At 40.5% G+C, this 72,089-nt stretch overlaps 1 protein-coding gene across 1 annotated transcript; it reads right to left on the minus strand.

The window, feature by feature from the left end:
- Positions 1–6,182: 6,182 nt before the first annotated feature.
- Positions 6,183–23,013, minus strand: HAS2 (hyaluronan synthase 2). The gene is made up of 4 exons (XM_026039497.1): positions 22,443–23,013; positions 14,579–15,205; positions 9,751–9,852; positions 6,183–7,708 (listed from the first exon to the last, which is right to left on the minus strand). The coding sequence occupies exons 2-4, from the start codon at positions 15,203–15,205 to the stop codon at positions 6,779–6,781; spliced, it is 1,659 nt and encodes a 552-aa protein (XP_025895282.1). The 5' UTR covers positions 22,443–23,013; the 3' UTR covers positions 6,183–6,778.
- Positions 23,014–72,089: the final 49,076 nt, after the last annotated feature.

Genomic DNA, 72,089 nt, shown 5'->3' on the forward strand with positions numbered 1-72,089 from the left:
CCGTAAACTTTTGTTTCAACACAAAGTTGATCAGAAAAATGGGTACAGTGGTTGGGAAGCTGAAGTTAATGCTGGATATATTCCCAAATAACTCTGTCTTTGGTTAGGTGATTCTGAAAGGCCAAAAGAAAGATATGGAGTGATTGATTGCATGTAGGGAACACAGTTTCACAGACCAGTGCTCTCCCCAAATTTTACCAACATGCTGCAGCAATGTATTACTGAAGAGCGTGTTTCTGCTGACAGATTCTTTCCACCACAATTACAGAAAGAATAATGGCTGAGAAACAACACCCACATGTCCCCATTAACTCTGCAATCTGTCTAATCTGCGTCCTTACAAAGCCCTCATCACTTTGCAGATATAATAGTGATAACAGGATAGATCAGATGGACTTCAAAGCTGTGAGAGAAATCTGAACATTGGTTCCSAGCCATGGTGAACTTGGCTAACACCTCGCACTCCTTTTATTTAATTAATAACATAAGGCACAATCAGATCAGCTACAAAAGTAAGAAAAGACTTAGCTGGCAGCTGTGGCCAATATGCTGTAGCCAAAAGGTCTACATGTGTAAGATCCTTGTGTTACCTGGTGAGCACAGTTYGCCTCGGGGCATGCGGGTGATTCATTCTCCTTGGAAGTATTTTAATAGCACTTTCAAGGAACATTATCCAAGTAATGACGTGTGTGTTGTGTTTTCAGCCTGGAACTGAGCTGAGCCAAATGGCCATCAAATAATTAATTAATGGAATTAGAAACTAATTATTATAAAAATTGTAATTAATGAATCTGGCGGCTGCCTATGAGTATGCTTTCATACTGCAATGTATGGGAAGCAGCTGATCCATCAACCAAAGTCCCATAAGCTGCTTCCAGGGAGCCAAGAGGAAAAAGCATTCACTGTGGCAGTTACATACAGCATGATGCTTATTGGTTCATTCATACTCTTTTTATCCTGGAGCACCTGGCTAATGTGTCACTGTCCCCTAGGCAAGCCAGTGTTCACCTGACCACAAAGGCATGTGCCAGCTCCTTTGAATAAGTCATCATCCTCAGCTGGAAGTTACACTCTGCTATGCRCTGTCTTGGCACACAGACTCCGCTAGACCTTTGTACTGTGAAATGCATCAGGATAGCGTATCTACAGCTTCCTCAGGCTACTTTTAGCAATATAATCTCCACTTCTTTCTCCACTGGTGCCACAACTAAATTTCCTGCTTGCACGCCATGAATCCTTTGCTTCCTGGCAAATTTGGGTTAGTTGCAAAGACAGCATTTTCTGTTTTAATGTGTATATGTTTGGGGTATGCAAAGAACAATTTATGTATCTGTGAAGCTGTGGGGTTGCTGGCCATGAGCAGACATTCAGCCAACAGCCTGCTCCTTCTTCAGCTGGGGAGCAACCAGAGAACATGGTAGCTGGCAACGTGCAGCAACTACTTTGGCTCTGACATSTGCAAAGCCTTTCATGAGGCTGAGAGGTGACATGTCTAGGGGCACATCTGCAGTTACCACATTACAGTTCGCTTTGCAGTAATCTATATGTGCTCAGCCTCTATCACAGCAAATCTGCCTTCTATTTTGCATTCTTACAGGAGACTTCCTGCTGTTTGATTAACCTGCTCAAAACCTCTTGTATTCACTTGAGCGCTCTGAGGGTCTTTGGTACACAAGCTTACCTGGAATGCACTCCTGATCAATTTAAGTATTGATACAAGTTATAGCCTAGGGCATGAGCCTACACTGCCTTAGTTATCCTATGCTATCTGTCTGTGTTTCTTCTCTTACCCCACGGCAAATGTGGTGCAACTAATGCCTCCATTAGCAAAGGCCAAGCAACCTCACACCTACTGCAGAGCAAGGATGTGTCCACGGGCTGTCCTTATGGACTATCTAATGTGCTGTGAATTCCCATCCTGGCTTATCTTAAGGTAAATCATGTCAGACTGAGCTAAAATGTATATCTGGCAGAGATCGATGTAGAAGTGTCATGTTTCTGTGCCGGTTTAATTAAACCAATTTATTATCGCAGTTTAAGTGCAGCTTTCTCCTTTGTTCAGGCTAATAAACAGCAGTTCCAGTTTAACTATAGGCCTAATTCCCAAAGAAATAAGAATCAAACCAAACAGAATAACCTTTATACTGCAATAAATAAAATCCCTAAGATTTGGGTTATATCAGATATGCTTGTGTAGACAAAGCTTTCACAGTGCATATGCTCTTATATTAATGTAAACCTGGCATATATCTGTTTAACTTTTACCTTTGAGAGAGATTTTAATGGATAACAGTGTTCAAAGAGACCTCCATGGTCATACTTTTTTTTTTTTTTTTTTTTTTTTAATGTGATTCGGCTGAATTCACATACCTTGTTTGCATTAAACTCTGGAACATATTCATGGTAAGAGCTACGTGGATACCCCTTTTAGGTTTTATTTGAACTTCCCTTGGCTGGAATCAAGCACCACAAGCTTTACACCCAAACGCTGAATCTCCTTGCAAGACCTGCACACCCAGAGGGCAGGTCAGAGCATTAGCAAACCACTTCCCCTCCTCCTATCTCCAGCATAAGCTGACAACAAGTCTCCGTRGTGATGGTTTTAAAGAAGACAAGATCAAGCGTGTATTCAGTTGCCTATAACAATAACCAGGCAAAAGAATCAYTGATGACAGAACTGTTGCAGAATACAGGTCCTAGCCAGGTGAAATTGTGGAGAAAACTCTGGAGCTTTTGCAAAAAAAAAGCAGTTTTTGCAGCACAGGCTCAGTAATGTCAAATCTTATCAGCAACTCTGGCACTACATTTTATCTCCTCTTTACCATTTTATCTCTAGATAATACTAAAATTCAGAATACATAACAGAGTGATTTGCAACAGCTTGGGCATTGGGGAATGTTTGGCAGTATGTGTCTCACAGGATTTTTTCCTCCACATAGAAAAGTTCTGCTAAATATTCATGCTTTCACCACTGAAAGAATCCTGATTCTTGGCCAAACCAAAGCCTATTAGCAGCAGAACAGGAGGGCTTCCTCSTCTGTGCTGCCCTTCTGATTCTCTCGGGTTTTGCTTCACACCTGGTCTCTGAAAACAGATGCTCTTGAATTTGAATTGCTCCATTCTAGAAATGGGTTATATTTGTTGGATTTTTGGGGGATTTTTTTTTTTATTTTTATTTAGTCTTATACTTTTCTCAGGTTTTCTTACAGTGTCCAGCACCAACTGTCTATCAAAAGCAACTGAAACATAGCTGTGATTTGATTAAAGTACAGATTTTTCTGATAGACATCTCACAGAATTATATTTGGTACTAGTTAAAAACACAAAAATCTATTTTATTTTTTGCAAGAATCCAGATTTGTTGGAAATATGAGGAAATATGTTTTGACATGAAAATGAACAGATTTTTTGTAAGCTTTTTTTTTWAAAAAAAAAAAACAGAGTATGTTTTTAAAGAATTCAGTTTTTCTAAGAAAATGCTTTTGTGGTCTGCTTTTCTACTGAAATCTTTCTCATCCAGCAGCATACACAAAATGAGTGATTCCGAGCAGCCTTCCTGCTGTTGCGGAAGCGGACACAGAGGCACAGGGAGGGAAGGTGCCATCTGCTAGGCCTCCTACAACCAGGAAGGACACATGAGCAACAGACAAGGGAGTGGGCTTCACAGCTGGTGCGAGCTGTCATTAAGAGCACATTGCTCATCTCTACTTCAGAAAGGACCACAGGAGAATTTGGATGGAAAGGGAACTTGGGGCAACCATGAGGCTGAGGTTTGAAAAACCCTTCCAGGATGCTGACTGCACAGTCTCTCAGAGCAACCTGAATCCTTATGGGACTATCCTTGCGGAGAAGTTTCTCCTGATGTCAAATTTGAGCCTCTCATTTCCTTCAGTGCCTGTTGCCTCTTGTCCTCACACCAGGAACCATCATAAGGAGCCTGGTCCCATCTTCTTGATAACCTCCCTGTACTTGCTGGCACTCAGCCACTTCTGCTGAATCAGMCCAATTCACTCAGGCCCTCCTCATGGGGCAAGGGCTCCAGCCCTGACCAGCACCGGGCCATCAGGTGGACTTCCTCCAGTTTATCCTTGCCTTTGTTCTACTGACGGGTCCCCAGAAGGTCACAGCATCCAGATGTGGTTTAACACCTGCTGAGAAACTGCACCATGGACCTGTGCTGTGATGAGCTAGTGCTGGTCTGAGTTGTCAGAGATGTCGTTCTGTCCCCGTGTCATTCACTGCTGACCCATTGCACCCAACAGAAAAAGATATATGATGTCACTTCACTCTTCCCGTGCTAAGCAGGCTTGAGGCATATCACTAATGTGGAGCACTAGAAGGCCAGATACATGGTCTCCTCTGCCTCCCCATTATTCCTGCTTTATAGATTAGGAAGYGGAGAAACAGAGGATGGAAGGGATTTGATCAAACTAATTTAGCAGTCACTGTGAAAGGCTGGTGGAGATGGTGCGCTACCCAAATGCGGTGCTCTCAAGGCACCAAAAAGAAATGCAGTGGGGGAGATTTGGGGCTCTCAGTTCACGTAACATCTCTAGAGCTCAGACCGACCTATGCTTCCCATCAGGATGCAGAGCAGGTGCTCAGCTGCATGTTGCCAAGTTTCTATTTGGAAATCCGGCAGGTGAGAGTCTAACAGCACCTTCCAAACTGTGTATTTTTATGGCTCCAGTGCAGAAGTGCTGACCAGAAACAACATGATTTAGTCATAATCTTATCAAAAATATTTTATTTATGAAAGTAACAATTATACTATACAACCTATACTGAAAGTACATTGAATAATTGCTAGAATAAATACAGGCAATTAATTCAATCTTTTTATAGAATGAGAGGATTTATTTGACATTTGAATGTTAACCCAAGCTTTAACTTACACATCATAAATAGTTAAAAAGCATAGTCAAGTTTTTTTTAAAAAATTTACTGTTTCTTTTGCTTGTTTTTAATACTGTTTTACTTTGTAACCAACATGAATCAACTCTCCGATCATTAACATAATATTAGTATGACTTTCAAGCAACCATATACCTCAAGATAATCAGACAAATAAGGTAGTGTGTGTCCAGTTCACTCTACAGCAGAATCTATTCATGTCTGCATAAAAAAAAAAGAGAAGCTGAAAATGCTTCTAAGTTCTTTAAGCATCGTATGCTGATTTCTGCTTTACCACAGTGCTTTTAATACCAGAATCTAAAAAGGGCATATATCTGTATGCAGCTGGCATTCTGTTGCTCTTTGCTTGTATGTATATCAGGGCTCAGTGCCACATTCCTTTGGCTGGTGAAAGACTGCAGAATTTTGTGCTGAATACCATTTCTCAAACCCATAGTCCAAAACAAATGTCCTAGACTTATGATTAGGCATCAAGGAAGTGGTGGATTTGCTGTCACTTGCAGTTTTCTGATTAAAAATTGGCTTCTTTTCTGGTAGATATGCTTTAGTCGAACACAAATTWTTGGACTCAGTGTAGGGGTCTGCATTATTCTAGATGTCAGAGAAGCTGATGATTACTGTGACTGTAAACTCCCTGAAGGGCAGTGTAGTAGTTTTATTGTAAGACACTCACATGTCGAAGGTTTTGACATTTTTCCTTCCATGTTAATTTTTTTATCTCAAAAATCTGGACTATCTGCTTGGTACCCACAGATTATGAGGAACTGTAACCATCAGGGAAGTCAATAGCCGTTCTGGGTGACCARTATTTCTGCATACCAGAGAATTTGACTCATTGAGTCAAATATAAAATCAATGAGACCTTTGCTATGAACTGCAGTGGCATTGAGGCTTCCTGCATGGCAACGGTGCATGGCAGAGATGGCATGCACTTAGCAGAGAAGTGAAATTCCCTTTTACAATGTTATCCAAGCAAAACAAAACCCCAAATTGCACATATCTACCCCTTTGGCCTTTTTGTATGCACAGATATGATTATATTCAAAAACTGGAAATGTTGAGCCTTTCCTAATAAACATCTTCAAAGCGCACATTTAAATAAATTTTCACAGAAATAACCATTCATCAGTTGTAAAGATGCAGAGAAACATTTTATTCTATTATGAACAGTATCAAATCAGCATATTTTTTTAGGAAAAAAAWGTGATTTTTTTCAAAACCTATTTTAAAAGGATAAAGAACAAAAACRTTGGGGAGGCAGCTTTTTGGCAGATAAGTAAAATATAAAATATGTGATTTAAAAAAAAGTTGTCTTAAAAATACACACAACAAATAATACAATAATATAAAAATACAGCATAGCCAATGGCTTCTGAAAATTTACCTTTGGCATTGCATTTGGCAGCCTAACACAAAAGACCCTTCCTATAAACACAACTATAAAAAAAAACAAAAAAGAGAAGTTCATAAATTAGGTTGCAAGGGGTTTTAAGATCCTTTGCTTGATTCTCTGAACTCCTTTCCTTCCTGTCCACACACATAAGCATGACCAGTGAGGTATATAGAACGTAACACTGTCAGGCATATGCACAATTAAAAAGTGCATAAACAAAGAAGTCGTCCCATTTTCTTGCGAACAGGTCGAATCTGTGTGGTTTGCCTCATTCCCCCTTGGAAACAAAAAATCATTTTTATCGTTTGTGTTTTCTCACTTTGGCAGGATGAAAATGAACCCAGAGGAATACAAATGTCCTATTCCCAGCAGCAATGATCCATTTCCCTTGGCAACATTCATCTGATGCCACGAATACTATAAGGTCGTTGAGTTGCTTGAAAATGCTCTGGGTAACTTCCCACGGAAACATCATACGTCTAGCACCATGTCATAGTGTTGCTCTTTCTTCCGCCTGCCACATTTGGTGATAAGAACCAAGTACAAAGTCAAAAGCATTACCCAGTAACATGCATAGAGTATCGTGCCAATGATGAGAACTGTCTGCTTCGACTCAGAAAATGGCTTTTTGGATTCCTTGTAGATAGTGAAAATTACTCCACCTAGGAGGATTGTAAACCAAATGGAGACTGGGATGAGTCCTATAAAATTGACTACAATGGTTTTTCTTCCTGACGTGCCCCACCCTGCTTTGTTTATCGTGGCAATGGCAAACATCTTTGCTGGCAGTAAACTTGACATGTACAACACTGAGTAGAGYGACATGAAAACCATGACAATGTTCCCCCTAAGGAAGCTGGCAAAGGAAGACTTTAWTAGGCCCACTAACTGAACTGTCAACAAGAAAAGGAGGATGTTCCAGATTTTTCCCCTGTAGAAGAGCTGAATGACTGTAGCAATAAGGAAGAAAGGAAAGAATCCAGTGATTACAGCTTCATAAGTCATCCACAAATGATGCTTGTGGAACCACATTGCATTATAAAGCCACTCTCTAAAGTATGATTTACTCCAGCGGGTCTGCTGATTCAGCCACCTGAGATACTCTATCGGTGTTTCGGTAAGGCACTTGGATCTAGCTGTGTACTTTGTTGCATAGCCCAGGCTTAGCACTCGGTTAGTTAGATGCCTGTCATCTCCAAAGCTGCACTGGGAGCCCATAAATTCTTGATTGTACCAGTCTTCCACAAATTCATGGAGTAATGAGTTTCTGTACATCCCCAGAGGTCCACTGATGCACTGCACGCAGCCAAAATAGGACTGGCAGGCTCTTTCTATGTTAAACGCCATCCAGTATCTCACGCTGCTCAGAAAGGAGATCCAGGAATCGTATTTGTTCAAAATCTGCAAATAAAAGAAGGTTTCAATTTAAACGAGCCCTTGAGAAAGAAAATAGGCACACTGGATCTAAAAGGAATTTGAAAAGGCTAGAGTACCATTAACCAAAATGTAGGGGAAACCTTGCACAGATGCATAACACCTGACAAATCTAGGCATTATCTATACAGTGCAGGACACTGATAAGAAGGACAAGGTGAAGTCTTAGAAGAGTCTGCTCTATCAAAAGGCTGTTCTATCTTTTCTCTCAACCTTTCCTCCTCTCCACCAAAAGCTTCCTTCCTAATTCATTCTTCCTTTTTCTTCATCCCCAGTTAAGTGAGGGAGATTGCATGATCTCTTTTCTAAAATTTCAGTAAGCATAATGTTTGCCCTAGATGTCCCTGGACTGATATTAGGTCCTCTAAGAAACAGCTTGGTGTGATTTGTCTGTGAAATATCAGCCCTGTTATGTTGTCCCAAGACATGYTTTGCTATGAGGTAGTAGGTGTGCTCCAAGTATCCATAGCCAAGACTGTGTCTAGCTGTCGCACCTACAGTAGATTCATGCTTCAGCCCACATAATGGGCTCCATCTTTCCTAGATGCCCCAAAGCTTACCAAAAGCTCAGAGCTACATAGATATTGTCTAAGGGATCCAATGCTAAATGGAGGTAAGAGAGTGTGCTGCTTTCCCAGTCACTATTTTCACTGGCATATTCTCAGCATCCACCTGTGCTGGGGGATACAGCAAGGAAACGTGTAAGAAGGTGGCCACACCAGCACTGCACAAGATGCCAAGTATCTTCTCAGTGCAGAGATTTCCAGGGAAAGCCTTTTAGAACTAGGGAAAAAAAGAAAAACCCTACACCTAGGAAAAGTGTATGGTYTTTTACTCCAGAGATCCTGATTTCTGTCAGGCCAATATGCTGGAAGTCTTAGGACTCATTTTTCCCCGTTTCAGCTTAATTTCGAAAAGTTTTAGAAGTCCCGGGACTTATGGAGGGATTCAAGCCCCATTCCAGTTTATTATTTGTTGTACACTGGCAACTGAATTGGGAAAGAGAAAGAAGCAGACCTTTCATTCTGCCTACATTCCTCTCAGAACACTCATGTCCTTCCCGTCTTTCTGTGCAGGTGCTTGTGAACTATCCACCTTCGCAGATGAACCTGCACAACCTCTCTGCATTTGTTCTCCCATGTGAGGTAAATGTGATACCTGGTTTGCAGTCAGCCCAGATCTGCAAAGATATTCAGGCTTCTCTGGGAAACTTAATTTCTAGAATCAAGAGATACATGACTGAAATATTTTTGACTGCTACAGTAAGTAGCAAATGCTTGTCCATATAGATGGCCTTTTCTTCTCCATCTCACATAAAAGCCCCAATGATTACAAGGGACAAATCCAAAAGCCATTGGAAATGTTCATAGCATTTCTCCATATTTCACTACAAATTGCAGTACAAGCAAATATTTCAAAAGGAATGAACAGGAATGCTGCAGCTGTCAAAAACTATGCAATGCTAGAAATCCTAACAAAAGTGGATCTGGACTGACTTTGGGACTTTCCATTGTCATGCCTGACAGAAATGCAGAGGAAATTCAATCATACATAGAGTGTGTGATGCACTGGATTTCAAAAAGGCTTTTATTCATAAAAATCTTGGCTGCTAATAGTGACATAATTAAAGTGCTTGGAGTGCTGGACTTGGTTTTGAGAGACCTATTTTCAGTTTCCTAATGYCCTACAAATTTTTTTTTGTACCGTGGGTGAATAGTTATATCCAGAGTCTCAAAGATGCCACAAAGTCCTAACAATCCCAGTGCCTCACTTTTTTTTTCATAAACTAGCGAGAATTGTACTTGTCTGCTTTCTAACACATGCAATGCAGTGCTTGCACCTGAGAATAAAGGATTCTAACTAACAGATAAAAAGGGTCTCGAAAGAACTTCTCTGTTCCTCTATATCCAAGTATATTCAACTCCATTAATGCCTTGCAGGGACAAGTATTTCAGCATAAATATTTACTGTTGAACCCCCCCTGTTAATCTACAATTCCTTGTACTCACCTGCACATCACCTCCAACTCCTCCAACCATTGGATCTTCTTCCAAAACCTTTACCATTTCCACTGATGAGGCTGGATCAAGCATTGTATCTGAATCACAGACCTAAAGGTAAGACAGAACAAGGCAAAAATGGGTTAAGCAGGAAAAATAAAATCCTATGAGTAACAGTAGAGAGTCAATATGCCTATTAAATGCAATTAAACCTCCTTTTGGAATCTGCATCAATGCTTCAGGTGAAGATCATTTGTATCAAGCAACAGGAGCAGTGCTGAATGAAAGAGAATCTTGTCAGAGCGATGCACATAAATAATTCTCTTTCCTGTATTAACTGGATTTGTTTTATTGGCATATTTAATTGTCATCTTTAAATATGAGAGATGCTGTCAAAGATAGGGCACTAAGAATCTACAGCAGAGCAAGAGTGTGTTTGTGGGTGCACTGCAGATTCCTGATGACCCTTCATATGGGGTTTCCTGCTGCTGGCTGAATGCTTATAGCCATAAACGGGAAGGAGAATGTTTCCCACTCCCATAATCGGAAAGGAGAAAGTTAAATTCCAGACGCTTGTTTGAAAAAAGAATAAGTCAGCTAGGAGACTGGAAAGAAACCTAATAGTTCTCCAACTCACAAAAGGCTTTAGCAATTTGTATAAAATGTGTATTTTAGATTCCAGGGCAAACTCTTTTTTAATTTTAGCTGCATGGTGTGTTATTAGTAGTGCAGAGATGTGACATTTGATATATAGAAATTATTTAGTATATTCTTCTGGCATTCTTACTCAAAAGTATGAAAGCAGGGCCAGAAGGAGCAAGCCCCTGAGTGCAATGTTCCACGAGGCCGGAGCAGAAATAGATGACACACACAAGGCGTTTCAGCCGCACAAACCCTCCCAGTCAACTAAATACTGTGTACATTAGGAGCTAGTTTTCCCCCGGAGAGTAGGGGGAGGGTTCGGACAGGCTGGCCGGGCTGCGAGGCAGTTGGCATGGCTTTAATTTGCTCAAGGCTAATGGCATGGGCTGCAGGCTGCTCGAAACGCCTCCCGGCTGCAGCTGCTGCGGGAAGCGGTGCTGCAGTCGCCTGTGAACTCATTTCTCAGGCGCCCAGAGACTCTAGCAAGGGAGGCTGCCCCAGAAACGCCCCTTTAACTGGCTGGATCCTGACCATAAATTCTACTGCTGATTCCATTCTATCCACACGTTGCATTCCTGTGATTTCAGATGGGGATGGCAGTGGCAAAAGTCAGTAGCTCTGAATGAGTCGCCTATTAAGTCAGATCTGGATGAGGCTTCTGATCAGGAATCCTAATTCTGATGTCCCTTCCGCCAACCTTTTAATTTAGCCTAAATCCCCTTACTCCAGGGGATTCATTCCTGATTTGGAATGAATTTCCTGAAGGAGGAAGAGAGCTTTTAGGGGCACGAAGAAGCCCACAGACTTCGCTATGGGCCAGATTCATGTGGGGAGGTTACCCAGGATAATCAGGCTTCATAGCTTGGGATGTAGTTGAATATCTGCCAAAATGCTTCCTTTCCAAGTGTACTCGGAGGGGGGTGAGAGGAGGAAGCTGATGAAAGCTCTCATATTTCTGTCAGGAGAAAAGCCACAAGCATCCCTAGCTCCTGCTAACTTCAAGCATCCAGCTCCTCTCCTTAACAGCCTCCAGCTCAAGAAGGACCTTTGTAACCTGGCCAACATGTCATTCCAGCTATAGTAGAAAGCTGTCATCAGTGACAGCACTTAGTGATAAAAASGGAGCAAAGCAATTCTGCTGAAGAGAAGAAAGGATGCCCTGTGTATCTAGCTGTCTGGGGCTTCCTGGATGGATTTGTCTCAGTTTGCTTCTCATGGCACCTCTGTAATTTGCTGGGTACCCTGGCCTCAGGCAGAGAGCACTGGTGTCATATGCATCACTGGTGTCATATATATCACTATTTCTACTGCGTATGTGAGAAGGGGCTGATCCACAGGATCAGGGCTGATGATCCAGTGGGATCAGCCCTGTCCCCAGCTCTTTAGCATCCCTGTAACTTCATGCAGGCAAGCGACCTCCCAGCACATTGCATGTGTTTATTGCTAGCAGGAAAAACCTGCACGTGAGCAACACTACTAATACAGCATGAGGAATCCTGAACACACTGGATTTATTTACAGATTACCAGCGTGTGTCCCAGGCATATCAGCACTGTGGACATGTGYGGGCTTCTGGTGCAAACCAGACCAAGCTCTCATTTTCCATCTCAGGGAGGTTTTTCCAGGTGAAAGGAAGACATTTCCACAAAAAGGCAAATACTTAGAAGTCCTAATAAAACACCAAGGTGTGCACAGTGAGGGCTGGTCCTGCACTGCCCCATGGACAATTTGTCATAATTCACGTAAGGTCTGAGAGACCTAGAGTTTTCTGTCCTGGGTCACAGACTTTTCTGTTTTATACTGGGATGAACAACATCCTGAATTCTACTGACTGCTTCAACTAGCTTTGTGCTGACTGCAAGAAGAGCCCAGGGTGACTTCCTTAGATGCAGACCCCCATGTCTGGTGGGAATAATACTGTCCCTAGGGTCTTTATGCCCCAAAACAGCTTGGTGTTTGCACACAGCTATCACTCAGGATCCTACTGACAGTACAGGATAGTTTAATGCCAAAGACAAATGAGTGTCATCACTCATCATCAGAATCATCAGAATCATCAGAATCATCAGAATCATCAGAATATGGTCTGCCAGTTTAACTGCACTAATTAATCACTTGCACTCTCTTAACCTCCTTCATGAAGCAGGTAAAGCCTTCATGGTGGTTTCAGTTATTTAACAAGACCCTTTAATGTTCAGCATCTCATTGATATATATTGACCTGACTGCTTATGATTTTCTATTCACAAACTTTAAGCAAGTTTTAAGAACTGGGAAGTCAGCATCTTCAGAAGTTGGCAGTAATGCTTACTGATCCACTTTTTAAGTGCTTGTTCATCAATGAAGATTGTTCAGCCCTTAAAAAAGTCAGACTGGTTTTAAATAGTTTACTCAGGGTCCACCCAAAGAATCATTTGGAAAACCTTGACTTTCATTCATTCATAAAATGATGTCTTAACTGCGTTGCATCATCACCTTGTAGTAACCAGGACCACCAGGATGCTGCATTTATAGTATAGATGTGACCGTAGCTGTGACTTTGACATTGATCATTGATGCAGTATTTGGTGGCTACCATACAGTGGCATTACAGTTCCTGAAACATTCATCAGGACYTTTGAGTCAGGTCAGAAGTGTTAATAGATTAAAAAAAAAAAAAATCTATAAAATATATCCTATTTTTTCAGTTTAGGATATGCCTGTTAAAGTAGAAACACTTTTTTTCTGGGTTGAGCAGGATTAAGGAAGGAATACTGCAATTAAACTTTTTCTCTGCTTTCTCTCTCTGCAATTTGATACTCCTATGCAAAGTGACTATAAAACCAGGGCAATGCAGAATGGCAGCATTTTTATACCCATCACACTTCCTCACAACACAAAACTRAAGCGAAGACAATGGAGAACTTAAGTCCATTGTTTTCAGAGAATAAATCACTTTGAATTTTGGAAGTGGACAAGTTGTAAATCTTTCTCTTACACCAGAAACTCTGATAATAGACCACTTCCCAGGAGCAATTCAGTTTCAGCTTCTCTTGTCTTTGGAGAGCTTACCGCTCTGAGACCAGCAACCTGGCAGCCTTTCCCCCAAGCCATCCATGCTGTAGACATGTAGGTCTGCACAGTGGTGGGACCACACCATGTCCCACTGTTGGTGGGATACCCATAGAGGGCACCTCGCACCAGATCAGGGAAGTGCTAAAGATGGAGCAGAGCGAGGAGCTCTAAGATCAAYCGGTCAATCTGACTTATTAAGACGACCACCTCATATTCTGAGGGATCAGTCAAAAGAGCCTTGCTGGTCTTGACGGTCGAGTAGTGATTCTCAGGATCCAGATAAAGGCCCTGATTCTATAAGCCTTCCTCTAAATAAGTCCTCTATTCCCTGAAGTCAGCAGAACTGTTCTCAGGAGCAAGGAATGCTTCCAGGTGTAAGGCAAAAAAAAAAAAAAAGAAAATATTTCATAGAATCCAAGGCAGCTGGAAAGAAATGCATCTCTGCTGCTCTAGAGACAGGGAGAGATGACCTAGCCTAACTCATTTTTAAGTGAGGAGTGTCATAAGGGCTCTAAAGGCCAAGTCGTGGTGAGTGAGGTAATGCAGCTGTAAGTGATGAAGCAAAWGCTCCTTCAGGTTTTAGCTGAAGATATCTTTCTTTCAAGGCTGCACATTGACTCTTTTATGGAATAGTCCATAAAGTCTTTGAAGACTTTGAAATATGACCATCTTTTTACAGACTCTATGACTGCTTGGAGATATTCCCTAGCTCCATCAAATACTTTACTGCCTGCTTGCATACAAGTTTTGCTAATATCCTCACGAAATAAGAAGTTACCTCAAATCTTCACTTACATAACTAGCGAAAGGAATTTTAGGAGACTATTGGCCTTATTTGAAGCAAAACCATTTTGGTAAGGGAGSAGGGAGTATTTCACTCCTTTCTTACTACTGCTTCACTCATTCTTACTACTTTTCTCTGGTAGCTGGTGCACAAATTTAACATATTCACAGATAGGTTGGCCTTTTTAGAAAGTAGCAAAATACACTTTTAACGGTCAAGCTGTTTCCAAGCAGACTGAAAGGAGCACTGTGTTCATCAGGGTGTAGGATGGCCTCTAACAAGCTGCTCAAAATATACAAAAGCTGCTTTCTTTCAAAGTGTGTTTGAATTGGCACTGACCTGGCGCTTTAATACGTACCTGTACATAATCCACGCTTCTGCCCAGTGCTTTGAATGCTGTGTACATAACTTCTCTTTTTCCGCCCCATTTCTGCATGATGCAAACACTTTTGTTGGACAGGACCAGCTGAGACACATGCTGCATGCTCTCTCTGTGAGACTCGTCTGTCTCACCYGGACCTTTGTCATGGAAGTTATTCTTCCAGACATAAGTGGCAGATTTGTCCCTACCCATGATTTCCGTAAAAATGTCCATCATGTAAACGTCATCTTCTGAGTTCCCATCAATGACCATAACAACTTTAATTCCAGGGTAGGTCAATCTTTTCACAGAAAGTAAACATTTTCTTAAGTAGTCAGGATCTTCTTGATAGGCAGCAATACAAAGGGCAACTGTTTTGTTCAGCTTGATTGGAGTCTCTAGCGACCGCTTCATTTTCCTGTGCTCTAGGAAGGCAAACAGGCTTTGGATGATGAGATGTGATGCCAGGATAGCACCATAGAGTCCAAAGGAGAAATAGTAATTGTCCGTTTGGATGAACTGGTAGCCAACAATGTAAGCAGCGGTGATGCCGAGCAGGAGGGACACCCCAAAGAGCGTGGTTCCAAGTATTCTCAGGATACAAATAAACCTCTCACAATACATCTGCAACAGAAGCATGGACACAATTAGCGCAAGGACCCTTTCCTCTGTGTAAAGTAGGGCTCAAATACACCTTAGAGTACCAGGGGTATGTACTACTAATTGTAATACCCTCTCAAGAGATRCCGTGTGTGTCAGGATCTTATTTTGGAGGTCTGGGCTTGCTGAATGAGACATGCTGTCATACTATCCAGAGYAGGGGCGGGTGGTGGAGAGCGGGGGCCTTTGGGCCACCACTCGCTTCATACGGTCACAGGCAAGAGGAACAGCTGAGTGTCTGGGCAGCCTGTCCCTCCCCCATCCATGTCATGACTGCACCCAGCCCTGAATCACTTCTGTCACTTAGTTATGTTTGCAAAAATATTGGAAAGACATTCTTAAAACAGATGTCTGAATGTATTTATAATTTGTTAAACAGATGTCTGACTATATTTATAATTTGTATTTATATAATCAGGCATCTGCTTGAAAAGGTCTTCTCAATACCACTGCAAAAATGCATTATTCATACATTTGTGTATACAGATATATGCATGTGTGAGCATGTGTGTGCATGGCTAAAGCTGGACTGAGATTAAGTCTGTGGCAAAAGCGTCTATTAATTTAACAGAGCCAAAGCTTCATCCTGGACTCCAAAATTCATTACAATATCATCTGATTCTGACACCTTTTGCATGCTTAGATTATTTGTCTTTAAATTCTTCAAACCTAAGCTCTAGGTTATGGGAGCTTAACTAGGATAGAGGCAGCACTGATAGCYCAGAAACAAATGATGGATACACATGAAGGGAGGCAGACAGGCAGAATATATTATTCAGATGATGGKTTTTTTGGCAATCATATTAGCTATTTTATGCAATAGCTTTCTCATAACTACAGAAAGTTAATGACAATGGTTTTTGTCAATGGAGATATTTGACATTAGGAACATAAAGTGGGTGAGGCCTCTTTAAGGCTAACCCAACAAGCACATGATCTTAGCTCAGTGAAACTGAAGCACATGATTTAATATTCTGCTGAATTAGGGCATCTCAGAGTAACAGACGTAATATTTGTGTTTTCTTGCTGCTGTTCATATTTTGCCTGCTGCTATCATCTTGCTTTTTTTCCTGACCAAGTTTGTTTCACCATCTGTTGGCCAAATCTAAAGCTGGAACACCACTTCCTTACATCATATATGCCTTTAACTCTTTCTTGTGAAATACTCGGAAAAAAATATTAGCGAGCTCCAAGCTCGCTATCAGCAATTACAATCTGTCTGAAAAGTTTCAGGCTTGGGAAAGAAAATTTCAACATCGAACCAATTACAAAATGAAAATAAACCAGGCGATTATAAAGTCTGGGGTTATGAAGATTATGCTTTTTCCACTAGCTGTTTAGGGTCTTAAATTTCAAGAGAGGAGGAAGCCTCTTAAATATATATTTGGAGATACGGTTAAAGAAATTGGACTCTCTCTCTAGGACTTCCTTGAATACTTAGGGCTGGGCTCCAACAGGTGCTGTAGTCACCCAGCAGCAAAAGGGACCTTCCTTGATCTGTCCTGTCTAAAAGCCTTTCACAATAGGGGTCCCGGAGAAGCCTAATGAAAGACAGATTTTATGACCACAGTTATAGGTGAATTAGAACACAGTGCCCAAAATAGATCAGCTTTAKAAAAACAGATTAAATAACGGATCGCCTCCAGATTGCCTTGAAGTCAAATAGCCTGGGTGCTTATTAATCCCACAGGTAAGCAGATGGTCACAAACATCAAGGTAAATGTTTCATTAATGGTGTGGTTGTACTATGCTTTCTCGTTTTGGATCCACTACTTCTCTTCTCTTGCCAGAAATAGAAAATTTCTAGTAGTGAGGAGGGGCTCAAGTCTGCCTACATTAAGAATTACACCACTGAAATCAATGGACTACTTGTATGGGTAGGGCTCACAGGATTTAGATTAAGATCTGGAGGGTCCACATTTGACTAACTATATATTGCTCCAAGTTGCTTCTTATATTAATTTAATGTTGGGTTTTTTCTTCCTATGAAGTGCTTCCTCACAGAAAGAAAAACAAGAAGTGACTTTCTCTGATCTTGTCATTAGATCCTCAAATGCCCTCCTCAAAATGAGGATCAAGATATTGATATCTGTTCGTAATAAAAATAGCCTTTTCTCCTCTCCTCTCCTTCTATCCTTTAACTGTTAACTCTGGGAAAATAAACTGTGTTTTGATCTAAATTCCTGGCTTTCATCAAAGAAATTTTCCCCTTTGTATATRAAGCTGAAGGTTTTATGCATAGTCTTTCAACTGACTGAATTTCAGGCAAAGTCTGGAAAAAGTTGCTCAATATTCTCCACTTGAGCATGTGAGCTATTGAGTTGCCCAGCTAAACTGATTTTTGTCAGCCTGAAACTGTTCAATGATAAAACAGCCAAAACCTCTCCATCCTTCTCCAGTAACACAGCCAAAAAAATAAAGGAAAATGATGTTTGTACAAGTCTAGGGCTAAAAAAGAAGTGCTGAGTCAAATAATAGCCCTGAGGATAGAGAATAGCTACACTGCCGATTTTAAGACYAGACAGTGCTGCTATGAATATTTAGTTTGGTCTAATAAGGTGTAACATGATATCCTTAGTCAGCCATCAATTAAAATTTTCTGATATCCTTAGTCAGATATCAATTAAAATTTTCCTGAACTTATCACCTAAACCTAGAATCAAGTATTATAAGAGAAACAGTACAATGTTTCCTGCTGTGCTATATGCACTGTACTGTGCTATGGGCACTTCAAGCCTAAAATAATGCCAGGCTGAGTCAAGACATAAGTCACAAATAAGTTGTTTGGTGAAGGACAGGAACCCACATTAACTTTTGCAACCACAGACGTTTTTCAGTCACTTCCTTGGTAGTTACTCTTTTTAAGTGCGAGTAAAATTCCTTTCCACAAACTGTAAATGCTGATATTCGAAGTTACCAGCACTGTAGGCCCACTGAACAGCTGGCTGATTGGCATGGAGGTGCTATAGATACACCATAGTGTGATCTTAAATAAATAAATAAATTACAGACCAGCTCTGCAGAGGCTAGAAATTAAGTGCCCTGGAGAAAGAAGAGCTGTAGCCAGCCCTGTTCCATTTCCCTGGATCAACAAAAYCAGGTCCAGAGCATTTTTATATATACATTTTATATACACAAGGACCTTTTGCTACGCTGAAAGARAAGAACAGAGATCCTGCCAAAAAGGTCAGTGAGAGGTTAAAACATGCCTCACTCTGTCTCTGACTTGGGTCTTCCATTTTCTGGACAAGTTTTTAACTGGTTCTATAAAATAGGAAGACAATGTTGGTACCTGCAGTGTGCTTCCCTTTCTTAGARTGGACACCAGTTAGCTCAGAAAGAAGTCAGGGGATCCACTGCCCCGCATCAGCCCTGAAGCACCTTTTGAGGGGGTTATAAGACTAAGRTTTCGAGTGATTAGGAATTAACTCCAGGCAGCTGCTCATCACATACTGGTCTGCTCATGGCACCACATGTGTCAGATTCTTTTTGGAGGTGCCCATGTCCCCCATACATTGTACTGGGAGCCTTAATTTTTCTTGCATGGCCAGGGCACCTCAGTCCTTCGTGGGGACCCTCTCATCTAACACCACAGTGCTGAAGCCAATATGAGCTCTAGTGTTGACTCCAGCAGGTAGGGTCGAGGTTTATACACACAAGATGAGTGTTTGTAGAGACTCATCCGTAGTGTTTGCATCCCGCTCAGCATCCTGATAAAGCTACACAAAAAGTAAGGTTTTCCTGTTACACTTGTCCTGATAAAGCTACAAAAAAAGTAGGGTTTTCCTGTTACATTTGTGATGAAGGAGACCATGCTCTACATTAGTGTTAACAACAGGCAAAGCTAAAAAGCAAGTATATTTTTGCATGCACTGATTTGTAATCTAAAGCAATGCTTAGCCTGGGAAAGGAGGAACAGCTTCAGTTGTTGGAGGTAACCCTTCAGTTGCTGTAGGTACATTACATGTATCTGCCAGCTCTTTATTAACCTGGAATTTTATAAAAAAAAATGTCATACTTGCATTCTCCCTATTCTCTGGGAAATATTTAATCTAGATCTAATTTTCACAAGGCCTAGATACATCACTGCAGTTCAGCAGGTTTTTAAGTCCTTGCTTAAGCAAGGCCTTTGCTCGGCCAAGAAGTCTGCTGACTTCCAGAACAAAGTACTGCTTTTCTCTTTCCTTCACAATTAGATAGTGGCCATATGGTTATTAGTCAGCTTTGATGCCTCTCTGATCTTGAAAAAGTCAGAAGACGAAGAGAGCAAAGATTTGATTTGTTATAATAAACAGAAGAGAGGAAAATATATATCCATAAAACATATCTGGAATGGGGTCTGAACACAGCAACATCATCTGCAATCTGGYAATTTATTCTGTGCCAGCGGTTGCGCAGCTGCTCGAGGACTAAGCAAAGCAATCAGGGTGTCTCCTGCGTGTGCTAGTGCAGGACTTGGAACCAGTGGCTAACGAGAGGTCAAGCTGAAGCTAGGTTTGCTCACAACATATGGCGTGCAGCTCACTGCATCATCTGTTTAAGAAGTCCCTCATGTATAATGCTCAAACGCACTGCTATGCAGTACTGCTGTCTAGTTTTTCCCCAGGAATATCAAAAATTACTGCAGGGAGACATAGGAAGCTCATGCATAGAAAGTAACAATTTGGAAAATTGTTTAGAAGAAAATATCTCTTATTAATTCCAAGGTCTAAACATATTTTAAAAGCACATTGTACTGCAAATGGCAATATTTGACTGGGAAACAACAGCCAAGGTTCAATTGCAAAGGTACTACTTATTTTGTCTCCTCCATCTCAGCACTTCTTCACTCTGAACCCCTTTTTCAGAGCTCACGCTGAGCTAAGCCTAATCAGACAGCATGGACTGAATACCCATTAATGCCTGAAGAGCTTTGGGTGTGCTCCTACAATATACTTTGCATTTACTTTCAGTCAGGTCACGTGCCCAATGAACACTTTGCAACACAAACCAGAGCATGGTGAGAAGGGACAAGTGAAGCATTTCCTTCATTGCACACTCCTGATTCCGACTGGAATGCCAATGCGAAACAAACCCAACGCAATGAGATCTGGGCATCAGCCATGTCTAAAAAATCTGTGTTGCCAATAGATCTGCTCAGATCTTTTGGAAATGACTCATTTTTGCATGCTTCTATGGGAGCTAATATCTTAAGAGACTACCAGTCATGGTCCTCCTAATCTTAGTAACCAAGACTTTGGACTGAGCAAAGCATGCAAGTCATTAAAGATAAGTGTGTACTTAAGTTGAAGAGAGAAATCAGGGTATCATTTATCTTGAAGCCCTGTAGTGAAAGCATAAGAAATCAAACTTGCTTTACAAAGCAGTTATTTCTGGAGTGCTCATGATAAAAATGATATGGATGTGTTTGAGTGCATGTGTGAGCGTGCACGTGGGAGTCCATATGTGTGTGCACACACTGCATGTGGCCTTACACACCTGCACTTCACACATACACAAACAGCATCTCAGAGTTATGAATTTTCATCCAATATTTAGGTACCTTTAGCCTCATTTTGGCAGCAAAATAAATCATTTATCTTTGAAGTACAAATGATTCCAGGTACACATTCATTACAAGATTAAAATAGCTGTCCAGACTCCCTCTTCTAGTTTACAGCCTGCAGAGAGGAAACTGAAAAGTTATGTTACATCTGTACATCTTTACTGTAGCAGAATTACTGTATCTGGTGCTTTTGGCTATTTATCACTTCCAGATTTTTGCATGCTATTGATCTTCTGGAAAGGGCTTACATAAAACTAAAATTAACTCTGGAGTTAGGTTTAAAATAACTGGATAATGTAGCATTGATAGTGATGGCAAACTATGTCTGCATTTACAGACTTTGATCAGCAAATCAGGAAACTCCTGCCTACTCAGCACACATTTCCCCTAAAATTCCCAAGCCCCTTGTAGGTTTGTGTAAGCGATAAGGACTTCCTAACAAATTGATTGCTAAAGWATTTAGCAGGGAGGTTGGACTAGATGATCTCTGGAGGTCCCTTCCAACCTCAACCATTCTGTGATGTTGTGATATGTGTCTAATGGAGACAGTGATATATTAGTTGCCAAATTACGCCCCCCATAAAAAAAAAATATATATATACACTATATATATATATGAAAGAGAAAAGAAGAAAGAATTAGATCATATTTGCCCAGAGGTTTAAGGTTTGGACTAAGGTGTATAAAAAAAATCGAGCTGAGAAATGTTTTCTGGCTGCTGATTATGAAGTCCAGGCAAGCTTTTGCCATTAATATAATAGTAAATGTTTATTGATTTTCACTGCTTGTTAGTTAGGAGCTTGTAATTAAATTAGCCCACTCCTTGCTTGGCCTAGGTAGGCAGCGCATGGGCTGGAGGAGCCACTTGGAGCCCCAGGGAGGGGCAGGAGGCAGGAGACGGGCGCGCGCTCGTCCGGGGCTCCCTCCGCTCCCGCGGGACGCGCTGCGCGCGCTCCTCGGGGGAACCCCCGGCCCAGCGGCCGCAGCCAATGGGAGACGAGGCGGCGCTGCGTCACAGAGGGAAGGGGGCGGGGCCTCGGGGGGGTTCCCCCGCGCTGCCACGTGGGTGGGAGCGCGCCCCGCGCAGCTTTCCCCGCGCAGGGGCATCCCCCGCTCCGCGCCCCCCCCCCCCCCCCCCCCCGTCGGAAATGGGGGTCTGAGCTTCCCCGCCCCGCAGCCCTCAGCGCGCCGCCCCCTCCCCCCGCGGAGCTCCGCCCACGCCGCGCAGCCTCTCGCCCAGGCGGGACTCGAACCCGCGGCCCGCGCGCGGCGCCAGGGCGGGCGGCGAGGGAGACGCGACCTGGGCGGCAGCCGCGCTCACCTCGCTCCGCGGGGCGCCGGGAAGGGCTTCCCGACCTGCTGCCCCATTTCTGCTTCGCTCTGATTTATTTTCGCARTTACAGGCAGCGGCAGCACGCGAAGCGGGCCGCGCTCGAAAGGGGTGGAGGGAAAGCTGCAAAACCCATCCGTGCCCCGCTTATTGCTAAAATAGATGTAAGGTAGAGAGGGCAGGAGACTCCCCCCAGGACCCCGCTCTGCTTCGGGGGTCTATTTCAGCTTTCTCCCCCGAATAGTGGGACGAGGGGAGAGGGGCTTCTGCCGTGGTGGTAGCGGGGTGGAGGACGGGGGACGGGAATTTAAGCGTAAATCACCCACCTTGTTTGTCTTTCTGTCCTTTGGTCATAGAGGGGCTTCAGCCAGCTGTGTGGTCTCACGTACCGCTGCTCCCGCTGAACAGTTTCCAAGTTTGAGGTAAAAGATAAATCGCACTTTTCAGACACTTACTGAGACACTCAGAAATTACAAAAAAAAAAAAAAAAAAAATACAATAATAATAAAAAAATGAAAAAAAAAGACTTAAGGCAAATCAGTCCTATTCATTTTTCTCCACGTGTATTCCCTAATATAACTTATTTTTTCTCTCACTGCTTCTCTAACTCAAATTTATAGAGTCTTTTTTGTTCGTTTCAAAAAATAATAATAATTAAAAAAGTTAAAAGTAATAAATTATGTGCTAGTTTCTCGTGGCTGAAGCTGAAGATCTTATTTCAAACCCGGCTAGCCAGGAGCCTGGAGAAGTTGCAAGGCAGCGTCTGAAAGTTTGAGATGTTCGGCATCAGATAAAGTCTCTTTGGTGATGCCTTGCTGACCAAGGAACTGTTTCAATGAGGTTTCTCAGCAGCAGCAGCAAACGGGTAATATTTTCCAGACGTCTTTTCCTTTCCTGCTGCTGCTGCTTTTCTGCCTCCTCCACGTTATGGGGTCTTTTAACAAGTGAGACTTGAGTTGTTTTAATAGGCGGAGGATGGGAAGGAGGAGGGAGGGAACTCCTGTAAGGAGGGAAAGAAAAAAAAAAAAAAAAAAAAAAAAAAAACACACCCTGCCCAAATGAGCTCAGCCAAGGACCAATTCAGCGGCATGAATTCAATTAGCTAAGCTGCAAATTTTACAAAGAATTGCAATACACACATGTTGCCACCACCTGATTTCCTCGTCGGGTCCCTCACTTAGGAGAAACCCCCCACTTTCCCGTCTCCCCACTCCCCGCATCTGCGGGCTTGGGCTTTGGGACTTGTCCCTCCCACAGCCACTATTCAGCTGGGACAGCTTTTGCTGCTGCTGGTTTTTATTAATAGGGGAATTGCCTCTATGAATGGATGAACTTTGCTGTTTCCAACCCTGCTTTACTCTTTCACTCTCGGAAACATTTTTTACATCAAATACCCAAACAAGCACCTATTGGTGTTGACACCTATATTAGCTGCATTAAAACAAGCCCGAAAACACATTAAATACTTTAAGAGTCGGAAATTCGCATTTCCACCCCCTCCCGAAATTCTCTCTCCGTGGCTAAAAGCTGCCCGGGGGCAGACAGGTCCCCTGGAGCCGTCACTGCGCCCGCCGGCGGCTCCAGAGCTCCCAGTACCTTGAAACCTCACGATGGACACCACCTCTTTTTTAAGAACACCTAAACCACCCTGAACGTGTCTCTCCCCACTTCCCCCCTCCCGTTTCTTCTGGAAATGATTGAAAAAGGGCACTAGGTGGCACTGTTGAGGTGAGAGGAGCAGCGCGGCGCTCCTGAACGCGGCACCGCGCGGCGGATGCGCGTTGGTTCCTGCAAGCCCTGGGCACCTTTGAACGTCTCTTTGTCCCCTGCTCCTTCCTCCAGGCCCACCGGGGCTGCTGCAGGTTGTGGAAGGTGCCCATGTCCCCACGCAGAGCTGTGACAGTGTGGGGAAAGCGCCCGCTCCTCGTGTCCGTGCGGCCGTCCCAAGGTGGTAGCTACCTAGATAGAGCAGTACTCGAGTACTGTGGGAAATACCTCCCGAGTACCAGATGTTCAGGTGTGCTCGACCTCTGCGACGCACTCAGCCACAGCTCTCAGCATGGAAGGGACATGGGAACTGCAATTGTGGCTTTAGGAGTCACATGAAAGTGGAGCTCCTCGAGAAACCTGCGCTATTTTGGATCACAGGCCTGGCTCTGGCTTAGGCCAGAGCTTCATAATGATTTTAACCGGGCAGTGCTGACAAAAGGAGCTCTTTTGTCCTCCTCCTGGGTCAGGCTCCTCTGTCCTACCTCTACRCAGTCTCCTTGCTTGTGTCTGGTGGCCTAACTTAGCTTAAATATAGCTATTTGAGGGCCAAAAAAAGTAGTAGCAGGCAACTTGGAAAGGGAGAAGGTGGGACAGTTGCTTTCAGCAGCCGCCTGGTTAAAGATGTTTAGTGTCCTTGAAAGTATAGCACAGTTTAGCATGCATGAAGGTGCTGAAGCATGATGCTGCTTCAGACTTTCTGTGTTAGGCAGCATCCTACTGTTGGTCTATATACCCTCGAATGACCAAAGTGTCTCATGTGGCAAGGGGAAACTTGATGTATGTCTTCCAACTGGGGCCAGAAAGCCGGAAGGTATCAAGAGAGCTACCCAAAGCTTTGCCCACACAAGCTATGACCCAGGAATACATGGGGTAAAAAAGTCTTTCATAAACCAGGCTTATAACATGATTAACATTTGTCATTTGTCAGGTAAAGAGCTACCATCAAGCTCTGCCAATGTCACACCCGTTCACGGTGTTGTAACCAAGTCCTCTGCATCTATGCAAGAGTTAAAGCACCATTTCCTGACATCAGGCTTTCTCTCTGGTGCTGCCAGAGTAAAGAGAGGATTAGATTTTAGCGTGTATGTCCCAAGCCCATGCTCGGGCACAGCTACCCCACAAAGCTGTCCTTCAGAGCGCTGGTGCTGCCAGCTTCACTTGCCCTCACCATGGGTCCCTGCTTGCCTTGTCCTGGCTCTGGAACACATGCACGAGAACCCTAGAGATCTGGGACCATTTCTGAAATGAAGTTTATTTGGGAGAGGGAGCTTTGCATAGCCGCATTTCTTTTGAACTGTTATTTCTTTGTTCTGTATTCCATTTTAATGTTTTAAATTCGATGGCTGAGTGCCTCCTTGACTGACGCCTATATATTACTACGGAAATACGCAGCGTCTCATTGGCTTAATCCCGTCTTCTTTAGGTTTGAACAGGGATCAAGAGCCAGAGTCCGGTGAGGCACAAATCTGTGTGTCCTTCTTGAGTTACAGGGGCAGTAATAGCAGCACTTAAATCATATCGAAACTTTGTTTTAGAAAATGACATAATGGGAGTGGTGAGTCTCTCATGTCCACAGCTACTTCCTTCTCAGCCGTAGCTAATGTTGTGTGATCGTGCTTTTACGACAGCGGGATAACGTAGGTCACTGAAGCCTACCAGGAAAGAATTAAACTAGGAGGATATGATTAATGCCAATCCACACAGTGCTATCGAAAACAGATGTAGGTATATTTAGTTGAAAGAATATCACGTCTATGTTTATATATTATGTTACATTGACATGGTTACCACTATCAAACAAAATCTGATTTCTAATCAGGATTCATAATCACGGTCAGTGGGAGTAAGGACTTCTTGGCTGTCACTGTCCTCAGTGGCAGACAACCATCGCCAGTGGAGGAAAGATCTTCCTGAAAAATCCTGACTTAATTCTCTGATGAGGTGACAATTTTGTCTGACAAAGGTCAGGCAAGATGCATTTACATTTTGTTGAGTTTTTGACATAGACTATGGCTAAATAAACTAATTACCACAGAGCAAAAGAAGCGAATGTCAGCAGTTCTCTATCGACTGTCGGGCCCGTGTTTGCATCCCAAAGAAACTGTTCACTGTGCATTTTTCCTGCATATCCTTTGCTATCACCTTCAAATGTCCCTATCCCCCTTCTAAATGCACGCACTCCCATCTACTCCTTCCCTTGGTCAGCACACAATCCGTAGTACTTAGTGAAGGGTTCAGTGAACTGATCTGGTTTATAAATAGCTGCAAACATGAAAACCATTTACTACGTGGCTATRTAGACTGTCTGCTCAGAGTAATAGGAAGGGGGCACTTTCTGGTGGTGGAAACGAGCAGGCAGCAAGAACAGGCAGCAGGAACTATCGTCAACAGCATCTTCGGTGGCACTGCTGCCAGAAGGATACAGACGGAGACATTCCTTTGGTGACACTGAGGTGATTTAGCCCATCCGCACTGCAGATATTTAACTCTCCATCTTCTATGAGGTCAGGATTTTCATACAGTTCTTGAATGCAGATCAATGAGTGTGCCAGAGCTTATCAGAAAGAAAAGCAAGAAACAACCTGTTGGCAGCGCCTCATTGTCTTCCCTACAAGAGAAAGTCATGTAATAATAATCATCTGCTTCATATGAAAGGGAAAGGCAAAGAAGAATGATGGCTAGATGTTGAAAGCAGATCTATTCAAATGAGAAATGAGGCAGTCATACCTCATAGTAAGTTTTCTTACACAGTTGTCTGAACAATGAAGGGGAGTGGTGGATTCCTATGTTTTGAAATCCTCTGAATGCTTTTTTGGAAGATATACTTAAGCTTAATGCAATTTATTGGACCCAATACAAGAATAACTGAATGAATTTCCATAACCAAGATGACAGACTAAGTGATCGAACAGTCTGTTCCATCCTTAAACTCCCCAAAACTATGAAAACTGACCTGACGTCTGGTATGTTCCACATGTATTTTCCTGTATAGGAGAATCTACCGTAAATGGTAGAGTTACAAAAACTGATGCATGTGAGGAGTATAAATGAAAGCAGAATCCTGCCTTAAGTTATGGTTTTATGGCAGCTGAGAATCCACTTGTGGATTTTAATACAAATGTCATTGGCAGTTTGAGAGTCATGAAGACTGGGTGCAGACAGGCCTAAAACACTGGTTGTTTTCACTATATACTGAATCACTGAAGAGGCTACCAGCATTCTGGATATTTAAATCTAAAGTTATATATAAGTGAAGCTTTACAGGATTTGGAGAAAACCACTTGTCTTTAAAATGAAATCACTCTTGTAAAATTGAGACTTTCTAACAATTTCTCTTTCATGCAGCAGAGAAAGCCATAACCGACACCAAGAGTTAGACATCAAAAGCAGACAGATTCAGACCAGAACTAAGGAATGCACATTTGGATACATCCAGAACTCTTAGCTAGAATGGGCTGTGATTGTGAGAAAAACTGACCTTATGGATAGTTTGAAGTGGTGAGTTTTGCTATGTAACCAGCATGGAGGAGAAGTAAAAGCAGATCAGCTAGAGGTTTGTCTTGTGGATTCTAAATTAAGAGAAATGACTTAATCAAATGCCTGTAGTTTAATGTGACAGTAGTGAGGACCCAATTTAGAATGTCTTTATGCTATTTTTAAATACCAGCTGTATATTCCATGTAGAAGCCATAGATAACATCACAGAATAGAATGAGCACATGCAGTTGGGAGATATGTAAGCTATGACTGTACAAGTTAACTAAGCTGAACAAAGCCAGGCAGCTCAGGGGCTGACACATGGTCATCCATGCTGTGTACCTGCTAGCACAGGTCCTGGTAGGACTGGTGTGGTCTCTCTGAAGAGTATGACCCTAAGAGAAGAGCGTCACAGGCTACCCAGACTTCTCGCAGCCTTATGCCCAACACCTTGCTGTGCTTCACCTTCCCACAGAGTTGGAGCTAGTGGGAACCAAGACATGGGGACCCTCAAAGGCATTTAGGTGCTTAGTCCTCACTGACCAAAATGTGCAAGTGAGACTTTCCTAGACTGGATGAGATTCAGGACACCCTTTGTACTCACTTACAGGCAGCTCTGTTTTCTGTTGCTTGTTGTACTTACCAGATAGTTCATTTAAATTTGCTGTTTTGCTTATACACTTGCACAGTATTTCTTTGTCATCCCCCAAAGATAGTACACGTGACATCAAATGTACTTACAGATGAGGAAAAAACATACCAGTCACGCAGCTTATAGGCAGCTACTGAGGATCTTGGCTGCTGGAGGTGACCAACGCCTTCAGGGAACAATCATAGTAGTGCAGACTTCAAGACTGGATCCATCTAATTTTTGTCTGCTGGGATGTCTCACATGATGATACTGTCTAGATCCACTACTGCTCCTCAAGTCTGACGTTGCCCCTATCTTTTCTGGTTTAGGATATATTGTTTGCCTGTGGGAGGGAAGCATTGGCTGCTCTGTGGACATCTCTGGGTGTTGTTAAGGGYTTCTTGGTGCATGGTGTGGGTGGCAGGTTGTGTTAGTGTCTACAGAGGCTTGGCTCTTTGGTGAGGCTGCTGTTTGGGCAGGCGTTTTTTGCTAAAGACTTTTCCCCAACTTTATAAACATGTTTAAAATGTGTGAAAGTATCCAGTAGTGTTGCGTTGAGGGGCAGGATATGAACCTGGACGGACTATAAATATATTAATAAAGAATATCAGAGAGTACTGCTTATAAATAATGAATTACAGAGGGTACTAGTGATCCAAGCAGCTTGCATGCAAAGAAGCAAAACTTGGTCATAGGAAAGCACAGACCAAATAATTTTCTTGCATTCTTACACTGAAAATTTCTAATTTTCAATCTCCGTGATCGGAAGGGGGCAGCTGTGTCAGAGACCCTTTGTAAACATGCAGTGTTTGAATATATGTGCCGATAACAAGCGAGTGATGACAGACTGCAGAGCCGTCTGATTCAGCTTGCTTTCCTAATCTTTTACTGAAAATGCTGCTTTCAGTTCTAGCTGCGTGGGTGGATTTCAAAGACACTGCTCTTTTATGCCTCTTGTCAGGTTGAGGTCTTGACAGCTAGGCCTCGTACTCCCTGAATACCATCACAGCTCTAGATGAATATCCGAGCTCATAGGGTAGCAATGGAGATTTGCCCACGTACACATGTCCTGGTGCAGCGTCACTTTTTCCTCCCTGTGCTCATTGCCGGCTCAAGTGATATTGGTAGAGGAAATCCTCGGGGTAGATGCCATTGTGGAAACAAAGCAGTGAAAAGAGGCCTGAGCTTACACGGATGAAATGGGCCAGCAGGAGCTGATAGCCCGACAGCCTGACTGTCGCCACTGCAGTCTAAGGTAATCATTGCACTCTTGCTCCTCCAATCTTGCAGAAGTGCATTAAGGCATGAGGGAAGGGTGCATAAAGACTGGATGTAGGCCCCAGCAGTTGCTTTTTCCATAATCAGTGGAAGAAGCCAGCTTCCAGTTGCTTTGGACCGACTCTTTTAAGAGTGTCATGGCCRAAGCATGCTTGTTTGATAGTTCCTCTCTCTGCCTAGCTTACCAGACTAACTAGAAGCAGCCTGCAGGCTCTGTCCCACCATGGACCCTACTTTGCCAGCCTCAGCCTTGTCCTGGTGCAGCATTGGCCTAGTCATTGAGCCCTTTCCCAGTCAGTGATGGATCCAAGGGAAAGCGTCACCAGGAAATATCTCCAATAGATCAGGCCATCTGTTGGACTGGAAGAAAATTCTCATGTGAGCATGAGTCTTAACAAGACCCTTCAGGTGCTGGCTTACTTACTGTCAAGGACACAGATTTAGTAATTCATCAGCTAGATAACTTCTGAGACCTGAGTTGCAGCCCGTGACTTGTACTGAGTCAAATACACTCGCCCAAGTCACACTTAACTGAATATTTGCTTAAATGCCTTTATGTTCAGTTTTCTTTGCAATGGGTTTGAGTTAAGCATTTGCTGTAGAGCAGATGCTACTGGAGTTGTGGTAAGTTCTTCACAAAATCTCTGGATTTTGTGGTATTGTTTTGGCGTTTTGGCTACTCTGAATCTCTGTCATTGAAGTCATTTGGAAGCAAAATGCCACCGAAGATGTGTCAGTGGCTTTGTATGAAACTAACAGTGTTGTTTGGACAGTTAAAGGAGAAGGTAAGGGCATAATTTCATTTCTTCATAGGATAGATACTCGCATAGGAAAATTCCCAAAGGATTTTACACGAATTTTCTGCAGATTAGTATTAATTAACTGATATTAATTAATGTTAATGATAATGATGACCGCATTTTTGAAACAAAATTGCAGGATATTTAGCTGTAATGATGACATGGAAGGTTCAAAGTTCACAGACTGTTTTGGGAATGGCTGGGTAAGTCTGAATTACCAGGGGGTCAGTATCTTGATTTGATTTCTAATGTGAGTACGCTGGAGATTGAAACTACTGCAGTAGCATAAATCTCTGACTTCTGTCTATGATGCCAAGTTCATTCACTCTGAATAGACCCATTTTTCCTGGCTTTTGGCCAAATCTGTCACAGTGAAGACTCATGTTGTAATGCAATAGCGTCTTGCCTCTGCAGGATGCTGTTTGATCTTGCCCATATAGACGGGGCTAAGCCATGCTATGACAGCATTGTGGCAATGTGTTGCAGCCCTTTGAAGATCCAGSCTTTTCTTCATCTGTGTAAGTGCTCCTCACTGGAAGAAGACATAACCCGAGTGGAAGCAGAGAAATCATGGGAAAAGCAGAACTAGATTAGGGAAGAGCTTCTGTGTTCTCAAAACTTTCTGTTTTTTGTGCATGCTATTCCTTGCAGACACATCTGCAATGTGTCCTTTGAACATGAAGTCTGCCTTCTCTTGGTGCTCCATGAAAATCGCTGGTGGTTTGTCCCTAGATACCCCAATTGGTGTCCCCCTTCTCACTATTGTACTGAGACTTGTTCTCTTTTGTGACTCCCTATGTCAGGACCAAGTCCAGCCTTTGGTTGCAATTTGCTTTAATGTGAAGAGGTGATGTGTAAAAGCAGGCACAGAACAGTTGTTGCAGAGGCCAATAACATTTTTATTGCTTCCTTAGAAAGCACAGAACTGTTCCAGAGGGAACACAGGTCTAGGGATATCCCTCACTAAGGATATTTCAATAGTGCTGTGAACAGATGCTTTTCTCAGGCACAGTCTGTAACAACAGGGTGCCACATCACCTCTTCAGGAGACCTAATTGTTGCTTCTAGCAATAGAAGAACAAAACCTTTTCAAAACTTTATTCTAGGAGTTGCCACTTTTTTGTTTCCTTCCCTCCAGCTTGCTCAGCCTGTTCTAGATTGTCTTGCAAACAGGGAAACCCAAGGGCCACAACTTTAGCGAATAGGCAGAATTTACTTACTAACTGAGAGATTCATGTCTCAACTCTATTTCAGACAAACATGGAAATTTGATATAAATTTGAAGGTTCAGGAGGAGGTAGCAAAGAAATCAGTTCCCCCATGCCTTCATGTTCAAAAGGATTTGGGGAGCATGGACAAGAGCTAAGGAGGGATAATAATTCATATGTGAATATCTGGGCCCTAAGGGTGGCTTTTCACTCTTGCATCTCACCTGGGAGCTCTTTCTCCATCACCAGTTCAATACTGCAAATGAACACCCTGTGCTGTTGTTCCTGGAACCTTGTCACCCATGGGGAACAGTGGCCATCTCTACATTAAAAAGCAGGGTAGTCTTTCAGCTGAGAGCTACAGTGAAAATCTGAATTTGGAGTATGTGGTGTATATGTAGGCCTGGTATTGCCTACTATCATAGCATCCTTCTAGGGCAAAACATCTGAACTTTGTCATGTCCCCATGGATCTCCATTTACAGGTGAACAAATTGGAAACCTGAATGCCACCTTTTGTTCAAATAACTCAAATGCTCATTTTGTTCAAATAATGTGCTAGAGCGAGTCCAAAGAAGTGCAGTGAAGCTGGTGAAGGGGCTGGAACACTGATATTAGGAGTGGCTGAGGGAAATGGGGTTATTTAGTTTGGAGAGGAGGCTCAGGAGAGACCTTATCACTCTCTACAACACCTGAAAGGAGGCTGTAGCAAGGTGGGAGTCAATCTCTTCTCCAAAATAACTACTGATAGGACAAGACCTATTGGTAGGTCAAACAGGACTGGGGAAGGTTCAGGTTAAATATTAGGAAAACTTTGTAGACGAAGAGAGTGATGAAACATTGGAAAAGGCTGTCCAGGGAAGTGGTGAAGTCATTATCTCTAGCAGCGTTCAAGAAATGTGTAGATGAGGCACCTAAGGATTTGCATTTACTGAATATACTTTAATAGTCACGGTGGTGGTGAGTTTACAGTTGGACTTCRTGGTTTTGAGGTTTTGAATGTCTTTTCCAACCATAATGAATTATAATGGTTCTGTGCCATGCCATGCAAAGCCATGACATGAAAGACAAAGACACTACATTAGATACTTTTAGTGTAAGAGGACCATGAAGAAAATAGACTTTTTTTWAAAAAAGGGTTAAAATTAAAAATCTATAAATTTCAACTTGCAATAATGTGACTATCAAGTCCTATTTTCTGAGAATTTTTGCTTCTCTGATGTCTACTAAGGATTGCGTCTATGTTCATCTCAGGAAACTGATTTGAGTCTTTATTTGACCAGTTGTTTACCTAGTTCTWATAAAACTGGCTAAATATTTTTTGAAAGGTCTCTATATCTCTGATTAATTTCATCAAAATTTGTCTGAAACAATGTTCACTGTAGCTAATGCCCATTGCGTATCCCAACACCACATGCACTCCTTGCTTGTGCAATGGAGTATGTAAAGTTTAAATGCCAGTGAAAGGATTTGGCAGCTCTTCGTCATAGGGAGTTACCATGGATTAATAATGTTTCTGGCACAAGGAAAATTTCTTTTTACAAGGCCTTTCATTTTCCCCTCATTAATCTTGGATGATGTGTCCACATCGCTTCCTTTATCTTCTCTCTTCCCGGAGTCAGTCGTCTTCCCCGAAGCGGCTCAGGAGTTGTGTGGGCTGCTTGAAGCAGCTGTAGCAGGGAGGGCAGGGCTGTGAAGCGCCCTGGATCCTTATCATTTCACTGGGAATCTCCATTTCCTCTTGTGTCATTTGTTCCATCATCTTCTCAGTGGCTGATCAAACTCCATGGCAGCTGGGCAATATTTCGGTAAATGCAAATCAACAACCTATCCCACTGCCCATAGCCTAATGTTGCACAGAGGCAGTTTGTAATGATGTATTACACAGGTACATCTCTGATCCTTGCTCCAAAAYGGAGAAGAATCCTTCATTTAAGTAAAACATATATATATATTTTTCCATCTTCCTGGCTTCGTCTATTCAAACAGAAACCTGCAACCCCCCCTGAGTAATTCCTACCCTCTACTCCTCATCCTGGGGAGGAAATCCCCTAAGCAGCACCTTGCGTGAGCAGGTTTGGGCTTGCTCTGTTGGAAAAATCACAGTAAGGGACTTGTGGATTGCATCAACAGGACAGAAGCAGTCCTGAGGAAGGGTTAAGTTTCAGTTTTATTTTTGTCCATATTTCTTGCCTGTATGAGTCTCCGGGCGGGCTCAGGTGGTTGTCCACTAGGTTCATGAAGCTTGGGGTTCATGAGCTCTCAATAGAGCTGGGTAGCCAACCCGGCCAGAAGGTTCACTATCCCTGTGCTGGGTCTTTGTGTAACTAACTGTGCTCCTCAAACAGGGCAGTCTGAGGGCGTTTCTAGGAGGGCTTGTGGATGTAGAGCGCAGAAGCAGATGGGATACAGAAACCTGAGTTAAGCTTGAGCCCTTGGGAATGTCTTAGACTCTAGACTGCTCCTCCCAGGCAATTCAAACATAGGGGAACCCCTGAGCCTATTCTCTTGCCTTGWATATCCTTGGGTGGACCCAGACAAGAACTCAGTGACTCCATGCTCGTCTTCYTCTTCACCTCCCACACAAGACACAGCAGTCAGAGGCAAACAGACCGAGCCATCCTGGTGGGACCATCATCGATATTGTCCCGATAGTGCTTTGTGGGAGTTAGTCAGAAACTATTGGAAACAGAGCAACACGGTAGGAATCTGCTTCCTCTCAGTCACTACTGTATAATGTGAGCTTTGCACAACACAGTAATTGGTTCCAACTGACTCACTACGCTTTCAAGGGAAAGTTCACGTCAGGGTGGTGGTTAGTACGTCAGGGACGTTGTAATTCTGAGATCCTCAGACGGCAAATGAGCCTGGAAGACAACGGCAAGAGGGAATAAGCCCCCTTGTATTGCTGAGAGAGCTTTAAAGTGCTCGTAGCAAAGAAATTTAACCAGATCACTGTTTCTGCGATGCATGCGGAAATCTTGCTTTTCTGTCCAGAGAGGGCAGTCTTATTGCAGGGATATTGAGACATCGGCAAAGATAAGMGATAACAAGGCAGATCGTAAACTATTAACAATACTCATCAAGATCATTTTCATCTGTGGTCTGAGCTGTGATTATTATATGAGCTCAAGCCACCTTTTAAATCCTACCACATTTGAACAGATCTAAAATCTGGCAAAAGGGGCACACACTTCCTTTGTTCAATGTTACTGTGTCAGGGGAAAAGTGGTGATATAAATATAACGACAAGTTGAATTTTATTTTTACTCATACAGGGCACGTTAGGATTTCTCTGCTCAGTTTATACAGTTCTGATGCAATACCTCTGACTGACAAGAATTTTATTGCTCAAAATTGTTTTGAACAGAAGCTACATTTTATAACTATATTTTCACAGATTTAGGGCAAGGATTGYTTTTTTTTCTTTTTCTTTCTTCTTTTTTTCTTTCTTTTTTCTTTTTTTTTTTTTATTTCAAAACAGCTTATATATAGAGTCAGTATCCTTTTTTTTTTTTCCCCTCTGTCCTTTTTGCTACAGCTCACTAGTTGCTGTCCCCTTTTTCCCAGCCTTTTAGTATTTCCTTCCCTCTCTCCCTTCCCCCTGTCTGCCACAGTGAAACCTGAGCTTTCTGGCTAGAGAGGATGAAGAATGAGAGGAGGAGGTGGTAATTAAACCCTCCCCCATATTATTCATGCAAAGGAATTGTCTTTGAACACCACTTCATCCTGGGAGGCTCTCTCAGTTCAAAGAGAAAGCTGAGTTGTTGTCATTCTGGGGCCTTAATCTAATCACAATGTCCCCCTTTGATTTAAAAATCTTCTTAGGAGGTGGCAAATACCTCTCTCCATCTATCCTTTTATTTTTTATTTTCATTTTTTGGTCCTAAATATGTGGCACTTGTTGTTTTCATATTTTTCTTGTAAGGCAGAGTTTTATTGTCCAAGCTAGGCATGTTCCAGTCACTGCTCATCATTTAAGAGATCCAAATCTTTGGTCATATTAAGAACAGCAAAGTATTGTTCTCTTTATCTATACACAGTTCTCTATAGCTTTATATACATGACAAGCAAAAGGCTCTCCRGGAGGAAAAGGGATCTCTACCTTTGCATATATTTCTGGACTTGCACTTTGAGGGGCAGTTTGGATCTAACTGATGCTTCCTTAAGGACGGGGGAATGGACTAGATCTATCATTTTTAATTCAATATCTATCATTTTTAATTCATAGAGACATGTATATGCTTGGAGGCATGCTCACACATCTAACCTGCTCAGAGTTCTTCACTGTGAGGTCTGTTCTGCATCATTGCTTGGAAGCAGACAAAAAAGCTCCCATTATCATTTCTGACCTTTTAGAGTCAAAYCTGTAGTGTAACTCAGCAACCTGGCTAAGATAGGATTTGTTTCCACTTCTACTCACTTCCTTCCAAAAATGCTCTCTCTTCTTGCTAGCATTTATTAGGCTTGTTCAGACAMTTTCTGGCATAAAATAAGAGTGAAATCTTGTTCTGCTATGATATTTGAGGATCCAAAAATCTTAGGCTGACATTGATAAAAATAATAATCCTAATAGTCATAGAAAATAGCCTTCCTCTATAAATTTAAGTCTTTCAACAGATAATTTCACATTATATMTAAATTATATACTACATTATATACTAAAAGTTAGTAGCTCTCCATTGGCCAATGTAGATCTTCTGGATATACTCACTTAAAAAATTCTGACCACTTCTTTATACATTGAAATCCTGTCTTATGTATTTTAACATCTTGTCTTAGATTATTAAATTTAATATTTGCAGMTGAAGATTTACATATAAATTGGAAGAAGAGTGATAGCTATTTAATCTATATCCAGATGAAACTTTCATTATACTACTTGAATAATTGCAATTTCAAAAGCTCCTAAGTAGCTTTTGAACGTATTTTCCCATGCTTGAATTCTTTTCTCATAACTTATATCTAAATATTAGATGTCAAATCTAAGATGGTCATTTAAATCCTCCCTCACTAGGTGAAAGGGAAATATAGATGCAGCTGACACCTATTCATCCCTTCCTAAGGTTGTCTGGATGAGTGTTTTATGAGGATCTTTGAATGATCATTTAAAGATGATTAATTCTTAGACGAGATTAGATTAATTCTTAGCTAAATGAGAAAAAGACTGGCCTTAGGTACCTAAATCTTCTTGGCATTCACCAAGGTCAAAAGCTATTTCATTAAGAGTGATCAGATATTCTGAACTGCTCCTGAAGGAGAGCTTTCAAGTAAAGATGGACCTGTCGCTTGACATGTTTGTTGTCTCCATGTGAGCTAAATGCCAGACTAAATACTGACTGTTGAACAAGACCAGCGGGAAGGGAAGGGAAAATCATCTGAAAATGATTTTACTTCATCAAGACTGTATGGCTATGCACGAAGTATTCAAATATACAAGGAGATGATATGAAGGAGAACTTGTCATTTTGCAAGAGTCTGTTTGGGCAGTAATATTTATGTTACTTGGGTAAACTCCTTACTAGAACAGAATAAAACTTTTTTTTTTTTTTTTTTTTTTTTACGGTCAATATACAGAACTTGATTTTTTTGTGAATTGCATTGCAATTCACAGGAAGAGATTCCTGCAAACATGACAACTTGATAAACAGATGTGTCTTCGATTGCAGATGTTATTAATAAAATCAAAATGCCTAATAGCCAGGAAATAATAACTGAATGTTAACATACTTATTCACCATTTTTCTGTAGAACTTAGGTTATCAGAATTGCAGTTTCTATTTCCAGTAAAGCTCAGATATGTTTATTCAGTGGATGCTAGTTGTCCTTGTCTTAGTTGACATTATGTGTATAAAATACATGTGAAAGATACCAAAGTATGACCTTGAATCTCTGTGTAGTTTACTGTTGGTCAGTTTATAGACACATTCAGGATGCCCTGACCAAAAGCAAATTCTGTGCAGAGTAAAAAAATGTATAAACAGTTTCCCAGATTCTGGTTTTTGTTCACCAAGCCCAAATGAATGGGCAAGGCTATTGAGGCAGCTTCTGAGATACTATTGAAAAATAAAGCAAACAGGATTGAACTTGTTTCTGTTTGGATTAGGCTGATTCAATGACTCCAAATCCAAGTTGTGGGTTTAATTCCTTACACTGACCAACACAAATATGATCAGCAATTATATCTCAACATTAGGCAATTTTCTAGTGTTTCATGTGGCTCACATATGTAGCTGGTGGGCAGAGAGAGCTGTAACTCTAAATTTTTTACTAGCATTGTTTCCCATTTTCAAGAAAAAAGCTAGTGTAAAACTTTATATCAAAGAAACATCTTTTCAGTGTAGTCTATTTGGTTTAGGAATAAATGAAAAGGGTTAAATCTTATAACAATATTTTTTTCTGATATATTTTGTGAACATCTCCTTTTTACTTACTCCTTAGTTATTTATACCTCAATAAATAAGGCAAAACTTATTTTCTCTGCTATAGGTGGAGAAGAAAATATCTGCTGATTAGTATAAGGAGCAAGTTACACATTATACATTATTGTTTCTGTGGTTTGGGACAAGTAACTAGCTCTAAGTTCAATAGAAGAGGGTGGTTGCCAGGCTCAAATGATTTTCTCTTCATTTGCCATTTGCAAAATGAATTTACCCTCTTTAGACACTTGTTGATTTTGGGGATACCTATGATATAGGTCTTTTTATTCATCAGTGAGGTATTGGGCAGCCAATGTTATGCCATATCCCCATCTGCTTTTATTACTGGCATCCACAGAGACCCGTCCTCTCATAGTCGGAGGTCGGCTTTGGTGACTTGCACCCTCAGTGACTTCCTCCTCTAGCACTTCCACAAACCTACTGCCACTTCACTGTGTTTTCAATTTCCAATTACCTTGTTCTGCCTGTTAAAAATTAGTGAAACGCATGCTCTTCCCTGGACTTTCTTTGTGCTAATAGCAAAAGGGTTTGTTATCAGATTAACATCAACTGCTGCATGTAATGTTTCTATTTCTGAGGGAAAATTCACCTCAGATCCCCTTCTAGCAACATGGAGAAACTCACTCTGGCAGTTTTGCCGGTTTGGGTGTCCAAAATGGTTCAGGAATAAGACTTCCTCAAACTGCACTTATTTCACTTATTCATGGCCTCCTACCCAAGATGTGCAAATTCTAGCCGTTTCAGTTCAGCTGCTGTTTTGGTTCTCATGCAGTCAGAGCCCAAGGGTATTGCTCTCAATGCTTACATGGAAATGAGAGCCAGACAAACAGAGCAGAAGGCCAGCGAAATCCTACTGTAAATCTATCAAATAAATACAGAACCATCCCTGACCGCCACCGTGCTTCCAAAAATGTGGTTAATGGAAGATTCATATGCCAAAGGACTCCTATTACTAGACTGTGGGGAACTGAAATGTTATTTAATCTTTTCTCTTCCTCCTTGTTTCCAGCTATGTGGCAGGACTTCACGTTCTGCAATGCCATATCCCAGGAGCTGTAGAAACTACCAAAAATCTTACAGAACACATGAGCTTCACCTGATTCATTTATTCGAAGTGTCCAGTTGTGCTATCTTCCAACACAACTTCCCCAAAAGCAAAAGTGTATATTGGCAATATCTAGCATATATTCTTAAATATACTGTTGAGTTCAGAAGCTCTGTGATATGATAAATCAGGTACAATAATTACAAAATGAATAAKTTCATACTTATGAACTTATAAGTTCATCTAAGGAGATGCTTAGAAATGTCTGTAATGAAAATACTCCTGGCTGCTGCAGCTCTTGGGGACCTGATCTAGGGCAATTCTTATAAGTTACCTGTATGCAAAACCAATGGTATTCCTTTCAGGATAAAGGGCTATAAATTTGCTTTATAAAGGTGAGGAGAATTTCCATTGATTAATAGTCACTAAACCACTTCTCCCAGCTTGATTTTCAGATGTGCATAATCTCAAGCTGCTCCTGAGAGATCATGAAGGTGCTTTCAGTAGGGTAGGATCTGAGACAGACTATCACTATTACACTAACTCAGTGATTAATATGGGTTTGTTAATGACACATTCTTCATATGGACCATATAGATTTTTGTGTGGTGTAGCCTCAGATTACTAATCTCTACAGCTGCTGCTGAGAAATTTTCCCACTAACAACAAACCAATTCTTGTGAAAATTCAGCTGTCCCATCAGTAGCAAAAGTATTTAACTCTACCAGATTGTGCTTTTCATCTTCCTGCACTGCAAGTGTTTTGCTTCCTTGCTTCATTTGTAAGCGCAAAGTAAAAATACTCAGCTTCTGTCAGGTTGTATCATTAACCTGGAGAAGAGAAGACTAAGAGGTGGTCTCATCAATATGTATAAATATTTTAGAAGAGAATGTAAAGAGGATGAGGTCAAACTCTTCTCGGTGGTGGCCAGAGATAGGAAAAGAGGTAATGGGCATAAATTAAAACATAGGAAGATCCATCTCCATGTGAGAAAGAGCTTCTTTCCTGTGAGGGTCACAGAGCTCTGGAACAGGCTGTCCAGGGAGGTTGTGGACCTTCCAAACCTGCCTGGATGCCACCCTGTTCCCCGTGCTCTAGGTGTGCCTGCTTTAGTGGGAGAGTTGGACTAGATGATCTCTAGATCTCTAGAGGTCCCTTCCAACCTCAACCATTCTGTGATTCTGGGATTAGATATTCATCCTCAGAATGAAATCATTCTCAAGGGATGTGAGGCTCATTAGACATTTCACAGATGGGGAAACTGAGACATGGACAGACGTGATTCAGGTCATTAGGAGTCAAGTGGGTGAACCAGCTGTGTAAACCTGGTCTCAAGAGGCCCTGCTCAGTCACTAGCTCCTATAAATGTCAGTTCTAGGAGATTTGAGACAAAGATGATGATAAATAAGAAATACCCCCTTGACATAGATGGATTTTCAAGTCATTGTATGTATACATCAATACAGTCCATAGGGGACTGGTCACTGCAATAAGCTTCAGCTTCAACAACAGTAAAATCAAGAAATAAAACTTCCACAATCTCTAGTGAATCTATCTCCACATTGACTTGACCTCATCTAAAAGCAACCACTACTCCTGTGGTTACTCAGCAATGATTTCATCAGCTCTGCTGCTGGCTGATATAGTGGGTTTTGCACAATGGAAGATGTCAGGGTCTCACTCCTACTGATCTAAGTGACATGCAGACTTCCCAGATCTAGAGGTTTATATGCATCTGAGTATTAAATGGATTCATGTTCCTGCATGAATGTTCATAGGACAGTGACAGCACTGCAGCATGTATGAACCACATCATGCAGTCCAGGAGGGACAGTGTTAGACATGGAAGACAGTCCCTCTCTCTGATGCCTTTTCCCACCTTTTACCGGAGGAGGTTGAGTTCCTCCAGAGTTACTTGCCAATCTTGGTACTAGGTGTGTAGTTCTCGGGCAGGCCTTTTCTGCTTGGACGTGGGACAGTTATAACTTGTCACAAGAGACGCGTTTCCTTAAAGGCAGCATGTGGGGAGCACACAGACCACCAAGGAAGGTTCTTGTTGGAGGCAGTACAGCAGTGCATCTCCTCCTTGCTCTGGACCCCACAACTATGCACTCCTGCGCAGTGCCAAGCCAACCAGCTGAGTGTGGCACAGAAGGTCCCAGAGCAGGAGGAAGGCCATTGTGCTGGACAAGGAGGCTGTACTGCCCGTACTCTCTTTGGGCAAGTCATCCACATCATGTTTCCTTGAACTAACCAGATGGTTGAGCACCAATGATGTCCTGTGTGTCTGTGTTCTTTGCTGCAGCTGAGGGTGTGTGTACCGCAAGTTTCACCCTTATCATAGTAGAATTGATAATCCTGGCTGTGATGACAAGAATTATTGCTTAGTCCTGGAGAAGACTTCATAGGCAAGTAGCAGTGTGACTTCTCTGATGTCTGGGTAGGAGATAAAAGCAGCCAGTCCCTCAGCTTCTCCCTGAATCTTCATATGTCAAAGTCTGTCTCAGATTACTAACATAGTTTGAGTGCAGTAAAACAAGCAGATACAAAGAGGGTAGAATCTGTGATCTTTATAGAATATATTTTATTTCCAGGGCCAAAGTTCCTAATCTCCCCTTTCCAAAAGATGGCAAATGCCAATTGGCATTTCCAAAAGATGCCAGTACTACTTACCGTATGGGAATACTGCTTACCGTATAGGAGTAGCATGGGAATGCTAATAACCAACATTTTCCTACCTAGCCTCTTAAAGCTTCTCGTCATGTGTCCTTCATTCCTAGACATGATAACATTATGTATCTGATTTCCCCTATAATTAGATTGTAATAACACTGTTAGACTTTCTGAAAAAGAGACTATCAGTAACAAAACACTCCATTAGCTCCCAGTACTTTAGCAACATCTCCCTTTTTATTTTATCATTCCAGTGTGAATCCCTCTGATTAGGTGTTAAGAAGCCAGTCTATTTTCCCTGGATATCCTCAAGCACTATAAATATATATCCACTCCTCAAACATAAAATTGCATGTATTCCAAAGGTTTTCCCGTTCCCCATTCACTGTCTCATTTTATAAAATCTCTGTCGTTTAAAATCTCCCATGTTAGCATCTCATAACAGCAGCATCAGTCTCATGTATGGTAATGAGAAAATAGTTGTTTTTAAAGCGAGGAACCAGTACAGCCCTTATTTATGTGGATGATGTGTGATGAATCATTCATATGACTTCAGTTAGGCCATGCATACATGGTCAGGATGTGTATGAGTACAACTTGCTTATCAGCGGTCCACATCTTGGAAAATAGCTTCGAAATAGCTCCTTTTCCCCCGGCTGATAAACTGTCTTCAGTATTTTACTACCATTCAGCAAAAGTGATCTAGGTTCTGCACCCAGTTTTGCACTTGGAAAAGACACTTCACCTTTCTGAGGTCTGAAAGGGATAGAGATTGTTTAAATATATTAATATCATTTTTTCCATTCAAACATGCTACTAGGTCTGGTAGACTCTCCCTTCTGAAGGATATTCATATAAGAAATGAGAAAAGGACAGGAGATAATGAAATTGAGGATGTTGAGCAGACTGGGATTGCCCATCTGTGAGTATAGACAGATTTAGATTTTATCTTAATTGAACTAGCTTTCCTAGTCTCACTGTGTTTATGTGGGATGAGTTGATTTTTCCCCTCTTCAGATCAATATGTATCTTTCTTTGAATCAAACTTTCAAAGAAATGTGATTCATTCTCTGCAAGCTGCTCAGACAAGGAAACAAACTGGCATCTGTTCATCTGTGCTCAGTCATCAATAATAACTTCCAACTATTTAGCCTGCTTATCTGCAGTGTAATTTTCTCATAGTTAATTTCCCCACGTATAGTACTAAACTCCTGTAAGAACAGAAGTTTTTCTGGCTTCATTCAGTTATATTTCTTTGCTGGAAAAAGAAGATTTAAAAAAGAAAAAAAAAAAAAAAAAAGGAAGCAAGAAGGTTCTCTGGACCCAATACCATCAACAAAATGTTAAGAACATTGTAAACAAACTGATGAAATCAGAGCTAAATGGGCCAAAAGCGGTTTGTCAGAAATTAGGTCTTTTGGCAAAATAATGACATAATGAGCAATTCTTCCCCACACTTTCTCTGGGATCTTGCAAGGAAAGATGAGAATAGTGGTAGATTCACCTCCATCATGTTGGCAACTGTCCCTGGTCATATCCCTTTCAATAAAGATGCTATTTTTGCCTTCGCTGCTCTGATAGCAGGAGAAAAAAAACCCTTCTCTTCTCAACTAGGGGAGTCAATGGTCTCTTGAAATGCCCAATGCCTAATATGAACTTGTTTGGCCTCAGAGAATCTGGAAAAAAACATATTCTACACTTCTAACCCTGCAGCATGCTGGTGAAAATGTCCTCACCGGAACGGAAAACTGTCCATTCCCGCTGAGATGCTGTTTGCAGCCTCCTGTCTGGGGCACTTGTCTGAAAGGAAGCACTGAGCTCTCATAGAAAGATGATCATAGTTCAAGACAATTTCACTATTTTGCCCTTTTCTCCTCAAAAGGATAGTTCAACATTTTTAACATTATAATATAAAAGGCAGAGGTTAACTGTGTCCTGATTTTTTTCCTAAGCAGGATGGAAACCATACCTTAATAGTGTATATAACTAAAGTTTTAACATTCTCCCTACCATTCCTTTTCCTGCATCTTTAATAAAATCTGTAAATGTTTTTAACGATAATTTATGCCATGGTCAAGGCCATCATACTTATATACTTTTTTAATGTTGCATAGGGAAAAGGCTACATCAGCACTTTCACCTTTCTGGATATATCTGTGGCAATAAATATGTTACAAAATTCTTCCCCGAGGGTAATATTATCAACGCTCTGGAGCTTAATATTTGTATATTATAAATACTATAATCCACATAATCCATAAATAATCACCAACTGTTTTCTTCCCTACTAGAGACTTGTAGGTAACACCTAATCAGTGCTAATGTTGCTTTTTTTTTAAGATACAGAACAAAATTTGGCTTTTAAGAAACAGTTTATTTAGATCTAAATAAAGATCTAAAATATCTAAATTGTATTAATATTGACTATGTAATTTACACCAAAAATAGAATAAATAACGAAAGACGGAAAAAAAATACTCATAAAAACTGTCTCCTAAGAAACCACAACACAAAGAAGATGCAAAAAAGTACTTCTCTAATGACTCATGATCCCTCTGCCCTTTGTGAAAAACTTTGCCCTTTGATTGCGGTATTATTCATTCATTACCTTTAACGCATCCCTGACAGAGAGCAGCCAGGTTTGTTGTTTAGCATCATCTGTAAAGATTCTGGCACCCTTTTTTTTTTTTTTTTGTTTTTGTTTTCTTCTCAGTTATTTTCAGAAGAATTTTTATATGTTCCTGTCCAGGTATTTCAGTTTTAAATTGAAGCAAAATAATAGTGAAGCAAACAGGATCAATGAACAAAGAATAAGAGAACAGGGGACTAATTAATGCAAATCAGCATGATTTTGTTTGAAAATAGGTTTCTTTTTTTTTAATGAAATTGCACATTGCCTAGTAAACATAACTGGTCAGATTTAGCATCGTTACATAGTTGCACCGTGAAAAGTCACCTAGTTTAGAACCCAGTATTTAAAATGTGAATATATCACACRTTAAATGGATTAAGATCTAGACAGCTGGCAGATTTCAAAAAGTAGTTGCTGATGGAAGATTGTTACCAAATGGATATGTTTCTTATGGAAATTCCCCAGCAGGCTGTTTTGTGTCCAACACCATTGAACATTTTTATTGACTCTTTATCTGAACATGTTTTGTAATAAGCTTTGATTTTTTTTTTTTTTTTTGATATGTCTGAAAGATTAGTTAGCATTTACTGCTGTGCATATTTTCTGCAAACAGGCTCTTGTCAAACAAAGTTTTGCTGTAATTCTTTCTGCTGTCTCTTTAGGCCTGGACAAAATGTTTAACTTTTCAATGTTTATTGTCACGGTTCACACAGAATTCTATCTACTTTCCATTTTTCTCAGATGTAAAGGAAGATACTGTGATTACAAATACTGACTCATCCAACTAAAGCAACAACTGTATAGTAAGTTGTGTTATGCAAAAGAATAAACTTTTATATCTCTAATCCTTGAAAGACTTGGTTCCAGAGTGGAACCCTCTATTTCCATTTATGGCCCTGCAAACAAAATCTATATTATTTCTTAGAAGTTCTTGAGTTCTAACTTAAATGATTGACAATTTTTGCAACATTTTGCATATATATAACATTGTCTATTTAAGGATMTTACAGCATCAAACAATAATTCATTAGAAGAATAGCCTAGCAATGTAAAACAATCAAAGCAACATCTGCACAAATTGCTAAGAATGACATTGGTGGAATAGACCTGCTGATGTGCAGGCTGAGGAGACACACTAAGTGCTGAGACAGGGAGACACATTTGGCTGGTGCCCTGAAGTTAGAGGAAAGAGTCTGGAAGACACTGATGGAATAGGAAGTATCTGTATTTGCATAGTTTCAGTATTCAAGGACATTCCTTTTAAGAATAACCATCTTTTAAAGGGAGAGAAAATACAATATATTTCTAACAACTGAGGAAAGTATACATTACGCTATGTTTAATAGTGGACAAAGAGGGAAATCACTGAGCAATACTAAAGTTTCAGAAGTTGAGAATGATTGCTTTAAGGATGTCTTCTTTTCGGGGAGTGAGGAGCCTGTGGATTTGGCTTGTCACCAAATCCTAATAAGAGAATTGGTTCACTGCAGGGGCCTCCCCTACAGACCAGAACAGCAGTCAGCAAATTAGGAAATGAAGTGGCAAACAGGTGGTGGAAAAGATTACTTAGGCTGATATCTTGTCAGAAGGACTACTGAGAGCCATCAGCAGGGTAGCCAGGAGCAGTTCCAGCCAGCATCAAATGCTGCCAGGAGAAGGTACTGGTCAAGAGTGGCGGTAAGAGAAGGACTGGTCACAAGCTAGGCTGTGATTGGTCACTGTGAGCAGAAGCACCTGCTGGAGGGCTCTGCTAGTGATGGACAAGGCAGCCAGGGAGGTCAGCCAGATACTTCCAGAGAGGAGTGGAGCTCAGGGATGACTATCCTCTTCAGGCATCAGAATAACCTTCCTACCTGTGAGACTTACCTGGGTGTAGATGAAAACTTGTGAGCAGGATGTAACGAGAAGAAGAAGATGGATCATACAGTGGTGTCTCTTGCCTATTGTGGATTCAACAGGTACCTCAAGGGGGTATGGGATTGTTTTTCCTTCACATGAGGATTGACATTTCTTTTTCTTGTTTTTAAATCAGAAAGATGGATGTTGCTCAAGGATATCTTAGAGATGTTATCAGCTACATCTCATCTCATACAACTAATGTCATGATTTTTAATTCAAAAGGAAAATACCATTGGAAAATTTGCTTTCAATTTTCTTACCTTTATTATATTTAGATCTGCGTATTTGTACGTGGCTCGCCAATAATCACAGACTCCCAAACTTTGACTTCCCTTTTTCTGCCCTGAGAAATTCTACACCATGCTGAGTGATTCAGACGAGGTCCTAAATGGGCAGTAAATCCAAATCTAACGAAACACTTCTGTGGAAGCATTCATGTAACTATCATCAACTGCACTAATTACAAGTAGATCCAAGTGCTTTAAAAAGGTATGTATCCAGACACATCTCTCCTTTGCTAAGTTGCATTAAGAATAATCTTAATTAAAACTGTTTTGGGGGAGCTTTTTTATTACATATTGTGTTAAGGTATTTTGCTAGTTTTACTAGCAGGTCAAGAGAGGTGATTGTCCCTCTCTACGCAGCCTTGGTGAGACCACATCTGGAGCACTGTGTCCAGTTCTGGACTCACCAGTAGAAGAGGGACATGGAGCTGCAGGAGAGCTCTTGTCTAGAACATCTGCCCTATGAGGAAAGGCTGAGAGAGCTGGGCCTGTTCAGTCTGAAGAAGAGAAGGCTGAGGAGGGACTTGATCAGTGTCTATAAATTCCTTAAGGGAGGGAGCGAGGAGGATGAGGTGGCCTCTTTTCCGTGGTGGGTAGAACTAGAGGAAACAGCCACAATCTGAAGCACCCAAAGTTCTGCAGGAACTTAAGGAAAACATTCTTAACGGTGAGGGTGACAGAGGCCTGGAACAGGCTGCCCAGAGAGGTTGTGGAATCTCCTTCTCTGGAGATCTTTAAAACCTGCTTAGATGCAATCCTGTGCTACATGCTTTAGGTGACTCTGCGTGCGCAGGGGCATTGGACTAGGTGATCTCTAAAGGTCCCTTCCAACCTTAAGGATTTTATGATTCTATGATACTCAAACTATGTTGAAGTTTGAGGCTGAAACTGAGGCTTTCTGGAGAAAAGAATACAATTTGACTTGTAGAAAGGAGCMATTCTGTCACCTTTCAATAGCAAAAGGGTTTTAAACTTTCCATACAAAGATCATAATGTATTTTGCAGTAGTCAAGTACTTTTATTTCACAAAATCCTTCTGTTTATGAGATATGCATCTTACAGGTTTGGTGGAAGAAACATACAAAGTTATATGACCCACTAAAGGCAGTGCCTTGTTGAGAGGTGAGCTCCATCAGTGTCTGCTGAAGCCAATAGGAATTTAAGGCACTTTGCATATATCAAGAAGAGATTCCACAGCCACATGCCCAGTCTCCTCTTCTGGTCAAAAACCAGCAGTGTTTCTCCCTTTTAATGTTTCCTTATCTATGTGTTAATGAAGGGACTTCAAACAAATCTTTGGTGTTTTGTAATATTCATGACTTGTTGGCCTCTGTGGCATTCTTCCTGGTAATATTTGGTCATTTAAATTCAAGAGTAGACTATTCTAGGGGCTAGATAAACAGTACTACTGAGTAATGGCAAACATCTTTGTTTTCTTTACGCTCATACTTTGCTGAGAAATTCAATGCTATGCCGCCCACTGCAATTTGCTTTGTTCTGAAGTCCATGTAAAGTTGTTATGAAGCATAAACTGTCATGATTATGTGCCATAAGCAATTCTTTTCTCTTTTGAGCAGCCTGATGTGGGTTAGGCATACTCATTCTATTGTTAGTCATATTATTTCTAAATGAAATCACAAGACAGTAGGCAAAAGTACAGAAAAGGATGACCTGAATGTTTTTATGTCTACTGCGCATATCACTRCATCTGCCGTACTCACCTCTAGACTTCAACAAAGCAAGAAAATGAGAGTCAAATGGTCAAATAATATAAAATAACAATCTTTTAGGGCTTTTCATGGAACCAGTGCACCTTTACTGTGAAGCATGTGGGTAGATTTCAAAGCTTCAAACAAGCCTGAGATGAGTAAAAATAATCCATGAGACCATAAACAGTGATTTTGTATTAAAAATTCCAAAGGTCAGGAAAGAATAAAGTATAAAATCAAAGAACAGTGAGCACATGGATATGCACAAGGGGCTCTTTGGGGTCTGTCACTGCTAGTGTATGGATGTGAAGAAGAGTGAACGCAGCAGAATGTGACACCTGCAGTACCTTAGTGTTTGAGAAAGKGTCAGTGTCCGAGCAGCACAGTAAGAGACAAGCACACACTTCTTTTCCTTCTGGTAGAAAGTCTTCTGTGTGATGAAATAGTTGCCTTCTTTAGTCAGTTGAGCACGTTCAAAATAAGAAAATCAAAGTTTACTTTATTTCGGTTCAGTGAAATAAGAATATCTATTTTAGCTCAAAAAAGTTTGTGAAGGTTTAGCAGCTTAAAAAGTAGCTTTAACCACAGCAGTGAGAAAGTCCTTGTTTACAGTTACATATTTTTAAAATTGAAGCATGGATAAGGCCTTGGGGTACATGATTTGGGGATGAAAGTAAAAAGCATTTTTATTAAAATTATAAAAGCAGAATTGTTTCAGATTTTTACCCATAAATGAACCAAATCTGAAATAAGCCTTTCTTCTGAGGCTTTCTCAGTCTCTTAAACTTGTGTTTGTTTGTAAAGCTTGCATGCTTCCTGGGTTTGACCAAAACCAGGACTACTGAAATAACTTGAGAAATGTTATCACTCTGATGTTTCTGAGCCAGCCAGGATTAGAAATGACTGGAAACGTTATGGAAGAGCCTGTTTTCATGAGATTTCCATCCAGATATGTAGACCAAAGGAGGTTCTTGCTCTGTGAATTTACAGAACATCTTTCAGTGCTCTTTGATGTAAACTTGCTTCCTAAAAGGTATAGAGATTTTTTTTCTGAATTGTATCTATGCAAATTACAGTAAATAGGCCAATATATACTCACTTTTTAAGACCTCACCTTTTATTTGAGCTATTAACACCTGTAGAGGGACTACTTAAGTTCTCAAAGCTGGGTATTACACTTTGTTTGTTGAGCTAGGGAAAGATTATATTACTATCTATGTCTTCAGGACAGTGGAAAAAGCATAGGAGATGCAGTATTCTTTTAAATCAACAAAAGCTGGAATTAACAAAGTTACAGAGTTAAAGTTCAAACTCCATCCTCTGTCAAAATTCAAACCTTGTTTGCTTTATACAATTATCCATGTCTTTTCTGTTAGTTGATCTCACAGTGGGCATTTGCAGCACTACCAAGACAATTGACTTAGGGATGAGGTTTCCAGCTTCAGTTTAAAGAGATCCCTTGTATTTGTGGATTCGGGTCAGACACTTAGTGTTACCTGAACTTAATTGCTGTTTGTTTTTGCTGAAGTAAAAACATTGTCTTCTAAGAGAGAATCCAGGGAAGAAGATAGGCCTGGGAAAAGCAAACTTATTTGCAGACCACAGTGTCTTCAAAGGCAGTACTGGGACCACCTCACAGTCTAAATAAAGGCCTGACTAAARGATGATCTCCATCTCCTGCCCTCCCAAACTGTACCCCTTTTTGCAGAAGTCCWAATTTTCTCTTTTTAAGAACATAATGAAACATAAGTGACTGCTTCTTTTTACATCCCATATCAGGATTTGTCCAGCAACACATCCCACCTCCACTTTACTGCACCCTACCGTGCCCTCTGGGTCTTGCCTCTCAGACCCCTGCAAAAACCCTCAGTGTGATCACGATTCTCTCCAGTATCCACCTATGGCTGTCATGTTTGATTAGCAAGTACATCTTCCTGCTTATCCATTCTCAAGGCAGGSTAAAAAACCCTCTTCTCAATTCTAGGCCTTCTTTGAGAATTGAATCTGTCTGGCAAGTGTTTCTGAATACTTCCAGCACCAGTGAAACTGCACCTCATTTGGAGTCAATTCTCTCTTTGTGTCTGTGAAACCACAAACTCATTATTCAGTCCAGATAAACGGCAATAATATTATATTAAGTGTGCATGTTCACATCACAGCATTTCCTTCTAAAATTTTGATGTAGATACAAGTGTTACTTGTCTGTACATTATATTCTTGCATTGCAAAAATTATTGACTACAAATTTTCTTTGAATTCATATCTATTCAATAAAACTTTTCTTGAGTTGTGTAGATATGGTGATGATATTTCTATAGTATATGAATGACTAAAAATGATAGAATAGTAAGATGTTTACATCAAGATTTGCATGTCTCATCAAAATAAATAGGTGAGTATGTGCCACGTATGCCAATAGTGCCACATACTCTAGGTGATCCTTCATGTGCAGGTGCCTGGACTAGATGATCTCTAGAGGTCCCTTCCAACTGTTCTATGATTCTATGAAACATCTAGCTTACGCCTGAAACACCATCATCGTGTTATCATAATTTTAAAGTTAGGTTGGCTGTTTGATGGCAAATATTTGAACACACACTTTCAAGTGATGTTTTCAGATCCTGTAATAATTCCCTCTGTTTTTTTTTGCCATAAAGCTATGCATGGGAACAGTTACCATTGCTCAGATGATGCACAACAACCTCTTAAACTGCCATGACTTGATCATAGATCTTTCATCTAACTTAATCTGTACAAGAAGTATTATAACCTCTCTTTCCTATAATAGTCAGAGATGAATGAAAAGGATTTGAAAAATGACTGCAGTTGGTAAACTTTCCCACAATTCATATAATAAAAACAATCGCCATAAATAAATCTCTGTTTGAAATCCATGACATTTTTACAGCCTTTCAGGAAGAAAAAACTAAGTCAAACGAACATGAGTGTCTGAAGGTGTTAAAAGGAATTGGGCAAAGAAGAGTGGACGGGACATATTGATTACTTACTTGGACAGGGCTTGCAACTGAAAACAGTAAAGAAAGAATATTTGGAGTGCTCAGTAGTGCTCCTTGATGTGGCAGAGTTGAAGTCTCTGCTTCTTTCTTGGGGTTGTACGCCTCTCGTCTCAGTATTTTTCACTCTTGAACTCTTGCTGTAGCTTAGTAGCATGCCAAAAGTTGCACTTTTATCTTGCCTGGCTTTAACTCTGGTATCTTCCCACAGCGAGCAAAAGTTCTCTCAGCACAGCAGTGCTGAACTAATTCAGATCTTGTATTACAGCCCTGTGGTGAAGTTGCAGGTCCCTCCTTAAATCCTTGATACTATTATATATATAATATGCTTAGAKTAAAAGTGTGGTATAAAGCCTAAGCCTCCATGCACACCTCAGGGCTATGCTGCTCCCTGGGGACAGCGCTCATTCCCAAAACCTAGATATACCCCTGCTCCTGCAAGGGCTATCCCTGTTGTGCAATAAGGGCCTCTGGCTGTAACAGTCTGCTTCGTTTGATAAGCCAGCTGTGACAATGACATGTTTAGTATTACTTGTGACACCTAAAGAAGGACTAGAAGGTGAAGCACTGTTCTGAAAATCACGTTAGCTACTACAGACTGCTTAAAAGAACCTTTTTTTTTTTAGTGACAAATCACTGTAAAATCCATTTCACTTAAGTCTGCCAGCATTTTTGAACTGTCAATTGAACTGTCAAGATTTCTTTTACCTTTAAAGCAACTGCAGTTCTGGCAGTTTGGTGAAGCATTAATAGGACACAGAAGTATTGAATTGCTAAGTAAATCTAGCTTTAATTAGGGATTTGATTTACCAGCATCATGCTCTATTAATAACATTGAACATATAAAATGGGCTTTATTAATATTTAATACTAGCATTTACTTTTGTAATAGACATACCAGTAATTTCAGACTTACTAAGTAGAGCTGAAGAGAAGGAGGAATCACATTATCACCATCTCTACAAAGATCATCACAAACCACTGAAAATAAATGACACAGCACCTAATAATCATCATTTGGGGATCTAGAAATAGTTACTGTTTTTTTTAGTAACTACATTTATAGAATATCTTACTGACAACTGATGGTCCACAGCAGTTTTAACTAGAATGCCAAGGCTTAACGATATATTAAATCTTACAATCTGTGTAAGCTATGAACAAACAGGTAAATTTTCCTTCAGATTTGTTTTGTTTTGGGGCCATAAGACTTACTGTGATTTTGTTTGTCAGCTCTTCTAACAATTGAAGAATATTTTCAACCAATTTGCTATGATATCTTTTTAGATAATTTTCTGTTCTTTCAACAATAAGTTCATATGTCATCCTTATTGGTTTTAATTCTTTTTAGAAACAAAACAATGCCATCAAGATATTACATATTACCATGMAAGAAAATTATGTATATATTTGATTAAGGGATAACTTTACTAAATGAAAACAGTAATAAAGCTGTCCATTTTTGCAAGGTATCTATTGTAAGTTACATTCACTCATGCAGAAAGATCTTCATTCTATGTGACTTGTTAGTAAACAATCTTAAGCTACTGGTCTTTTTCAAGTGATTGAAGTTGTAACTGTTGCTGTGGTTAATTTTCAATTTTCTGTTTACGTATGTTATCCGTTTGCCTGGTATTTGCTGGCTCTGTCTTTTCTTCAAAGCAAGTAGATAAGTGCTATACTTTAATTTAAATGCTCAGTTGCTAGATGTCGTGAAACATTCTAATACAATAGATATTACATAATAAATAAAATCACTGTGTTTTTAACTCAGTCTGTCTTAATGTCTTAATCAGTTAGTACCACTGTTTGTTTTAGCTTGTATAACAAGTATTCTTCAACAGCTAGCCTTTCTAATATTTTTACTGTTTCAATGCATGTTTCTAGCATTATTTTACTCCAAAGGAACATAACTCTAACCTTTGAATGATGGGATTATTTTTTGGAAAGACTTATTCTAGGTACAGTGATTAAGTTTTGGGTTGAGGACAATATAAGTATCCTCTAATCTATAGTATATTCCTTCAAGTATGACTTTTTTCAAGTTCAGTCATAACATTAATTATCCCCCCGTTGAACACTGCTTAACAGCAAAGCTTTCAACATCGAACTACTTAAGTATTAGCAGCACTTAATTGGTCCTTCTATTTTAATTTTTTTTTCCAGTTCTGAGTTTGTGAAGTTTTCCTGCTACTGGATTTATAGTAAAAATTTGTTCCCCACCACAGGTTGTCTTCACTAAAATCTTATTATCAGTGCTATGAAAACCTTTAAATTAAGTTCCTATGTTGAAAATTTGTCCAAAACATGAAATAGATTTATATTATATAAGCGAAGCAATTTTCTTCACTCTGAACTGATGAGGTGGAGTATATTATTTTAAGTGTGTGCCACTGCTCGGCTTGCTATGGAGCTACTCTTTGTTYACCCCATAGTAAGAAGCATATCTGGCTGTATTCTAGTATTCCGGTTTTACCCTGGGATGAATAAGAGTGGAATTTGGCCCAATAACTGTTAACAGCTCAAAGTACTCAGACCTTATCCAAACTCCACTGACACAAATGTTATGACTTAAACTGGCAGTCAAGAAGTTTGGTTCAGATTCTTTATCCTCTGAGTTATTACACGTTATCTCCTCTCCGCCCCTTAGGTCTCAGTTTATACACGGCAGTTCTGGATTTGTGGATAGAGAAAGTTCCATTGTTTTACACCTCTTAGACCCCTTTTCTCAATATAAGCAGTCAATTTTTCTAGCAGAATTAACTCCAGCTTTGTTCTATAAATGCTAGTTGCTTTCCTTAGTCACTTTAGGCATTGAGCCAACAAATTCAGACTAAACAGAGGATATTAATTTTGCTTTAGCATATATGTATTGCACAAAAGCTGTGATGCATAAGGGTTTGGTTCCAGGAATTACAATAAAACAGTTGTGTAAGCCTTCAAATTTGAACGTCAGTGATAACTTGCAGAGGGAATTAGAGGAACTTAAGAGGAAGCCCTCTCAGATTTTTTGCCTTTTTTTTTTTTAAATGAATAAGTACCATAAGAAAGTAGACTGTGAAGTGTGGCTCTTTCACCTGGAGGAGTGGGTAATACCAAACAAACCTTGGGTTGTTAACTTGGGAAAATATGCATGCTTGTGCTCTCCTGATGTGGATTGCTAGGTGTTGAACTCTGTCTCTAGCATTTGACATTTTGCAACCAAGATGGGGAAGTTCCCAGTAGCTTGAATCTGAACCGTACCAAAGCATTTGTTTAAGTCTATTTAAGATATTGGGAAAAGTGAAACACACCTTTTTTTTTTTTTTTTTTTTTGTGAATATAAATAGGTTTGTAATGAGTGCAGCAATCTGCAACAATCTGCATTGCCTGGGAAAACTGTATATCTACTAATATTTACTAGGAGCATCAGTGCAATCAGAAGATAGAATTTGTTTAATTAGACTTTGATTTGGGGCAGAATAGTGGGATTTTACTCAGGTGTCACTTTAGCAGCTGCAGTTCCACTAATAAACATTTTCTAAGTCAGACAGCTTAACCATTTGACCACTGTTCTCTTCAGTAGAGAAATGAAAATACTTACCAGAAACCAAACAGAAGGAGGTCTTGCACCCTGTATTTGTGGAACTGATTGAATTTCCTTAATTGCTTAGGGACTTTACTGTTGCAGCTCAGCACAAAGTGTTTTGATTTTCGCTTTAGCAAACACACGAGAGTTGCAATTCTGGGCACCCACAGTTTCTCAACAGTGTTATCAAATTATTAACAACACAACGGAATAACAAGACTGAGGGTCYGAAAGGCATTGCAGGAGTGATTGAGTTAATCATTTATGAATCTGACGATGCTGACTGTTAGAGGGAAACCAAATCAATCCAGTCTAAAGGCTTTTATCTAAACTAAAATTGTAAAATGGGGATTTGCTTCCTTGAAGATGAAATAGTCATGTCCAACATGTTACTCCATAGGCCTGCAAAGACACATCTGCTGATACATTAACTGTTCTGGCTTAACTGGCTGGCTGTGCAGGAAATATGTGTAGGGAATCTTTCTTGAGAAAATTTGTGCCATGTGTAACTCTGATTAGCACTAGGAAAAACGCTGAAATTTTCAGCCCTAAGCGTTTACCATTGATCCACTGTTCAGGGAAGCCAGTCTCTTGGGAGCTGTGTGAGTCCAAACCGTGGAGTGAAAAAGGAAAAGCAATGAACACATTCTGTTTTCTGAGCATTTTGGTGGAATCATGAGGGAGAGTGATTCTTTTTACCCAGAATGGTATAGCTAGGATGAATCAAGCATCCCCACTGTTCCTGAAGTCTTGCCAATATTGGGCAGGTTTCCTCTAGGTTGGGCACACCCTGTAATGCTGCCGAGCAGCATCATGCATGCTCACCCTCTGCAAGGAAGAGTTGATGCTACTGGCAGGGGTGCTGGTGCTTGGCATATGGAAATAGTGACTCCTGCTAGTAGGGCCACAACCCATTGGGGATAGAGTAATAATAAAGTCATAATAAAAATCATCTGCATAGTTAAATGCTAAATACCAGAAGTATAGAAGTTCATGATTAGGTGAAGCTGGAAAGTCCTTTCTTCTTTGCCTTCTCCACATGACTTGATGGTCTTTTCCTCCTCACAATTTTTCCCTATTTCAGTAGCCTTGATGCTTCCCTTGTTTTTATGCAACAGCATCTTGTCTTCCTCCTTGACAACTGTACATAAATACTTCAGCAGTCCTCTTCCATCCCATCACCCACAGTGCACATCTAATCTCCACCCATATCCAGTCTCTTCATGAGCTCAGAGCCACATAGGCATGTTCCATTAGCTGCAGGAGCTGTTTCATTAGTTCATGTCTGAACATTTTGCCCCCTATGTGGAGGCAAAACATCATGTCAGTTCTGAGCAAATAAGAGTTACTAGTCAAATCTTTGATTTGCTTGCTTAGTGGGGGAACTGGTGAGTTTATTAAAAATATAAGATTAGAACATGGAGAATCTTGCTTGTTTGTGGATAATGATGTAATGTATGCAGCTGTCTGGCTTACTTGAGGTCAGAATTAATGGAGATCTGATATGGTCAGCACTGCCCATATTCTGGAAATGAATAGCAGGGAGAAGTGATGGGGGTTTGTSTCTGATGATCTGACAAGTTGTTCACACTACTGATTTTCTCTTTGTGTTCCCATGCAGACAGAGACAGTTTGTGGGCCTTGCATGACCTCTATTCAGGTCTGTCCTTGCTTTGGTCTTTTGACAAGCTGCAGCCTACCAGGTCAAGAGGAGAGGAAAGAAAATGGGGTACAGCCACCAGGTGAGGTCCTGTGGTAGAGCCTGCGTGACAGCATACATTGCAGCTGCAGCCTTTCATCATTGGCTCTATCACTTTATCACTTAACTCAGTGAACGGAAAGTTTTAATGTCACTATATCATTGTATCTCCTCATTTGTTGTAGTTGGAGAAGCCCAAGAGAAGCTCATTTATTTCCCCACTCCTTCAATAAAGAACCAATCACTTACTGTTCTTCAGTTCTTTTGCTAGAGTAATTTGGTGGTGAATTTACATCAGACTTTTCCCACCTCAAGTTTACAGTCATTGCTATTATCAGGTAAYGGGTAGTCCATAGTTCACCTAACTCAGATAAATCAAGGCAACACAGTAATATAACTACAGCAGCTGCCACAGGTGGTCTGTCCTGCCATCATATTAGTGTTGTACTGAGGTAGGGTATTGTGCATTGTATTAGGAAGGTCTGGAGCACTGGTACATTGCTACAAATCTTGTCTGTGCCAAGCACTATGCTTGGCAATGGTGTTATTTTGCAGTAATAGAGATGGTGTTATTTTGCAGTAATAGAGATGAAGAAGGAGCAAGTTCTAAGTTTTAAGCTTCACTTAACTCACACTTCCCTGGGGAGATGGAAAGTGGAATGACCAATGCTCTTGTGTGCTGTCTCAGTTAATCATGATGAAAGGTTTTAGGACAGACTTCTGTATCTATACAGAGTCCCACTGGAGTGAGCAAGACTCTAGGAGATTAGGAGCTTGTGATTAATCAGCTCAAATCTCACACAGATGCTATAAGGGGAAGCCAGGCTTAGTGCTCAGGTTGTCTACAAATGCTTAGATGTCATGTAAGTATATACATAGAAACTGTGCAGTTCCTGGACTTGAGTGACAAAACAAAGGGTTACTGGAGGAGAAAGAACTATCAAAACCTTTATTCTCCTTATGGAAGTKTTTGGAGGTTGGGAATGAGGATTGCTCAGGTGAGGGCAAGTTAGCACTAATTAGCTACAAATCTCCTACGAAAGGCTTTTATGGGAAATGGATGCCTATAAAAATCAGTTCAGCTCACAACTTTAAGAGGAAGTTTTGAGGTAGCAAGTGTGTGAGTGCTTCTGCAAAGTAAACCAACGTAATAAACGAGTAGGTTGAAGCTGATGAAGTGGATACTTTGGGATAATTTGGCAGTGGTCTTATTTATTTTTAATGAGAATGTTTTGTTTTTGTTCTCAGACAAACAGGAAAATCTCCATTCTCTAGAGACACTAATTAAAAATAAAAATGGTTATAAAAATATCAGTTAAAAAATGTATATAGAAAAACGTCCACTGTCAACATTGATGTTTGTGGCCATTTCTCTTGGTCAAAGTCAATTTTCTGACATACTTATTTGATACAATAAATTGAGCAGCATTAATTCTTAATCCTTGACCAAATACTAAGGAATATCAGACTTAATTTGCTTTCAGTTCCACAGGATTTCTCAGTTCTGGCAAAATTTAATAGTTGTAAAACAGCTGGCAATAGCTGGCAAACTGCTGTTCTTGTGCTCCATTTTTTGGAATAGGAACTGGATTTTATTTTCTCCATCTCAACAAGGCCTGTAGCTGGCATTTTAATGTTTATTCTCCTCCTGCCATCACATTGATATTACTCCTTAATATTCTGTAGAGAAGGGAGGAGTAATATTACTTTGGAGTTGGTCGTGGAAATCATGGGCCATCTGGTTTGTTTGCTCCTTGGCAGCACCACTGTAAGCCAGAAATAATAGTTGCTTTGAGCAAAGATAACTTATCAATATACAGCAAAAGGGTTGTGATTCATCTAGATCCTTCCTGTGTCAACTTCAAAGCTGTTTGTATTGATGGAAATATGACTTGTTGAAAAATATGGTCATTGTTTTACATGAGTTAATTTTTATAACTTCTTTTTCCTTTAGAGAGAGATAGGTAAGGGAAAATTCTTCAATGACTTAAGGCACAAAACAAGACATGGAGGGTCACATAGCAATGTTGCATGATAGGTAACAAAAGAAACAGAATAACTGCATGACTAAGTCAGGTTCTCATTGCTCCTTGTGCCCCTTCTGTCATCAGACTGAGAGTAAATCCCATGGCAGTTTGAAAGCAGAGGAAAGAGATATTTGCATCACGAGATCCAAATGCAGAAGGAAGTAACTTCTGCTCTTCTAGTAGTGTGAACATTGGTGTGCATGGAGCAGGACCATACCATTGAAAACACACTGGAAAAAATGAAAAAAATGAATAAGAATGCTAGGAGGCTAATTATATCTTACTCTTTGGGGAATCTGGGAATTGTGGGAAAGGTAGAAGTATTTGGGGGGAGTGACTGCAGTCTGAGTTATGACAGAGAACATAGAGCTCCACCCAGATGAGCCGTTGTACTCTGTTGTGTCAATTCGTTAGTAAGGGCAGCAAGATAACTTAGTGCGAGTCTACAGTGAAAGTGATGACTCATCTTGTAAAAGTGAGTCAGCATTTTCAAACACGGTTGAATACTTTAATTAGGTGTTTTTAAGAGAGAAGGGAAAGAAAGGGAGTGAGTAGGTAAGGACTGGTAATGTAGATAGGACTTTTCACTTTCTGTTCACTGATTCTTAGCCATAAAGCATGTCTTCAGTGGCTCATATTTCACAGATTGCAAGACTTTTCTACTGAAGAGCAAGAATCAAATTCACATTTTATAGAGGCTTTGGTATCTTTGGAATGCCTTCTCTGAACACGAGTTTGATCTTGGCTCTAAAGCAATCCTGATGATAGGCATAGTCTTAGCTACAGACTGAGATAAAGTAGTAGGAATATGCATACASAACTCAGACTCAGACTACTTTTATGCCAGCAACAGGCCGGTGTGAGGAAGCTTGATGGTGTTGTTTGCTCTGGACTTAATTTCTGGATTCCAGTTTTTTTGTGGCCTTTGTCCAGGTTCCTAAGAACAAAATTTTTGTAAAATAAAACATGGACTTGCAAGAAGAATCTCTGGCACTATTTGAAATATTAATAAACCATGAAGTTTGGCAAACCTTGCTCAGATGATGTTGCACAATTGTGTATGTCAGAGATTAGTAGTTAGCTCTCATACAAAACCTACTGTCTTGGTGGTCTTGACGAAAATTATATATCCTTAATTCAAAGTAGTTTGTAATGCCAAAAAGTAAGTGTCTACTTAACCAGATAATGCTACTGCAGCTCAGTTTCTGCTTGAACGAATGCTAGCAGGCACACCCAGGTCTCCTGCAGACCCTGTGTCTGRCAGCTATAGAGTCATAACATCATGATCACAACCCCAGGAGGGCTGTTGTAGAGTACTGCTGCCCTGCTGAACAACTTAAAATATCCTTCTCATGTAAAGAAGTCTACTTCTTAGTAGAAGACTGGAAAAGACTTTCAAGATGATCAAGTCCAACTGTAAGCCTTTCAACATCATGCCTGTTAAACTATGTACCCAAGTGCCTCATCTACGTGTTTAAGTAGCTCTTTTCCAACTCTTTTATGGATAGTATTACCAAAGCCCCAGTACTGACTTCTATAAAGAAGTAATAAATACAAAAGATTCTCTTCTTGAGGAATCTCTGAATGAAGAATCTTTCAAAGTTTTCACACACTTTTTTTTTTTTAATTACCTGATTCTTCAATATTTGTTTTCAAAGTTGCAGTAAATGGAACACATATCTGAGAGAACCACATTATTGTACATACTGTTAGGGAAACTACATGAAAAGAGAATATTACATCAGAAATGTATTTAATTTCAGATTGGTACAAGTCTACAATGACATTTTGTATTCATCAGTAGACACCTGTGGAGGTTTCAGACAGAATATATAATTCCTAAATTATGAGCCAAGTTCCCTGGGCACCATCATCCTTGTTAAAAGAAACACAAATGTATGCAAACAGTGGTTCAGATTTTAGACAGTTAAAGTGTTATGTGATGGCACTTWTTCCTTTTCTCCACAGAAGAGGTTCAGTTTCCTAATTTTAGTTGCCAAAAGGTGAATGGAATGAATTATCCATACAAAGCTATGTTTTAAAAGTTTTTCTTAAAAAAACTTTTTAAGTCTCTTTCAAGATAAGTTTAGTGCCCCAATACCTACACTGTACATATACTTGTTGTTCTTTCATTTTACTATTGAATATTACTCAGAACCAGATTTGCCACTGAATTATCAGAGAATTTAGACTTCTTCAGACATAAATGTATGCCTGAAAAGCTCAAAGGGAAAGAATTAAATGCTCTAATTTGACAAAAACTGTTTAGAGCAAGAGAAGATACAAAATATTAGCTTRAAATGTCACAACACTGAGAATAAGACAGGGATAATTATCTTTCTATAGGGCTTTGTTAAATGGAAAATGCTTAACAAATTATGAAACAAGAATTAAAGACTGTGTGACACCAAAAGGGAAAAGAGGAGGAGAGGAAGAAAGAAGCCATGGACCACGGCAAGGGCAATGTCCTTATTAGCACATAGTAGAGTCCAGGTTTATAGTACAAAGTAATTGGTGCTGAAGATCTGATGCGCACACAGTTTGCATTTTGGGGAGTTTGATCATTAGCTTTAATCTGTACCTATGATAACCAGAGTAGATTGCTCCTGGAGGGCCTCTTCCTGTTCAGTTTCGTCTGAATGGAATTTCAGTCATTCAGCAGGAGGTTTCTGCACAACATGAACAACAGTGTAGTAAAAGGAAATGATGAGATTTGCTTCAGAAGTATAAATCTGATGAAATGCTAATATAGTTGCACCATATGAGATATAGACTTGCAATACAAAATGATCTTGTGGGGAGAGAGCTTCTGTGTTTTATCTCAGCAGTTTGACACTGGATTTTTGAGGAAAATGTAATAGCAGAATGAGTCTGTTCTGTTTCAAAGATATCCRGCAATGCTAAAACTGTGCTCTTGCAAAACCGTTACCACAGAGAGCACTTACCCTGGCATACTTTGAAAATCTCCCAACAAACCTTTGTTAATATTGAATCCATTACTGAATAGAGGCACTGATTTTTCTTAGAACCGACAACTGGCTGGGGAATTTGCAAGTGAAAATATCAGATGGGAATAAAAWTTAGAATATTTGATTTGGAATCATCTTCTTACTGGGCCCCTTCCCCTAGGCAAAACAAGATATAGTAGGAGAGAAAGAACTGCACTTAAATATCTTGGGATGCATGGCCTCCAGTAAGAACATCTTTTAAAAAAAATTCAAGCTAAGCTTTTGTTCTGAACCACAGCTCCCTGTGACCTCTAATACTAGAATACAGCTGGTACATGAGAACCACAGTRCTGCTGTCAGTAGTACATGAGCTGTTAGAGAGAAGAGAACAGAGGTTGTTCAAACTCTGCCAATAAATATAGCAGAGGGCTTGTTCTTGTGTTTGCCAAGGCTTACATCCCACAGCACAGAATACTTGCAAGTTGGATGGAAAGGAACCTGAGAGGTTATCAAGTCCTCACACCTGCCTTTTTCCCCACCCCAAACATAGTGCTTTCTTGTTTTATTCAATTCAGCAGGTACTAGATACTTTCATTAAGAGCAATGCTGCATTGTGCAACCTTTGCCACAGGGATGCAGACATGCTAATTTGAGCTTCAGCCCTAATTCCACTGGAGAAGAATCACTCTATTTTTAAGCACTGAGGAGTGCAGCTGATGTACACATTTGGTTTTATGACCAGGAACTGATCAGCCACAGAGCTAGCTGGTATGGTGAACCTCACAGATTGACTGGTCAGGTTTTACTTGAAGAGGCTGCAGCATGGAAGACAGGAATTCCTGCATGAGCTACAGATGCAGACAGGTAGGCTCTGAAGGGACAATATCATCTGCAMGGGGCTTGACAGTTCCAGAGATAGACATGAGCTAAGGGAGGACAGGAAGCTGATAGATGTCACTCCACCCATGCTACAATACCTTTTGTCTCTCTGTTAAGACCTTTTCCATATAAGTTGCTGAGGAGAATGGAGTAAAAGGTGTAACGGAAGGGGCTGGTGTTTTTTTTCTGAAGCTAGTTTTTTCTGCAGTGKATACATAGGAAAGGGAAGGGAGCAGCATTCTGGCTCTATATGTCTTCTCTTTACAAGGAATCTTCACATCAGCCTATCCTAATCGACTGGGTTGTTTCATGCTGTTCTTTAAGATGCTGCCCGGGTATTGCATGCTGTCTTTCAGGTTTTGCCCCAGTTGACTGTTCGAGACACAATTCCCAAAACCAGTCACAAAGATCTTCTTCTGTCTTTCTCTGAAGATGTAGCTAGGGATAATGACAATCAGTTGGGTTGCTTGGAAGTTTATGTTGGAAGATGATGAGGATAAACACTAATAGGGAGAAAATAGGAAGGCCACACTTAGAAGTAGTCAGCCCAGGAAAAATTTGTTGCTAAGTAATTACTGGTGAAAGACAAGTTTGCATGGTTGCAATAGGATGTTTCTGTAACTAAAAGCATATAAATCATTATGTGTATAAAAAATAATGATCCTACTGCTTCAAGGACTTACCACAAAAAGCAAAGCATTTAGGGATATATATATATATGTGTATACATGAATTATAAGACTGTCTTAGCAGACCTAGCCATCTTTTTGTTAAATCTTACCTTGTGGTTGGTGCTTTGCTTTCATTGCTTCAATTTTAGCTAGATATGTTGGTTTTTTGTCTTAGATGCCTTCAAATTCCTTTTACTTTAGAATACTTCTAATACTGAATATTATAGGTATATAATACTGTTAGCAGAACACTAAGTGTTGATGAAATGCACACTTGTTGGCAGAGTTACAAAGATATTCATGCGTCTATATACACTTAATGAAAACTAATGGGATCTAGCCACCTCGACTGCTGAGATTGTTTTGTAGACTCTATTTGCTGCATCTCCATTTTTAGGCTCCTAACTGCCTTTATACAGCTGGCCTTCACTGACTGGCAAGCCATGAACTAGTATCATTGACGTTTATTGCCTGGAAGCCTTTGAATATCTTGTTTGTGTAGAGTTCATTTGAGTAATACAAATTTCTGTTTGGCAGGCAGTTCAGCTTGCCTCTAAAGGGGCTTGTCTGTATTTGAAAGTTTTACCACTATTAGCGACAGTGGTATAATTGAAACAGCGACACAGAAAATACCCAAGGGAATGGGCAGTTACACTGGTAGCAAATTGTTTATATTGGCACAGCATATTACAGAACAAAATGAAATGTACCAAAATAAGGCAGTTTTCTATCAATATGTTAGTCTGAGCACGGATTTTATCCATGTATACTCATTGGCCTCAAGTCCTTCTGATTTAGGCATGTTGACACACTATAAACACTACCAAGTTTAATACAGCTCCAAAGTGCATGATATTCCCCCAAAAGCTCTGTGCCTGGAAAGTCTGAGCTTTCTGKTTATACCCGCTGAGGATAGGGATCATTTTTAATAAATCAATTTGACTCCATGGGCTGTGAGAAATGCTACAAATTTCACTGTGGTGTAAGTGGAGGGAGTATCACTCTTCCTCCTTATCTCGGTTACTTTGATGGATTGGGGAAGATAAGAAACACACTGTTGCTTTTGATGCTGTATGTGAGGAAAGTTAAGAATTAGCACTACCTTACACAAACCTTCCCCTGAGGACTACTTTGGTCTTCAAGTTGCTTTGATTATTTTTTTTTCTATTTGTTTTAGTCTGCCTTGACCCTAGACTAGTCAAATTTCTGGGATAAGTATATTTCAAAGAAAAAATAAGAATTAAGTAGGCAGTTTTAGTACAAGACTTTGGCTGTCCAGGTTTCTGAGGCAAAGTGAATATATCAGCCTCTGGGCTGTCTGTCTTCTCTTGAAGATCCTTGCTAAGGAGTTGCAGGGCATAAGGCAGCAGTGAGGAGAGGGAAAGGAGAGGCACACATGAGTTATCAGAGAATGCAGAAAAATGGGCTACAAACATGAGCAAGAGCTAATGTTGCCAGCTGAGTCCAAGGCTGTCGAGCTGCATGTTGGGTTAATGTCAAAGGCTCTCCATAGCACTCAAATCCTCAGGCCTCTGGGTTGTTGCAGCTGGTCTAGTAGCTCCAAGCACAGTTGGCCAGAACTCAGAAGATCCTCCCCAGGTATTTAACACTTCCCACACTTTTTTTCAGAGAGCTAGATAGCATGGAGCCAGAACTCACAGCACTGCAAATTCTTCTGGGCCTCAGCTCACAGGTTTTATGTGTTGTGTGGCTCCACTAGCTGATATCTAAATCTGCTTAAAAGGCAGTCTTGCCTTCCCTGGATCCCTAGATCATTTCTTCAAAAGGGCATTTGGGTCCTGAACCACTCACAGTCTTCAGCAATGCCTATCCATCACTTCTTGCTATACTGAAGATTTCACATATCTGTTTACAAAATGTTCAAACAAAATGGAATTTGAGAGCTAGCCTGAAATCCCTCCTTTGTGCTCTGAGCCTTCAGACCTGCACTTCTGTCTGTAGATTGCAGAAAGTTTTATAGCTCCATTTCTCCCAACATCCATCAGTCTTGACCATCTCCCTTCTCTCTCCCCTTAGAYAACTATGATCTTATGCCAAATTAAACCTGGAATGGTACATTTGGCTTTTCTTGACTCTATTCTCTGTGTACCACACAAGTGTGATGAACAATAAATTCTCCTTAAAATTTACAGTGTGCACAGCATGAGATTCATTTCATTCAAAAATTTGAATTTTACCTTCAGATTGCTAAGCTGTCCTGTGATTTCAAAGGAAGAAAAAGCTTTGAAGGGAGAGGAGAAAATGGTTCTGAATGCTTTCAACAACAAAAACAAAAAAGTCTAAACCTTTTAGAAATTAGGGGAAATTTTGAAAAATAACAACTTCCCAAACTGAATTAGGTATTAAGCTAAGATCACATTGAGTTTCATTAAATACCACCAAAAAAGGATTGAATATGAATTGGATTTTTCAATGTGAAAAAAAAGCAGTGCAAGCAAAAGGTGAAGGTGCAAATTAGCAAAATGTGAATCTGTTGTCTAATTATACTTACAAGCAGGGTTAAATATTAGGGTCTTCAACAACCCAGAAGGGCATTGTGCTGCTGATACTTTAGCCAGATATTTCAGTCATCAAATAGAGACATCAAATAAAACTTTATCAAGAGCTTATTTTTATAACTATCAGGGACATTAACTTTCTCACAGTATTAGCTACAATTACATAAAGTATTATGAAATATAAAGGTCCCACACACACACCTAGACTACAGAATTTATGTTGTCTTTTTATTGATAATAACAGAGAGAAATTCATTSTGTAGTTCTGACTCAAGAGCAGTTATTTGTTTCTATTATGATTGTACATTTGTCTTACCAGGACCAGTTTGCATGCAGGCAACACAGCGCAGCTAACTGTGTGGATACCAACTTCTTTTTCTTAAACAGCAACAGTGCAAAACATCATATGAGTAAATGTGGAACCTGCCTCGTTGGGTGGGATAGTTTAATGCCTGAAAGTAAATGGAGCTGTGTGGGTGGCCTGGATGCAGACATACATGCTGCCTTGTTGAGGGATCATAGATGAAGTCTGCCCTCTCTACTCCACCAGCAAAGAAAATAATCTGTGAACTTCTGGGAATACCCTTCCTATAGGGAAGCAAGATTGGACGATCCTTTGCTGGGAGTTTCAGCTCTGCAAGGAGCCTGGAGGATGGCCAGCTCCTCTGCAGCCATGAGACTGAGTAGATGGATAAGTCTCTTTTCTTCATGCCTGCTTGACTGTCTGTCATGACCTGTTCTTGTCTGTCTCAGCTCCAACTCTTCTCATCCTGCTCCCTGGCTACCCTCTCATCCCATCTCCAGATCTCCTCCTCTGTCGCCCTCTCAGCCTTTCCCAGGGTGCCTGACTCTTCCTGCTGGCCAGCTCCCTGTCTCCACAGTGGCTGACAACTTCAGTACTGAGTGGAAACCGACAGCCATGATTTGATATTCCTGTTGCCACATAACCACATTTCCATATTGTAAGGAAGCTTGCCAAAGTCCTGTTTTTCCCAGAGCAAATTGAGAGCTATCACCAGCTGGTAACAACTTGCAGACACAACTTGCTGACTGGGAAATATTCCTGACAGCAGCAAGAAAGCTCAGATTATCAATCCTTGATATCATGAAAACTTTAAATCAAATCCTTTCCAGCATCTGGTTACTGATCAAAGCAAATCCCTTACCAGGAAAGAAAAAAAAAAAAACAAAAACAACAAAAAAAAAACCACTTAATTATTTCCTGATAGGCTTAATAACCTGGAATTATGGAGGGTATTTATATCAAGTTAGGAGACTGAGTTATGACCACCAGTGAAGTGTGAATCAGCAATTCTTCCTCAAGCAAACCACAGAGATTGTCCTACAGAGGATCCCAACATCATCCCCATTCAGAGTCCTCAGCAAGTGAAAGATCCCTGAGTTCATCATACTCCTGTTTAGCACAGATGAAGAGAAAAATCCTCAAAGTTAAATTTCCTAACTCTTCTTGGCTTTTTTATTCTTACTCCTGATGTCACACAGATAAGAAGTTTGGACTGTTCCTGACTGACTCTCTAGAAGCAAACTGGACAATGTTATGATTGATATAACCAGTGGATTTAGGAGCCTTGTTATGGACACTGACTTGTCATCCTGTTTTGTTAGATACTGTATAAGCCTCTCCCTACACCAAAGAGTTTACAATCTAAAAACCTGCACTTAAGCTAGATAATCAGGCAGTTAACATTTTTTGTAGTGCCTATGAAAAGTTCTTAGTTGAGTTCTGTAGAAAATTTTCCTGTCGTCTGCTGAAAGAACAATATGATGAGATGCAAACAATCCAGGAGATATCTGAATGATATTAGGGAATATTTCTTGATAAAGGTGCTGCATAGGACAGGCATGAATGATGGATCTGCCATTCATTTACCGTGAAGAATAGCTTGGGGATGCGATAATCAATGGTAATGTTGGCTGTAGTGACCGTGGAGTTTAAGATCCCGAGGTGAGTGAGGAAGGCAAGTAGCAGAATACAGATGGTGTATGTTAGGCTATCCAAGGAACTAGTATGGTAGGAAGGAGGAAGCTCTGATGGGCAAAGAAGGTCAGGAAAGGTCTTCAAGGACAGAATCTTTGGAATGAAAGGATAGTCCTATGAGATACTCAGGAAGACAAGTATATGTATGAGGAGACCATAAGATAAGAGCATGATAAGAACATGGATTATACCCTTATTGGAGACCTGGAGCACCACTGGGGGTTATCCACTGGGACTATACAACATCTTTATCAATCACCAGGAGGAGCATGGATAAAGATGCAGATAACACAAAAATGGGGTGAGGGGAACAGTTGATATACAAGAACAGGAGTGCCAATCAGAGGGAACGAGGCAGGCTGAAGTAATGGTCCAACAACAATCTTGCGAGATTCARCAAGGACAAATAATGAGTTCTGCAACTTGGAAGGCAAAACACCTTGCAGCAGTACAGGCTGGGGGCTCACTGCCTGAGGAGCAGCTCTGCAGAAAAAGCTCTGGATGTCCAGATACACAGCAAGAGCATGAGCCAGCAGTGTGCCCTGGCAATAAAGAGGTCAAACCATCTAGGTCAGGAGAGTAGCCCATAGTTTGAAGAAAAGAATTATCTTCTACTTAGCATATGCTAGAGCACAGTTAGAAATTGTCCAGTTTTGAGCCTTTCAGTACAAGAAAGGTCAAACAGAGAGCCACTCAAATGGTCAAGGAGCAAGGTCAGGCACTTGTCTTCTGAGAAGGAGCTGAAGAAACTGAATTTATTTAGTCTGGAGAGGAAATGGCTTCAAGTGGACCTGAGAGCAGTCTGACAGGACCAGTGAGCAGGTGAAGAAGATGGAACCAGACTTAACAGTAGTGTAAGATAAGAGCAGAAGTTCAGACTACAAATCTCCTGAGGTCCCTTCCAACCTGTATTATTCTAATAAACCTATATGAGCATCCTTGACACTTTCCTAAAATTTTGAGGAACTGGCCATAAGTCTCTTCTTCAGCTATTTCCTAACAGAGCATGTCTCTGCAAAAAAAGTGCTCAGCAAATCTGCGCCTGGATAGTGAATGCTGTTTTCCCAAATGCTGGTAAACTCAAAAGCACATGAAGAACATTCCATTTTTTTTATATAGAAGCTCATCACTGTCCAGAATAGACAGCTTAAAAGTGAGAAATAAGTAGTTTTTATTGGAACCTGATGTACATCATACATATAGTCTCTGTCAAAAATGCTTATTGTTCTACAGATGTCAAGTACCTGTCCCTCCTTTAACATCCATGCATGGCATGGCAAGAGTAATTTTTAACATCCATAAAATAATACCCTCATTACCCTACTCCAGAATTTTTATATTTCTGACTTAAAAATATTTTTGGAAGGTGAGAACATACATGTTTTATATAAATGCACATTTATAAATTATTATTCATTCATGACCATTAAGTAGAGGATTACTCTGGTAAACATTACAGTGCTTTGTTAAAAAAACTTTTATTGGACACTCTATTGTTTGCATGAAGTTGGAAAATGTCTTTGGTGGAATAAGATAGATACTTGGGAGCAGTAATATGAATGTTTCTGCTGGGGCCAAAAATGTTTAAAAGGGCTGAAGTAATTAACTTTACAGATTCTCATACATGGGCTCACACAAGGGCCATGGAAACTAATGGGAAGGCGCTTACTGATTCCATTAGGTTGCGGATTATGACTTTAGTCCTAGCAACATTCATGGTGTTGACAGCCTTTGTAATGTTTATTTCTCAACAAGTTGAGTGCAATGAGAAACTGTCCCTAGTGCAGTCTTGAGAAGGAAGTTCTGCAGGATGCTTGAGTGAAGACCATATCTTATCCTATCTGGGTGCCATCACTTCAACTATTGAATAATGACCAGCTGAATAGATTTTCTGATACTTTTTACCTGAATTTCATCCATGCTGAAGGCAGGGCTTTGTTTCAGCATTCAATGCAAGGCAAATATTAGGGAGTGTGTCCATCTAAACTTAACCAGGCAAAATAAACTTACATAGTAAGTTAAGATAATCACAGGAACATTTTGTGGACTTATAAATAAACACGGGTTCAAAGGGACCTCTGGAGGTGTCTGATTTCATCATCCATTGAAGGCAAGTGCAGTTAGAGCAGGCCACATTCAGTCAATTTTTAAGTATCTCCGAAAATGTGAAATTCATTCACATCCTCTGTGAGTCCCTGTCACAGGTTTGACTATCCTTGCTGAGACTTTGTTCCCAACATTATATTGAAATTTTCAATGTTGTAATTTGAATCTGTTGTCTCTAGTCTCGTCCTTGTGCACTTCCCAGAAGAGTTTGTCCCTACCATCTCTACATGCTGCTATTAGAGAGTTGTAGATGGCAATACATTCTCCCCTGAGATTTCTCTTCTCCAGGCTGAGCAAACCCACCTCTCTCAGGCTCTCCTCACACACCATAAGATCCAGCTCCATCTTGGTGGCCTCTGTTGCACTTACTTTAGTATATCAATGCCTTTCCCTGACTGTAGCACATAATGGGGAGAAAAGAAAACATTGTTTTTCTCTTGTCTGCCATTCTTCTTCCTGCCTAAATTAAGATATATTAAGGTATGTTAAGAGATGAGTGCCATTATTTTTTTCTGAGAAGACGTGGCTAGGAAAAATGCCTAGACTATAAATAATTCCATAACAAACCTGGTTATTGCAGATTTCAGATTATCCTCCACCTTTAGAATAAAGCAAATTCATGAGAGTTCAAGCTTGAAAAGAAACTCTTAGGGAGAGAATTACAGAATGTGCTTGCTCAGCCTTGTCCCTCTGCAGCAACCACRGACAATTAATCTGTTCACACTCCATGTGCACCCCACAGACCTCAGCCTTTTCTTCCAACATCACCCTCCTTCTCCATTCATTCCCAGGATCCAAAGCTTCAAACTTGCTCTCTTTCCCCATTCCCAGACTTGCAANTTCCCAGACTTGCAAGTATTAGCACGTGGGTTTTTTTTTTTTTTTTGAAAATGTTCTGATTCCTTTTGCTTTGACTCTAACTTGCAGTGTGATTTCAGGTTAGTTGCTCCCCACACACTGAATTAAAAATGCTCTGATGGAGGCAGACTTTAGCAAGATGCTCTGCGCCCTCTAAGTCTGCCCTATTTGGAGCTGACAGGATTTTGGCTGGACACAGTGTGTCCTCAGAAATTATCTGATCCCCGGGAAAGCTGACAACTTAAAAACTCGTGTGCATTTTGACTGTACATGTACAATATGATTTCTGGCATTGTGAAACAGGTTTACAGCTACCTATAAATGCCAAGTCTTTCCTATTAATGCTGTGTTTGTTTTGTTTCCCTGCAAAGCAATGGGAGCTGCATGTAGCCTGCAACAAAAGTTGGGCATCCGTGAGGAAAATCTGAGATACGGACAGATTCCCAAAGCTGACTTCTGAAAGCTGATATAATTCATCAACCCTATAAGGAGGTTTTGGCAAGTGTTAAAGATGGAGAGGGAAAGAGGAGATAAAAGGACACATGCAACATGAATCTCTTGTTCAAATGTCTGCATGTAAACAATATTGCTCTCCACTACTAAAAGATCATGCAGCTTCAAAGCAGTGAGAAGAAATATGTGAATTTCGGAGTATTTCAAAATATAGAACTTAAAAAGAAAGAATTTACCCTTCAACTATTGCAGAACTCTTCTTCCCTTCTATTTCAGTCAAAGTCTCCAGTAAATTGCTGCAGCTTGCTTTCAGACTTAGTCATCAATGGTGAAAAATCCATTGATTTCTGTCAACAAAAGCAAAACCAAACTGTCCAGGTGATAATACCGCTCCTTGATCAGAAAAAAAATACATTACATTAATTTTATGTGCTTGATCTTTTCATGCAACAGCTCAGCACACTCCCAGCTGAGTCCTCCACTGTAACCATACACAGAGCCTAAATGCTGTCTGCCTTGTCTAACTTAACACGTATGTGTAACATTTATATGCAGTAAAGTTATATTTTTTTTGAGCACTCTTTTGAACTTGGTTCACAGTGGAGCATTACAGTTGTGAAGAGGGTGAACTACAGTTCAAGAACTGAGGGCAAGGAAGGAAACAAGTTTCTGAAAGCCAGATTCACTGATCTTCATTGCTTTCAGATGGGAGTAAACTCATACTTAAGACAAGTGTTCTGTTTGGCTTCGTCTGTGCTCAGTGAAGAAGTTTTTGTTCCCACTTCTGTCTCCAACAATCTATTATTCCCTCACTCTCCTACAGATCTACCAGTGGAACTGTTCTTGTCATAACCCTTCACTCCTGAGCTGAAAAGTACATTAATTATAATTATTAACCAATTAATTGACTATTGACCATTATGAACCTGAACTTATTAAGCTATATCCCTATCTTATGTGGCATTTTGACAACATGGATGAGGGAATGCTCAAATGAGAATTTCAGTGGATCAAACATTGTCATGACCTCCCTTACTGATGAAGMAATAGCCACACATGCATTCCTCCCAAGGCAGAAAGTGAAGAGCTTTTACTTGTAAACCAGGCAGGTTAAATGAATTATGATTTCTGTTCATTGAGTATGCAGAGAGCTGGTCAGCCCTAGTGGAATGAACCAAACATCCTTCTCTTGAGCTCAGAACCTACAGCAGTAACAGTGCCTGGTAACATATCTGCTAAAGGATCCCAAAGAAAAGAGCTATTGGTTACACATGTGAATTTTCCCATGGAAAAAAATCAGTTGCTGAAGAGCATGTCCCTTATCTGTGCTGCGGTAACAGGGTGGGAAATCTCTGCATGTAACAGAGACATTTCTTTATTAAGTCCA

The sequence above is a fragment of the Nothoprocta perdicaria genome, unplaced genomic scaffold (assembly GCF_003342845.1).
Source record: "Nothoprocta perdicaria isolate Ctin4 unplaced genomic scaffold, notPer1 scaffold_230, whole genome shotgun sequence".
Classification (NCBI taxonomy): domain Eukaryota; kingdom Metazoa; phylum Chordata; class Aves; order Tinamiformes; family Tinamidae; genus Nothoprocta; species Nothoprocta perdicaria.